Here is a 72,089-nt window from a genome sequence, read left to right as displayed (position 1 = left end):
CACTTCATTTTTAGTGTGTAAAATGCAACAATTTCTGTATATTGATTTTGTATCCTGCAAGTTATTGATTTATCGGTTCTAGTGATTTTAGGTTTCATATATAAGCTTATTATTAAAGTAAATCGATGTTTTTCTTCTCTGAAGAACGGTTGCATGTTAGATTGCCTTTCTTTTTATGTAATGGCTTTGCCTCTTATTAAGCTTTCAGCAGCAGAGTTAGGGTAAAGGCCTTTTTTTCATAGTCACATAAATATATATGTACAATGAACCCATCATACAGGTATGTATGTGTATACACATACAGCTACATGTATAATTTCTGATTTAAATTTTTCTGAATCCAATCCCAATTTTAGAAATTCAGAAATTTCTATTCTTATTTGATGCAACATTGGTATTCAGTTTGTATTGATATACTTTATTTGATTTCCTGCCTACTTGAAATATCTGCTACAGGTGAGCTTGTTTTGGTTTCAATTTTGTTAATTGATTTGCCCAATCAGTTTAAAGCTGCCACTGGAAAGAACTATTTTACATAGCTCTCTTAAAACAACAGAATACAGAGCAGAAGAGTAGTGGTATGGCTGCTTGTTTGCATGATTGAAGCAGAAAATTTATATTTAGAGTTAAGGTAAGAATGCTTTCCAGTTTTTCTAAATGCATCATCATATTTTTCTCTTGAGCCCTGTGGGCTTCATGCTCAAAGAGATCTAGCCATGCACTGAATGCAATATAGTGTAATATGCTGAAATTCAGCAGAGTAGGGATCTTATTTCCTCAGTCTGCCTTTTATTGCTGTCAGTGGTTCCAGTGTGACTTCTGGTACCAAGTAGTTAGGAACAATGTTACCATCAGAGAACAGTGCGTGGGTTTTAATGCCTTGTAATGATAGAGCAGACAAGTCATATTTTCAGAATGAATCTCCAGAGTCATGTGCTATGCTCCATTTGTGTGTGCAGTAGCCTCTATTGTCCAGAGAGCTTTGACCTTTCGGCAATACAAGGAGTTACGTTGTTCAGCTGAGTTAGAACTTTTACTTCTTTATACATTCAACCCAGCTCTTAAACAAAGCATTATTTCCAAAGTCTTTATTTCACGAAATATATCCTTTCATGACTGCTCTAATGCTCTTTTGTTACATGTATTAGGTCATAGGGTTTCATGGACAGCCAATGTGAAGATTTTTAAACCTACTTTATACGATGAGGCTATTTGAAGCTAGCAAGTTCTGGAAGTTAGTTGGGAAGTTCTGTTCCTATGGGAAAAATAGTCAAGAAGAGTTTGAGTTTAGAGGGTCAGATATGGTTGGGTAAAAAACAGCGACACCTCAGATCCTACCATCCTGTTGCAAAAACTCTGGTCCCAGCTGGACTTCGTTCACTTTCTCTTTAGGTGAAGAATTTTGTAGGACACAGAAGCAAGCAGATAGGTTTATTCTGGACAGGGCAGCAGATATTTCACAAGTAGACTTAACTCACACTCTTTTTATAGAATCTTCTGGTGGTATATTTATGGAAACGATCTGTAGTCATCCATGATCTAAAGGCAGAGTGGTTAGAAGGGAGACATATCCTTTTAAAGTTCTTTCTCAGCAAGATGATAATTTGTCCCTGGAGGATATTTCTAAGCATTTTTTTCTTGGCATGTTTAAAAACTTTGGTCTTCTTTTTCTAATAAAGAAGTTTTAATAGCCTTTTGAAATGCTGAATTTGGATTTTTAATAGTTTCTTTCCTGCTTGAGCATTTCTGCCTCTTTATAAGTAGAATATTTCAAAGTAGAACTTATGGGTACTTTTTTTCATATTTATGTTGAAATGATGTTCTTTTTAAACTATATTAAATAAGTTTTAAAAAGTAATGTTAGACTAAATAGAAATTTTCATTTAAAGGATTTATTTAAGTTGTTAAATGTGAATAATGAATTGTTTAAGCAGGCTTGTATATCATTTGTCTAAGAAGAAACTAAGGTTAGGAAGAACCCAGTAAATTACCCACACAGGTATGAACATTTTTATTAATAGCTTTTGACTAACATATATTCTCTAGATTTAGAGAGGTGATATTTTAGATTTAGACATAAGCTGGAGGGGTGATTTAATGTTTTATTATATTTCATTTTGATATGTGATTTTATATAAGCTGAGTTTTACATCTACATATGTGATTTTGTTAAGTTCTTTTTGTAGTTAATTGTTTCAGGAGAAGAGCTAAAGAGAACAAATGTTAAGTCTGTAGAGGAATTGTAAATCCTTAGATTAAAAAAAAAAAAGGAATATTAAGACCTTATATTTACCAGTAATTGCTGCCTACAAAAATGATTTTGTCCTTCGTGTTAGAAAATTTTTTCCACTAAATAAATTATTTTTAATTTTTTAAATTAAAGAATTTATTTCTTATTAAAATCCTGTTCTGATGTTGTCAATTTTTGGGTTGGACCAAGCAGCAGAACCCATTTCTGGTGAAAAAAATTACCCTTTAAAAAGTTTAGCTCTGGTTGCAGGGAAGGACTACTTTGTGTTCATCCTACTCTTTTTTATATAACTCATATTCTTTGCAAAAGAGACTAACCTGGGACCCAGTAGCAGCTCTTCTGTGGCCTCAAAGGACTTACTACTCTTCTCTCCATTGCTAGGTGATATTCATCCCAAAGGAGAATTCCTGGATCATTGTAGTACCACCAGGGAAGGGAAGAAGCATGATAACTGTTGTTATTAGATACCCCTCCCTCTGACTCCTATAATGTAGTTTGCTTATTAAGAATTCAAGTGATAATATAACCAATACTTTACTTGGTTTTCCCATGTGGGTGGATTAAAAAGAACTGTCATAAGTTATTTTCTCAACTCCTTTATTTCTCTAGCTAAACTTGGATATAATCTGAAACAAATAGTATCATTTACTGAAAATATTTAGGGAAAGGAGTATTTTGGAAGTAACCATACATTTTTATTATCTGGGATTTATAATTTAAACCATATACCATATAATAATGTCAAAATTTTTGATATAATAACAGCCTCAGATCTGCAGGTTTATGTGCTATATGTGTCATTTCTCACAGGGAAATATTGTGGGTAATTTGATAATTTAATAAGGGGACTAATCAAAGTCTGGGCAGAATATGAGAGAAATCATAGAGGATTATAGAGTTCCCTGAACTAGTAACATTACTATTTCTGTCTGAACAGGGAAAGGATAAAGTGATTTAGTAAAGATAGGGAGAAGGAGAGGGCAAGAGAGAGAGAAGAGAAAGGTGTATGGAAAAAGCTATGCACAAAAGATTTTATAGCCACTGTAACCTTTGGCAGAGAATGATAGTTTGAACCAACTCTTCAGTTTGAACCAACTTTCTTCAGTGGAAGAAGTGGAGGAACCTCACTCTTCTGTCTCCTTCAGATCTGACAAGTGTACTCCATTTGATGAATCCAACCAAAAAAAGTAAAAAGGGTTACCCATTGCTGCAGTCCATTTGGACTGGACTCTTGGGGTCCAAAGTAGGGTGGAAAAGATTGAACAGAAGATCTAGAATGACAAAGAGAAGGCATCAAAATAATATGTAATTTAAAATTTGAAGATTCAAAAGATACTGAAATATTTTTGAATGTTTGTGAGTAATTAGCATGAACATTGTTTCTCATTTAACAATATTTTAAGAAATTATTCTGGGGGCACGTGAGTGGCTCAGTGGTTTAAAGCCTCTGCCTTCAGCTCAAGTCATGATCCCAGGGTCCTGGGATCGAGCTCCACATAGGTTCTCTGCTCAGCGGGGAGCCTGCTTCCTCCTCTCTCTCTCTGCCTACTTGGAATCTCTGTCAAATAAATAAATAAATAAAATATTAAAAAAAAAGAAATTATTCTTAATATGTAATAAATCATTGATAATTCTAGAACTTGCTCTATCTATCATCTATTATCTGTCTATCACATCTATCTTGTTTGGCATCTTGTTATAAAGTGAAGGATTCCAAAAGCATCCACAGAAAAAACAATATCCTTCTATCTCATTCTTCTAGTTATTTACTTTTTTTATTTCAAGTTTTATTTAAAGTCTAGTTAGTTAACATATATGGTAAAATTTGTTTCAGGTATAATATTTAGTGATTCATCACTTACATACAACACCCAGTGCTCATCAAAACAAGTACCCTTCTTAACACCCACCGCCCATTTAGCCCATCCCTCAACCACCTCCCTCTATCATAGTTGTTGACATTTCCATTTCTAGGTGTTTCCTCTAATGAAGTAACAATGACAAAAACAGTGTTTAAAAAAGTAAACCCTGCCATATATACTATATATATATTTTTTTTTTTACCATAAACCCATAATAGAAAGGAGGGTAGAACAAAAAGAGTTGAATAGCCTCTGACTAAACAAGGTTTACTAGAATAAGACATTTCAGTCTGTGTTTACAATGAATACCTTTTAATCTAAGATGTTTTGAGAACATTGCAGTCAAAATATCTTTTTTTTTTTTCATGATTTCATTTCTTTTTTTTTTAATTTTATTTTATTTATTTTTATTTCCAGCATAACAGTATTCATTATTTTTGCACCACACCCCGTGCTCCATGCAATCCGTGCCCTCTATAATACCCACCACCTGGTACCCCAACCTCCCACCCCCCGTCCCTTCAAAACCCTCAGATTGTTTTTCAGAGTCCATAGTCTCTCATGGTTCACCTGCAGTCAAAATATCTTACAATGCTTTACATCCTTGTACTTTTGGCCACCATCCATACTGAACTTTCCCTGTAGAATCTATTCTTTTACTCTATCAAAGGAAAATATTGTACAGAACAAATAATAGGAAGAAAGACTTTATTCAAGGCTATCATAATAGAGGGGAGAATCCAAAATGTAGTCTGTACTCAAGTCCACTAACAAAAAGGGCAGGATACATTTTTCTTTCTTGTTTTTTTTTTTTTTTTTTTTTAAAGATTTATTTACTTATTATTTGAAAGAGAGAGAGAGAGAGAAAGAGAGGTGAGGGACAGATGGAAAGGGAGAGAGTGGCTAGAAGACACTCTACTGAGAGCAGAGCCTTACGTAGGGCTCCATCCAAGGACCCTGAGTTATGACCTGAGCCAAAATCAAGAGTCTGACACTTAACTGTTTGAACCACCCAGGCACCCTAGGGCAGAATAACTTTTTTTTTTTTTTAAGATTTTATTTATTTATTTGACAGAGAGAGATCGCAAGTAGGCAGAGGGGCAGGCAGAGAGAGGGGGGGAAGCAGGCTCCCCGCTGAGCAGAGAGCCCAATGCAGGGCTCCATCCCAGGACCCTGGGATCATGACCTGAGCTGAAGGCAGAGGCTTAACTTAACCCACTGAGCTACCCAGGCGCCCCCAGAATAACTTCTAAAGTTGGTGTTGGGTGAATTTTAGGCCATCTGTGCTTTTTAAGTCTTCATGATAGGAGGTAGTTTGACAACTTGGAGAAAAGCGCCTCTGCCCATCAAAGCTTGACTACTACCCTCCCACAAAAATGAGGTGAGGTACTATCTTCCTTAAGGCTTACATTTAAAAAGGATGCCTCCCAGATCCTTGAGAAAGGCAATCCTGAGTTATAAAACAAGTAAGAGGCTTTTAAAAAGATTTAGACCTCAGAGAGGTAGGGAAAGAATTTATAGTTACACAGAAGAAAGTGTTCTAAGAAAATGAAGGTCAGGTGCTTCAGACAGGAAGAACCCTGTCTCAAGTTTAGTCAAGCTGAAGAATATTAAGTCTAACTTGATCATATACTTTTCACTTATCTCCTTGTCTAATCTTCCATGGATCCCATCCAGTTTAATCCTTTTACTTTGTGCATTTCCCCAACTCCCACAAAAACTTCCATTTATTAATACATTGATCGCCTGCTATACCATCTTTTTTGTTTAACTGAAGATACAGCATTCCTTGTAACCCGCCTTTTGTTGAAAAATATTTATTTATTTACTTACTTATTTATTGAGACAGAGAGAGGGGGTAGGACAAGCAGACTCCACACCAAGCATGGAGCCTGTCATAGGGTTTGATCCCACAACCCAAGATCATGACCCCAAGACCAGGACCTGAGCTAAAACCAAGTCAGATGCTCAGCCACTGAGCCACCCAGGTGCCCCACCTTGCAACCCCTTTTAATTGAGACTCTTTGTTTCTTCAAACCACAGGCATTTTGGGATGGGGAGTAGGAGCCCATGACCGCTTTAGCTCTTTCCTTAGTTATTATAGAAAATATATTTACTTACTAAAGCTCATACCTAACAGGCTGTAGCAGTGTCTATTGTTTCTTGTCCATGTGCTTGAGTAGCTTCCTAGATACTTCTATAGATTCATTAAAATCAGTGGCTTCTTCTTGGAATCATTTTCCTTATCCCTGTCCTAGATTACCTTCTATCACCTCAGTGTCTGATTTCAATGTCTAACCTCAAATTTCCTAGAATTCCTCAAATTTAGAGACTTGTATTTTATTTCTACCCCAGTCATATACTTGGTTTTATTTTAAGCAGCAGTACTTTGCCTTTTTTAATCTTAAATCATAGCATTCTACTCTCTCACTACCTGTTCCTACTTGTCTATTATCTTACTCCTTTACTTGTTTACTGAGCTTCAGTCCCTTCTATTTTTCCCCTACATTTCAGTTATACGCTTCTTCACTTTGTATTATATCTGGCCTTAGGTTGTACTTAACTCCCTTTTTCCTTTTTATTTTTTTGCTCCACTACCTTAGTAAGCCCCAAAACTTGCCTCAAAGTCTCACCCTTCCAGAAGTTTATAGTTAGTTTTGATGAACACACTTGTAAAAAATTATGTAAAAATTAATAGGACAAGAATTTTGGGTTTGGATCTATACTGAAATGACTGGGTCCTGGAAATCCTTTTACTCAGCTCTGTTATTCCTTATAGTAGATATTTTAGACTCCAGAAGAGCACTTTATTATCGTCATTCTTATTTTCTCTGATCAAAATATAAATACTGTTTCTTTTGAAACATTTAAAATTATAGAGAAGGATAGGTAAAACACAGAAATGACTTTCCACCTATTTACTCATGTAGCCAATAACTATACCATTCTAATTCTTTTTCTAAGCATTTTATATGTATAAAGAACTGCATGATGTGTAACATATAATATTTATTTTGTGAATGTAGACTCATACTTACAATTTAATGTGCTGCTTTTTCCCCAACCTAGTATTTTTCATGGGAGTTTTGTGTCATTACATATTTTTCATTAACATGATTTTTTAAGGGTGACATGATTTCAAAAGAAAGATATACTATTTGTCCTTTTCTTATTATAGGTGATAGCTACTTTTGCTTAGTGTGACAATAAACATTGTTTTTTTTATAATATTCGTGCTGAAGCTTTTGGAAAAAGTTGTTTACTTGTAATTCTCTCCATTTTCTCATCACCCACCATGTGGCTTCAACTTCAGCACTCCTGTGAAAATGTTTTCGCTAAATTCACCAGTGGCATCCAGTTTGACAAATGGAGTGGAATTTTAGTCTTTATCTGAGTAGATTCTATAAATATCATTTGACACTAATCCATTTTCTATCATGATTTCTTAAAACATTCTCATCCCTTGACTTCCATGACAACACAAATTTCTGCTTTTCTGACATCTTGAGCTGTTTATTTTCAGTCACATTTTGCCAGCCTCATCCTTCTACCTGACATTTAAATGCTTGATGACTGAGTGAGTTCAGTCTTAGCTCTATTTTCTTGTCCCTCAGGATCCTTTTCCTAAGTGATCATATCCAACCTCATGGCTTTAAATACCATACATACCCAATGAGTCTCAAATTTATATCTTTGGTGCTGACTGTTCTTCTGAACTCTGCACCCAATATTCAACTTCCTAACATCCTGACCTGGATGTATTGGAGACATCTCAAAGTTAATGTGTCCAAAACTGAGCTCTGAATATTGCTGTCACCAACTGTTCCTTATCCATTTTTCCTTTAATCTCAGCAAATAGTGCATCTAATTACCTAGTTATAAAAACCAATGCCTAAAAATCATTCTTAGCATTTTCTCTTCATTTCCCCTAATATCCAATTCATCATCTATTCCAGTTGGTCCCAACTTCAAAATGCATCTATATTCTGCTCTTTTCTCTCCATCTATATTGCAATCAACCTAATACCCATTTTTAGTCATTTTTTCCCAATATTTTTCACTCTACCTGGCATTTGAGTGCTTGCTAACTTAGGGCTTTGACTTAGACTATTTTCTTATCAGCCTTCTGGCTGATTTTCATGATTTCATTCTTGCCTACTGTGGTAGGCAAAATGACCCCGAAGTTTCCTGCATCCTGGTCTGTATGCCCTATAAAATCTTTCTCTTTGTGTGGGTAGGATCTCTTAGTATCATGGGAGAATCAATAGTTGATATAGTATATTGGTTAGGTGATGTTATATGATAAAAATGATGGGATTATTAGTCATGTTTTTGATAACTGTATTAGATAAGGTTCTGTTGTAGCACATGGAAAAGAGATTGTCTTATCGGGTTTGGAAAATTAAATTGCTGTGTTGAAGACCACAGGGATAGAACTTGAAGGCAGCCCCTAGGAGTTGAGAGTGAATCTGGTGGACAGCCAGCAAGAAAATTGGGATGTCAGTCATACAAACACTGAGAACTGAGTTCTGTTACCACTCAGTGAGGTTGGAGGAAGACCCCTAGCATCAGATGTGATCTTCCAGGCTGACACTGATTTAAGTAAGATCCACCGGTTAGATATGATCACAGGATCCAGCTAACCTGTATCTTGATAAGATTGTAAATTTATGTTGTCTTAAGATGCTTCTGTGGGAATTTGTTATAGAGCAAAGAAACCAATATATCTTCCTTCTTGTTCCCATAATCATTTCAAACACATTTCAAACAAGAAGAAACTTAAAAACAATATATAGTGTACAACAAAAACATATTTAAAGTGTTTTACAATGATATAATTTGATATTATATATCAAAAGTGAAAGTATTCCCCAAATCAAGGTAATGAACATATCCATCATATCAGATAGTTACTTTTTGATTATTTTTATTGTTATTTTAATTCCAATGTAGTTAATATACTGTGTTATATTAGTTTCAGGTACACAGTATAGTGATTAAACATTTCTATATATTACTCAGTGTTTATAATAGTAAGTGTACTCTTAATCTCCTTTTCCTATTTCATTCATTCCCCCCACCCACCTCTTCTCTGTTAAGCATCTATTTGTTCCCTATTAAGAGTCTGTTTTTGGTTTCTCTCTCTCTTTTTTCCTTTTTGATTTTTTTTTAAAGTTTTTATTTTTATTTATTTGACAGACAGAGATCACAAGTAGGCAGAGAGACAGGCAGAGAGAGAGGAGGAAGCAGGCTCCCTGCCGAGCAAAAAGCCTGATGTGGGACTCAATCCCAGGATCCTGAGACCATGACCTGAGCTGAAGGCAGAGGCTTTAACCCACTGAGCCACTCAGGCACCCCTATTGTTTTGTTTCTTAAATTCCACATATGTCTTTCTCTGACTGGCTTATTTCATGTAGCTTTATACTCTCTATCCATCCATGTGGCAGCAAATGACAAGTTTTCATTCTTTTTTAATGGATGAGTAATATTCCATTATATATAAAAATATATATTCCAAATATATATATTTATTCTATTTACATTTTATAAATCATGCATTTATTTCTGTATTTAATATTTATATATTTATATGTATTTAATATTTATATATAATATTTGTATATAAATATATATTTATATATGTATTTATGATTCCTATATATACATTTTTATATTATATTATTACTCACATTTTTTTGATCCATTCCTCTGTCAGTGGATACTTGGGCTGCTTCTGCAATTTGGCTATTGTAAACAATGTTACACTAAACATAGGGATGCATATATCTTTTCATTTTTTTAAGTGGATAACAATCTAATTCTGTTTTTCTTTTTGAAATTTATAATATATTATATATTTCAGGGTTCCAGGTCTGTGATCCATCAGTCTTATACAATTAACAGCACTCATCATAGCACATATCATCCTCAATGTCCATCACCCAACCACCCCAGTACTCCCACTCCCACCACCACTCCAACAACCCTTGGTTTGTTTCCTGAGGTTAAGAGTCTCTTATGGTTTGTCTTCCTCTCTGGTTTCCTCTTGTTTCATTTTTTTCCTATCTTCCCCTATGATCCTCTGCCTTGTTTCTCAAATTCCACATATCAGTGAGATAATGATAATAGTCTTTCTCTGATTGACTTAGTTCACTTAGCATAATAATCTCTAGTTCCATCCATGTCATAGAAAATGGCAAGATTTCATTTTTTATGGCTACATAATATTCCACTAGAGATATATATCTCTCTCTCTCTCATCTTCATTATCCATTCATCTGTCGATGGAAATCCAGATTCTTTCCTCAGTTTGGCATTGTGGACACTGCTGCTATAAACATTGGGATGCATGTGCCCCTTCATCACTACCTTTTTATCTTTGGGGTAAATACCTAGTAGTATAATTGCTAGATCATAGAGTAGCTCTATTTTCAACTTTTTGAAGAACACCAATACTGTTTAATAGAGTGGCTGCACTAGCTTGCATTCCCACCAACTGTGTAGGAGGGTTCCCCTTTCTCTGCATTCTCACCAACACCTGCCTTTTCCTGACTCATTAATTTCAGCCATCTGACTGGTGTGAGGTTGGTCTCTCATTGTGTTTTCATTTGTATTTTCCTGATGCTGAGTGATGTTGAACATTTTTCATGTGTCTGTTGGCCATTTGGATGTCTTCTTTGCAGAAATATCTGTTCATGTCCTCTGCCCATTTCTTTTTTTTAAATTAATTTTTTATTAAATTTTAAAATTTCTTTATAAACATATAATGTATTTTTATCCCCAGGGGTACAGGTCTGTGAATCACCGGGGTACACACTTCACAGCTCTCACCATAGCACATACCCTCCCCAATGTCCATAACCCCAACCCCCTCTCCTGGCCCCCCTCCCCCAAGCAACCCTCAGTTTTTTGTGTGAGATTAAGAGTCTCTTATGGTTTGTCTCCCTCCCAATCCCATCTTGTTTCATTTATTCTTTTCCTACCCCAAGCCTCCCACATTGCATCTCCACTTCCTCATATCAGGGAGATCATATGATAGTTGTCTTTCTCTGATTGACTTATTTTTCTAAGCATAATACCCTTAGTTCCATTCACGTCGTCGCAAATGGCAAGATTTCATTTCTTTTGATGGCTGCATAGTATTCCATTGTGTATATATACCACCTCTTCTTTATCCATTCATCTGTTGATGGACATCTAGGTTCTTTCCATAGTTTGGCTATTGTGGATATTGCTGCTATAAGCATTCGGGTGCACGTGCCCCTTCGGATCACTACATTTGTATCCTTAGGGTAAATACCCAGTAGACCTTGCTGGGTCATAAGGTAGCTCTATTTTCTTTTTGAGGAACCTCTATACTGTTTTCCAGAGTGGTTGCACCACCTTGCATTCCCACCAACAGGGTAGGAGGGTTCCCCTTTCTCCGCATCCTCCCCAGCATCTGTCATTTCCTGACTTGTTAATTTTAGCCATTCTGACTGGTGTGAGGTGGTATCTCATTGTGGTTTTGATTTGTATTTCCCTGATGCCAAGTGATGTGGAGCAGTTTTTCATGTGTCTGTTGGCCATCTGAACGTCTTCTTTGCAGAAATGTCTGTTTATGTCCTCTGCCCATTTCTTGATTGGATTATTTGTTCTTTGGGTGTTGAGTTTGCTAAGCTCTTTATAGATTTAGGATACTAGACTTTTATCTGATAATGTCATTTGCAAATATCTTCTCCCATTCTGTCAGTTGTCTTTTGGTTTTGTTAACTGTTTCCTTTGCTGTGCAAAAGCTTTTGATCTTGATGAAATCCCAATAGTTTATTTTTTATTTTCCTAACCAACTTACTTTATCAACTCCTTTTTTAGAAATTAAAAAAAATTTTTTTATCTTTATAGCATATTCCATCCCTTCATTGTGTTTATGCTTATATATGTTTTTCATTCTTTAAAATTTTGGGAGGTAGTTTCTTCTAAGAGACCAAAATACTCCCAAAATTAAGTGGGTGACCCTGTTCTAGTCACCAGTCTAATATATATATTTTTTCTTTTTTATAATTTTTTAGAATTTGTTTTCTTTTTTTTTAATTACTTTTTTCTGAACTTCTTTTTATCCCCTTTCTTCCCACCATGATTTGGGGTCTCTTCTGACTTGGCTAAAGTGCATTTTCCTGGGGTCTTTGCCACCCTTTTAGTATTTTATTTGCTTCTTCATATATTCTTATCTGGACAAAATGACAAGGTGGAAAAACTCACCACAGAAAAAAGAACAAGAAGTAATACCAAAGACTAGGGACCTAATCAATACGGACATTGGTAATATGTCAGATCTAGAGTTTAGAATGACGATTCTCAAGGTTCTAGCCAGGCTCAAAAAAGGCATGGAAGATATTAGAGAAACCTCCTCTGGAGAGATAAAAGCCCTTTCTGGAGAAATAAAAGAACTAAAATCTAACCAAGTTGAAATAAAAAAAGCTATTAATGAGGTACAATAAAAAATGGAAGCTCTTACTGCTAGGATAAATTAGGCAGAAGAACGAATTAGTGATATAGAAGACCAAATGACAGAGAATAAAGAGGCTGAGCAAAAGAGAGACAAACAAATATTGGACCACAAGGGGAGAATTCAAGAGATAAATGACACCATAAGACGACACAACATTAGAATAATTGGGATTCCAGAAGAAGAAGAAAGAGAGAGGGGAGCAGAAAGTATATTGGAGAGAATTATTGGAGAGAATTTCCCTAATACGGCAAAGGGCACAAGCATCAAAATCCAGGAGGTGTAGAGAACCCCCCTCAAAATCAATAAGAATAGGTCCACACCGTGTCACCTAATAGTAGAATTTACAAGTGTTAGCGACAAAGAGAAAATCCTGAAAGCAGCCCAGGAAAAGAAGTCTGTAACATATAATGGTAAAAATATTAGATTGGCAGCAGACTTATCCACAGAGACCTGGCAGGCCAGAAAGAACTGGCATGATATATTTAGAGCACTAAGCGATAAAAGCATGAAGCCAAGAATACTATATTCAGCTAGGTATCATTGAAAATAGAAGGAGAGATTAGAAGCTTCCAGGACAAACAAAAACTGAAAGAATTTGCAAACACCAAACCAGCTCTACAGGAAATATTGAAAGGGGTCCTCTAAGCAAAGAGAGACTCTAAAAGTAGTAGATCAGAAAGGAACAGACAATATACAGTAACAGTCACCTTACAGGCAATACAATGGCACTAAACTCATATATATCTCTCAATAGTTACCCTGAATGTTAATGGGCTAAATGCCCCAATCAAAAGACACAGGGTATCAGAATGGATAAAAAAACAAAACCCATTAATATGCTGCCTACAGGAAACTCATTTTAGACCTGAAGGTACCTACAAATTTAAAGTGAGGGGGTAGAAAACAACTTACCATGCTAATGGACATCAGAAGAAGGCTGGGGTGGCATTCCTTATATCAGATCAATCAGACTTTAAGCCAAAGACTATAACAAGAAGATGAGGAAGGACACTATATCATACTCAAAGGGTCTGTCCAAAAAGAAGATCTAACAATTTAAATATCTATGGCCCCAACATGGGAGCAGCCAACTATATAAACCAATTAATAACAAAATCAAAGAAACACATAGACAATAATACAATAATACTAGGGGACTTTTAACACTCCCCTCACTGAAATGGAGAGATAATCCAAGCAAAAGATCAACAAGGAAATAAAGGCCTCTGCCCATTTCTTGATTGAATTCTTTGTTCTTTGGGTGTTGAGTTTAAAAATTTCTTTATAGATTTTGGATTCTAGCCCTTTATCTTATATGTTATTTGAAAATATCTTCTCCAATTCTGTTTGTTGTCTTTTGGTTTTGTTGATGTTTCCTTTGCTGTGCAAAACCTTTTGATCTTGATGAAGTCCCAATAGTTTATTTTTACCCTTCCTTCCCTTGCCTTTGGCACTGTTTCTAGGAAGAAGTTGCTGCAGTTGAGGTCAAAGAGGTTTCTGCCTGTGTTCTCCTCAAGGACTTTGATGGACTTATGTCTCACATGTGGTCTTTCATCCATTTTGAGTCTATTTTTGTGTGTGGTGTAAGGAAATGGTCCAGTTTCATTCTTCTGCATGTGGCTGTCCAATTTTCCCAATACCATTTGTTGAAGAGACTGTCTTTATTCCACTGGACATTCTTTCCTGCTTTGTTGAAGATTAGTTGACCATAGAGTTGAGGGTCCATTTCTGGGCTCTCTGTTCTGTTCCATCGATCTATGTGTCTGTTTTTGTGCCAGTACCATAGTGTCTTAATGATTACAGCTTTGTAATAGAGCTTGAAATCTGGAATTGTGATGCCACCAACTTTGGCTTTCTTTTTCAATATTCCTCTGGCTCTTCAGGGTCTTTTCTGGTTCCATATAAATTTTAGGATTATTTGTTCCATTTCTTTGAAAAAAATTGATGGTATTTTGATAGGGATTGCTTTAAATGTATAGATTGCTTTAGGGAGCATAGACATTTTCAGAATATTTGTTCTTCCAATCCATGAACATGGAATGTCTTTACCATTTCTTTATGTCTTCCTCAATTTCTTTCATGAGTACTTTATAGTTTTCTAAGTACAGATTCTTTGCCTCTTTTGTTAGGATTATTCCTAGATATCTTCTGGTTTTGTGTGCAATTGTAAATGAGATCAACTCCTTAATTTCTCTTTCTTCTGTCTTGCTCTTGGTATATAGAAATGCAGCTGCCTTCTGTGCATTGCTTTTATATACTGACACTTTACTGAATTCCTGTATGAGTTCTAGCAGTTTTGGAGTGCAGTCTTTTGGATTTTCCACATAAAGTATATAATCTGCACAGAGTGAGAGTTTGACTTCTTCTTTGCCAATTCGGATGCCATTTATTTCTTTTTGTTGTCTGATTGCTGAGGCTATGACTTCTAGTACTCTGTTGAATAGCAGTGATGATAGTGGACATCCCTGCCATGTTCCTGACCTTACAGGAAAAGCTATCACCCATTGAGACTGATATTTGCTGTGGGTTTTTCATAGATGGCTTTGATGATATTGATGTATGTACCCTATATCCCTACACTTTGAGGAGTTTTGATCAAGAAAGGATGCTGTACTTTGTCAAATGCTTTTTCAGCATCTATTGAGAGGATCATATGGTTCTTGTTCATTCTTTTATTAATGTAGTGTATCACATTTATTGATTTGTGGATGTTGAACCAACCTTGCAGCCCAGGAATAAATCCCACTTGGTCATGGTGAATAATCCTTTTAATGTACTGTTGGATCCTATTGGCTAGTATTTTGGTGAGAATTTTTGCATCTATGTTCATTAGGGTATTGGTCTGCAATTCTCCTTTTTGATCGGGTCTTTGGTTTGGGGATCAAGGTAATGGTGGCCTCATAAGATGAGTTTGGAAGTTCCATTTCTATTTTTGGGGAACAGTTTCAGGAAAATAAGTATTATTTCTTCTTTAAATATTTGGTAGAATTCCCTTGGGAAACCATCTGGCCCTGAGCTCTTGGTTGTTGGGAGATTTTTTTTTTTTTAAATTTTATGAACATATAATGTTTTATTAGCCCCAGGGGTACAAGTCTGTGAATTGCCAGGTTTACACACTTCACAGCACCCACCATAGCACATACCTTCTCCAATGTCCATAACCCCACCTCCCTCTCCTTACCCCTCCCCATTTTGGGGAGATTTTTGATTTGTGCTTCGATTTCCTTACTGTTTATGGATCTATTCAGGTTCTCTATTTCTTCCTGGTTCAGTTTTGATAGCTCATATATCTCTAGTAATGCCTCCATTTCTTCCAGATTGTCTAATTTGTGGGCATATAGTTGCTCATAGTATGTTCTTAAAATTGTTTGTATTTCTGTGGTATTGGTTGTGATCTCTCTTCTATCATTCATGAATTTATTTATTTGCATCCTTTCTCTTTTGTTTTTGATAAGTCTGGCCAGGAGTTTATTAATCATTAATTTCTTCAAAGAACCAACTCCTGGTTTTGTTGACTTGTCCTACTGTTCTTTGGCTTCTATTTCATTGATTTCTGCTCTGATCTTTATTATTCCTCTTCTTCCGCTGGGTTTAGGGTATTTTGCTGTTATTTCTCCAGGTGTAGGGTTAGGTTCTGTATTTGAGACCTTTCTTGTTTCTCGAGAAAGACCTCTATTGTTATAAACTTCCCTCTTAGAACCACCTTTGCTGCCTCCCAAAGATTTTGAACAGTTGTATTTTCATTTTCATTTGTTTCTGTGAATTTTTTAGATTCTTCTTTAATTTCCTTGTTGACCGATTTAGTCATTAGTAGGAAAATCTTTAGCATCCATGTATTTGAGTTCTTTCCAGCTTTGTTCTTGTGATTCCAGTTTCAAAGCATTGTGGTCTGAAAATATTTGGTGAATGATCTCACTCTTTTGGTACCACTTAAGACCTGATTTGTGGCCCAGGATGTGATTTTTCCCAGAGAATGTTCAATGTTTACTAGAAAAGAATCTGTATTCTGTTGCTTTAGGATGGAATGTTCTGAATGTGTCTGTGAAGCTTATCTAGTCCAGTTTGTCATTCAAAGCCCTTATTACCCTGTTGACTTCTGCTTAGATAATATTTCTATTGCTATGAAGGGGGTGTTAAAGTCCCCTACTATTATTGTTGATGTTTTTCTTTGTTTGTGTTTTTAACTGCCATATATAATTGGTTCTTCTCATGTTAGGTGCAAAAATATTTACAATTGTTAGGTTGTTTTGTGGGAGAGACCCTTTAAGTATGATATAGTGTCCTTCCTCATCTCTTATTATAATCTTTGGTTTAAAGTCTAATTTGATATAAGGATTGCACCCTAGTTTTTTTGATGTGCATTAGCATGATGAATGGTTTTCCAACCCCTCACTTTAAATCTAGAGGTGTATTTGTGTCTAAATTGAGCCTTTCCTAGCTAACATATAGATGGGTCTTTTTTTTTTTAAGATTTTATTTATTTATTTTACAGACAGAGATCACAAGTAGGCAGAGAGGTAGGCAGAGAGAGAGGTGGAGGCAGGCTCCCCACTGAGCAGAGAGCCCAACGCAGGGCTCGATCTCAGGACACCGGGATTATGACCCGAGCTGAAGGCAGAGGCCCAACCCACTGAGCCACCCAAGCGCCCCTAGATGGGTCTTATTTTTTATCCAATCTGATACCCTGTGTTTTTCTACTGGGGCATTCAGCCCATTTACATTAGAGTAACTATTGAAAGGTATGAATTTAGTGCCATTGTATTACCTGTAAAGTGACTGTAACTTTATATTGTCTCTGTTCCTTTTTGGTCTTTGTTACTTTGGGCTCTCTCTGCTTAGAGAACCCCTTTTAATATTTCTTTTAGGGCTGTTTTGGTGATTACAAATTCTTTAAGTTTCTATTTGTCTTGGAAGATTTTTATCACTCCTTCTATTTTGAATGACATCCTGTCTGGATAACGTATGCTTGACTACATATTTTTTCTCATTTCGTAACCTAAATATATCATGCCAGTCCTTTCTGGATACCAATTCTGGGTTACCAATTCTCTGGATACTTCTGCTGATCTAATGTTCCTATACTTGTAGATTACTACCTCTTTGTCCCAAGCTGCTTTCAGGATTTTCTGTCTCTGAGATTTATAAGTTCTGCTATTATATGTTGGGGTGTTGACCTATTTTTATTTATAATGAGGAGGGTTCCCTTGCCTCCTGGATTTTGATTCCTGTTTCCTTCCCAAATTAGGGAAGTTCTCTGCTATACTATGCTCCAATATAACTTCTCTTCCCCCTTCCTCTTCTTCTGGGATCCCAATTATTATTATTATTATTATTTTTTAGATTTTATTTATTTATTTAACAGAGAGATACACAGTGAGAGAAGGAACACAAGCAGGGGGAGTGGGAGAGGGAGAAGCGGCTTCCCGCCAAGCAGGGAACCTGATGTGGGCCTTGATCCCAGGGCCCTGGGATCATGACCTGAGAGAAGGCAGATGCTTAATGGCTGAGCTACCCAGGTGCCCCAGGCCCCAATTATTCTAATAGGGTTTTGCTTTCTGATATCACTTATCTCTTGAATTCTTCCCATGTGATCCAGTAGTTGTTTATTTCTTTTTCTTAACTTCTTTATTCTCTATTATTTGGTCTTCTATATCACTAAACTGTCTTCTGCCTCATTTATCCTAGCAGTTATCCTAGCAGTCTTCATTTCTTATTGCATCTCATTAATGGCCTTTTTTATTTCAACTTGGTTAGATTTTAGTTCTTTTATTTCTACAGAAAGGGATTCTCTAGTGTCTTCTATGCTTTTCTCAAGCTCAGCTAGTGTCTTTATAAATGTTATTCTGAACTCTGGCTCTGACATCCTTACTCTGAATAGGACCCTGGCAGTCAGTACTGCCTCTTGTTCTCTTTTTTGAGGTGAGTTTTTCTGTCTTGTCATTCTGTCTAGAGAATAATAGATGTAAAGAGAATAAAATACTAAAATGGCAATGAGTAAAGAGAGATTACAGTAAACCAATCAGACCAGACTTCAAAATGGGCAAAAGGAAAAGAAAAAAAAAAAGCAAATATAATCAGACAGGTCAGCCAAATAGATCAATACATTGGATATTGTTTGTATTTTGGTCTGTTTTTGAGAAAATTAGATCCCAAAATTATAAAGAAAAAAAATACATGTATAAAAAATAAAGTTAAATACAATGAAAGGATAGAATGTAACTGGATGTAATGGAAATAAAAGACAAGAAAAAACAAAAAGAAAAAGCAACAACAGTAAAAACAACAACAAGGCAAGGGATCTAAACAGGTGAAGAGAACAGAACAATACCCTATATACTGGGTGTATTTTGGCCAGTTTGTTAGAGGAAACTACCCCTCAAAATTACAAAGAACAAAAAACTTACAAAGAGAGAAATAAAATTAAGTACATGAAAAGGATAGAATGTAACTGTAAAGATGAAAATTTAAAAAGACTATAATAAAACAAATAAGAAAGCCCCAAAAAACCAAAATAAAAAAAGAAAAGCGACAAAAACAAAAAGGAGAATATGATCAGACAAGTGACTAGAACAGAACCATATACTAATTTTGGGTGTATATTGATCTGTTAGAAGAAACTGCGTTCCAAAATTTTAAAGAAAGAAAAACTTACATATATTCAAAAATTAGACTAAATATAATGAGAGGATAGAGTATAGCTATAAAAATGAAAATTTTAAAAAAATTTAAAAGAGGAGTTGATAAAATAAGAAACTGGTTGAAAAAGGAAACAACAAAAAAATTAAAATTGATAGAGTAAAGAATCGTAGGGGAAAAGCCATGAATTCTATGTGCTGTATTCTGCTAGCATTGGAATTTTGCAGTTCCCATTGAATGGTAAACTTGGTTTTGCCTGGATGTTCCAATTGAGCCTCTGGGGAGGGGCTTGTTGCATTTATTCTCAAGTATAGTTGTCCCAGGTAGAATTGTATTGCCCTTGCCAGGGGGCCAACCTAAGTAATCTGCTCTGGTTTGCTCTATGTGGCTTTTGACCCTTGGTGAAGGCTTTCCACCATTTCCCATAGAGGATGAGAATGAAAATGGTGGCTTCTCAATCTCTGGCTCCAGAGATGAAAGCTCGGGGCCCCACTCTTCAGTGAGCCTTCAGAGAAAAGCAATTAAACACTCCTGTCTCCCTGATCTCTGGCTGCACACCGTGCTCAACCAGTATGACTGAATGTTTCTATCTCAGGCACATGACCACATTTTGAGTATCCAAACTCTAAAGACGACTGTGACATGCTCCCACACCACACCTCTGAGGGGAGGAAGGGAGGGTCTCCCTGGTTTGCTGCTTGTTGGGCCCCTGTTCAGAAAGCAGTGGTCCAACTGTGCTGTTTGTGGTTTATGGCAACTTGAACTGAGAGCCCACTCTGGGGTTCTACTCTTTGCAGCTGGCTTCCCCACTCTGATGCCTGAAAGCTTTGCCACACTTAGGCACCCCTGGTCTTCCTGTGACCCTGAGGATCCTGAACTCTCCTAGTTAGAGTTCTGTCACTGCTTAGCAACCTACATGATGTCCCTCACTGGAACAGACTTCTGAAAGTTCCAATTTTGTGCTCCACTGCTGTATCACTTGCTGCTATCTGGCTGATGGAGGCTCCCTCCCACCAGTCTTATCTTCCAAAATATTACTTCATATTTGCTTCTCCAAACCTCTGACCTTGCAGAAAGTGGCACTTTTCTATTCATAAAGTTGCAGTTATTATTTTCTTTGCTCTCTGTTTGAGTTCACAGAATGTTCAGAATAATTTGATATCTATCTAGCTGAATTGCTGAGACCAGATGAAACTAAGGTCTCCTACTGCTTTGCCATCTTGGACTCTCCCCATCTAGTGTATTTGTAATTTCATGTATTGTATTCTTTATCTCTGATTTGTTCTTTTTTTATCTCTTTGTTAAAGTTCTCACAAACATCCTTCATTTTTTTTTTTCAGGTCCAGTATTTTTATGATCATTACTTTAAATTCTCTAGCATCCATATTACTTTAATCCATTTTAAAATGCTTAGGTCTCTTGCTGTGGTTCGGTTGTGTTTTTTTTTATTTGGACACATTTCTCTGTCTTCTCATTTTGTCTAACTCTCTGTGTTTGTTTTTGTGTCTTAGCAAAGTCTACTATGTCTCTTGCTTCTGAAAATAATTGCCTTATGAAGAAGAGGTCCTGTAGCGCCAAGCAGTGCAGCATCCTTTGTTCACCAGAAGCCTTTGTTGACCAGGACTTTAGGGTTGTCTCCTATATGTGTTGCATGCGCCCTTCTGTTTTGCCTTGACTGCCTTTCTTTTAGTCCAGTGTCTCTCTTTGCTTATTGTGGGAAATGTTTGGTTACTTTAGTGTTAGTGGACTAGTCTGGGGCCACTTTGGGCTTGAGTTGAGTCAGACCAGGCATTTGCCAGAGGTGCAATAGCACCAAACTGCACAGCACTTTCCTTGTGTTGTCCTCCGAGAAGTTTTTATTAGTAGGCAGGGCCTGCAATCAGACCAATTGCCTGCCCCCAGCACCTGGTTGGGGCTGCCTTCTGGCTGCTGTGTGCTTATTTTCCCTCACTCCAGAGTAGGATTCACTAATTGGGAGGGGTGATGGTCCCTAACAGGGCTACTTGCACACTGCTGGACTTGTGATCCCAGTTTGAATGGACTCCCAGCTAAGAGCGTAGTGGAGGGCCTGGGCAAGCTGGGATGGGGCACACAGTTTTAACAAGGTGTACACCAGTTTGCTTGTGAAATGAGACTTGCTGTCTCCACCACTCCTTCTACCACCCCTGCAATGGGGACCAAGACCCTGCACAGTGTGTAGGCTGGTAGATGCTTTGTTGGCAAGGTTTGTTTTGATCTTCTTGGTTGGGGACCTGCAGTGTTGGGAATGAGGCAAATGTGACTAGAAAAGGCAAAAGCCAAAGCCTGGTATGGGGAGACCAGGCTTGGTGTAAACATTTTAGGCAGTGAATGTTGCTGTGGGATGTTTCCCTCAGGTGGCCATGTGTTTATGCAGGGGGTTGGAAGAGGGAAATTGTGTCTGCTGGCTCCTTTGTTCCTGGGTAAGTCCTTCAGGGAACTTCCTATATGGATACTCTCCTCTGGACACATTCTGAGTTTAATAAATTATTCTCCCTCCTGTATGCCCCACATGTTTTTTCAAACTGTGGCATCTATCCTTTATCTCTGCAGTCTGTGTGACATGCTGTCTCTTTAACAGCAGAGACTCAGCTTCTATTACTTTCCAGGCTCTCCCAGAGGCCAGCCAGCTGATCTTTTTAAATTTCAGGATGCTGATTGTAAGAACTCAGGAAATTTGACTCCAGATGCTATGGGGATTTGTCTTCTCCAAGTGGCTTCCCAGTGTGAGGGTCCCTTTCTTTCCCTTCTATGTGCCCATGGATCCTTCCCTCCCAATGGTTGGCTCATGGCCTATTTAGCTCCTCATGGTGTCTCCACCTCTTCTACCCTCCTTGATGTGATCTTTTCTCTGTCTTTAGTTGTGAAGTTTGTTCTGCTAGTCTTTGGGTCATTTTCTGGGTTATTTATACTGATATGACTGTTACATAGTTGTATCCCTGGGGCAAGTTGAGCTTTGTGTCCTCCTACTCTGCCATCTTGGAAGAGCTCCCTAAGTTTTAAATTATTTCAGGTGAGAATGCTTAAGATCTATTCTCTTAACAAATTTCAATTAAACAGTATAGTATTATTAGCTATAGTCACCATGCTATATACTTAGATCCTTAGACTTTATTCATCTTATAACTAAAATCTTATATCCTTTTACCCCAATATCCCAACCTTCCAGCCCCTGGTAAATATCACTCTACTCTCTTACATGAGTTCAAACTTTAAAAAAAATTCCATATATAAATGATACCTTACAGTTTTTGTTTCTCCTTGTTTGGCTTATTTTACTTATTATGCCTTCCAGGTTTATTCATGTTTTCACAAATGGAAGGATTTCTTTCTTTCTTTCTTTTTTTAAGGCTGAATAATATGTACCATCACACACACACACACACACACACACACACACACACACATTTTCTTTATCCATAGTGATGGACACTTTTAGGTTTTCTCCATATCTTAGCTATTGTGAATAATGTTGGAATGAACATGGGAATGTAGATATCTCTTCAAGATGAAGTGATTTAATTTTCTTTAAGTATATACCCAGAAATGAGATTAATGGATTCTATGGTAGTTATATTTTTAATTTCTTGAGAAAATATTATACAATTTTCATAATGGTTGTGTCAGTTCACATTCCCAGCAGTATATAATAGTTCCCTTTCTCTACATCCTCACCAGCATATGCTCTCTTTTTGATAATAGACATCCTAACACATGTGAAGTAATATTTCACTGTGGTTTTGATTTACTTTTCTCTGATGATTAGTGATGTTGAGAACTTTGAATATACCTACCGACCATTTGTTGTCTTCTTTGGAAAAATGTCTATTCAGGTTATTTGCTCATCTTTTCATTGTTTATTGTGTTTGTTTGCTATGAGTTATATTTGTTCTTTATATAATTTAGATATTAATCCCTTATTGCACAAATTGTTTACAAATATTTTCTATTCTATTCCATAGATTGCCTTTTTATTTTGTCAATGTGCAGAAGCTTTTCAATTTGATGTAGTTCCATTTGTTTATGTTTGCTCTCTTTGTCTTTGCTTTTGGTGTCAAATCCAAAAAATTCATTGGCAAACTTGGGTCAAAGAACTTACCCCTTTTTCCGGGGGGGGGGGCTTTATGGTTATAGGTCTTATGTTCATTTTTAATTCAATTCAAGTTAATTTTTGTGAGTCTATATTTTAAAATAGAAGTGCAATTTATTTTCATGTGACTATCCACTTACACTCAACACCATTTATTAAGGACACTATCCTTTGCCCATCGTGTGTTTTGTCAAAAAATTTTTTTTTTGTCAAAATTTCATTGATAATTTATTTGTGGGCTTATTTCTGGGCTCCCTATTCTGTTCCATTGATTTATGTATCTGTTTTATTTTTAATTTTTTTTATTTTTTGAGAGAGAGAGCAGATGGGGAAAAGCAGAGAGAGAGACAGAGAGAGAATCTTAAGCCAGTTCCATGCTCAGTGCAGAGCCCAATGTGGGGCTTGCTCTCACAGCTGTGAGATCATGACCTGAGCTGAAATCAAGAGTCAGAAGCTTAACCAACTGAGATACCCAGTGTCCCCGCCCCCAAAACCAGGTATCTGTTTTTATGCCAGCATTACGTTGTTTGGTTACTATAGCTTTATAGTATAGTGTGAAATCAGAAAGTATGATACCTTTACCTTTGTTGTTCTTTGTCAAAATTGCTTTGGCTGTTCTGGATCTTGTCTGGTTCTATATAAATTTTTTTTTTTTAAAGATTTTATTTATTTATTTGACAGAGAGAGATTACAAGTAGGCAGAGAGGCAGGCAGAGAGAGAGAGGAGGAAGCAGGCTCCCTGCTGAGCAGAGAGCCCGATGCGGGACTCGATCCCAGCACCCTGAGATCATGACCTGAGCCGAAGGCAGCGGCTTAACCCACTGAGCCACCCAGGCGCCCCTGGTTCTATATAAATTTTAAGAATTTTTTCTATTTCTGTGAAAAATGCTATTGAAATTTTGAAAGGTGTTGTATTGAATCTATATATGGATTTGGGCAGCATTGGCATTTTAACAATACAAATTCTTCAATCTATAAATATGGACTATTTGTGCATTTATTTGTGTCTTTGATTTTTTTCACCAGAGTCTTATAATTTTCAGTATCTAGATATTTTACCTCTTTGGTTAAGTTATAGGTATTTATTTTTCAAACTATTATAAAAGGGGGATGTCTACTTAATTTATCTTTCTGATAGTTTGCTGTTAGTATATAGGAATGAAACTAATTTTTGTATGTTGGTTTTTCAACTTCATTGAATTTGCTTATTCTAATAGAGTTTTGTTTTTGTTTTGGTAGAGTGTTTTAGATTTTCTATATAAAATACCATGTCATGTACAAACAGAGACAATTTTAATTCTTCCTTTCTGATTTGGATGCCTTTAATTTCCTTATCTTTCCTAATGATTCTGGCCAGTACTCCTAGTAATATATTGTATAGAAGTGGTGGTAGTGGGCATGTTTATCTTTTTCCTGAGCTCAGAAGAATAGCTTCAGCTTTTCATTATTAAGTACAATTTTAGCTGTGACCTAGTCATATATAGTTTATAATGTTGAGGTACTTTCCATCTATACATAATTTGTTGAATGTTTTTATCATAAAAGGATGTTTAAATTTTATCAAATGCTCTTCTGAATATTGAGATAATTATGTAATTTATCCCTTATTTTATTAATGTGGTGTATCACATTCATGGATTTGTATATGTCGAACTATCCTCTCATCCCAGAGATAAATCTCACTTGAATATGAACTTTTAATGCTTTGTTGAATTCAGTTTGCTAACATTTGGTTGAGAATTTTTGAATATATATTCATCAGAGATATTGCCCTCTAATTTTTATTTCTTATAAAGCCCTTTTCGGACTTAGGTGTCAGGGTAACACTGGCTTCATAAATTGTTCTCTTTAATTTTTTGGAGAAGTTTGAGAGGTTTTCTGTTAATTTTCCTTTAAATGTTTAGTAGAATTCACCAGTGAAGCCAGGCTTTTCTTTGTTGGCAGTTTTTGATTACTGATTTAATCTCCTTACTTGTTTTCAGTCTGTTTGCATCTTCTATTTCTTTATGATTTAGTCTCAGTAGGTTCTAATTTTAGGAATGTATTCATTTCTTCTAAGTTATCCAATTCATTGGTATATACTTGTTCATAGTAGTGTTTTATGATCCATAATATTTCTATGTATCAGCTGTAATATCTCTTCTTTTATTTCAAATTTTATTTTTGTCCTCTTTTTTCTTAGTCTAGTCACACATTTGTCAACCTTATCTTTTGAAAAAAATTACCTCCGTTCATTAATCTTTTCTATTGTCTTTCTAGCCTTTATTTCATTTTTCTGCTTTGATCTTTGCTATTTTCTATTATCTTTAGATTTAATTTATTGTTCTTTTTTAAGTTCCTTAAGGTATAAAATAATTTTTTTTTAATTTTTTATTTTTTATAAAGGGGGGAGGTATAAAGTAATTTATTTGAGATCTTCCTTTTTCTTAAAAAAAGTAGGCATTTATTTATAATAAACTTCCCTTTTTGAACTACATTGGCTTCATCATATTAGTTTTTGCTAAATTGTTTCCATTTCATTTGTCTCAAGATATTTTTGATTTTTTTTTTTATTTCTTCTTTGGCCCATAGGTTGTTCAGCAGTATGTTGATTAACATTCATATATTTGTGAATTTTCTGGTAACTAATTTCTGATTTCACACTATTATGATTAGCAAAGATGCTTAATATGATTTCCATTTTCTCAAGTGTTTTAAAAACTTGTTTTGTCAGAAAGCATATGGTCTATTCTGAAGAATATTTTGTCTGTGCTAAATAAGAATGTTTATTTTCTTGCTGTTGGGAGGAGTGTTCTTTTTTTTTTAAAGTTTTTTTTTTTTTTTTTTTTTTTCAGAGAGAGAGAGAGATCACAAGTAGACAGAGAGGCAGAGAGAGAGAGAGAAGGGGAAGCAGGCTCCCTCCTGAGCAGAGAGACTGATGTGGGCCTCCATCCCAGGACCCTGGGATCATGACCTGAGCTGAAGGCAGAGGCTTAACCCACTGAGCCACCCAGGCGCCCTGGAAGGAATATTCTATGTGTGTATGTGAGGTCCATCTGATCCAAGGTGTAGTTCAAGTCCAAGTTTCCTTATTGATTTTCTAACTCGATTATCTATTCATTAATGAAATTGGGTAGTCAAATCCTTTCCTTTTATTGTATTGTTGTCTACTTGTCTCTTCAGTTCTCTTAATATTTGCTTTGTATAGTTAGGTATTCTGATGTTGGCTGCATAAATATTTATAGTTGTTAGATCCAAATAATGATACTTAGAGTTTGCAAGTCAATGCACCCCTATCTACTTCTTCCAGTACATTTTAATGGATCATTTCCTTTGCTCACTTAGCCGGTCCTCTTGCTGCAGCAGATTTTTCTTACAGTTTCTAGGATTTTCTTTCTATTGTTAATCTCTTAGATGCTTTCTCAACTAGATGCTTTCTCCTATAAGCCCCTTTTGGTCCTATTACTCCAGGTAAAATATATTTTCTCTTCACTACTTAACAATACTTCCCACAATTTTTATATTTGTTTGATTTCTCTCAATGGACTGTGAGATTCACAACGTCAGGAAACAATATCTTTTTGTGTTCTTGTTTCCTCAATACCTGGCAACTGTCCCCAGAATACATAGATGCTCAATAAATATTTTTTGAGGTAATAATAATTATTTCCAAAAATTAAGTAGAATTGGAAGTAGAATTGTGGGCAACTGGTATGCACATTTTAGAAACATTTAATATTTAGTTTCAAATTATTCAGAATAGAGTTTGTATCAATTCAAACTTCTGCCAGTAATGTAGGAAGCTATTCATTTAATAATACTCACACTTTTGGGGGGTATTAACTTTAAAATTTATCTTTGCTAATGTTACACTGGTATTTTAATTTTTATTTTAGAAGTGAACTTGATCACTTTTATGTATTTATTGATCACCTATTTTCTTCTATAAATTTTCTATTCATGTCCTTTGTTAATTTTTCTATAGTTAACTTTATATTGATTTCTAAAGTCTTTTAGTATATTAGATATACCTCTGTCTATATGATATTTTGTACTTATTTTCCCTATATTTTCATTGCACTTTGATTTTATTTTTAATTCACAGAGATTTTAGAAATTTATGACATCTATCCCCACCCTTCCACTGAAGTTGTTCTCACAAAAATTACCAATAATCTTACAGCTATTATATCCAGGGGGATTTTTCAGACTTCACCTTATTTGATCTACTCAGAACAAAGCAATATAGGTCACAGTTTAGATATTTAGTTTACATTGATCTGAAACATGTCTGCCACCTCTAAGTGAAATATTTCCAAGTTATTGTAATAAAAAATGAAATTAGAGGCACCTGGGTGGCTCAGTGGGTTAAAGCCTCTGCCTTCGGTTCAGGTCATGATCCCAGGATCCTGGGATCAAGCCCCACATCGGGCTCTCTGCTCAGCGGCGAGCCTGCTTCCCCCACACTCTGCCTGCCTTTCTGCCTACTTGTGATCTCTATCTGACTTGTGAACTCTGTCTGTGAAATAAATAAATAAAATCTTTAAAAAAAAATGAAATTAAATGCCACTTGGCAAATTTTTTTATGCTAACATTAAATGTAATTCATCACATGGAAGCCTTTCAGCAAATCCCTCTGGTTTTATGATTATGGAAATGAGTCAAATATTGTGTGAAACCAAATGACATACCTGAATTAGAAATAAAGAAATTAGCTGTAGAGATTGAGAAAGACTTGGAAGTACAACATTTTAAGCAGAAATCAGAAATATGGGGTTCTGAAAGAATGTCTTATTAGTTTCCTAGAGCTGCTATAAGAAAGTAGCACACACTGGGTTAAAACAACAGAACTTCTCTCACAGTTCCAGAGGCTTGAAGTTCCAAATCATTGGCAGGGCCTCTGCCTCTGAAGCATGTAGGAGAGACTTATTCACTGTTTCTGTTAGCTTCTGGTAGCCCTAGGTAGTCCTAATGTTATGGCAGCATAACACAAATCTCTGTCTCCATCTTCACATAGACATTTTCCCTCTGTGTTTTTCCCCCATCTCTTTATAAGGATGACTTGACCTGGTTGCATTTGCAAAGATCATTTTACCAAATAAGGTCCCAGTCACAGTGCCCAACATATCTTTTTGGGATACACAATTCAATCCATAACAGATGTGAACCAAATAAATGGGAGAAAATGGAATCATGTGAGATTTCAGAACAAAGGGTAAAACATCAAATCCTAAATTGACAAGATAGGTTGAATAATGATTAGTTGGTTAGGTAGATTAGCAGGGGGAAAGGAGTATTTGTGGATTTAAGAAATATAATGAGAAATTGCTCTATGAAATCCCTTGTAAATTCACTGATCCGTGCCAAGAAATGGAGACTGTTTTAGGGACTGGATCAAAGAATGTGAAAGTGTTAATTTATTTGGCTAAGTTGACCTAACTACAATTATGACTAATGAATGTCAATCAAGGGTAATTATTCAATGACATTTTTATATTTCCTAGGGGCATAAAGAAGTAATCTCAAGTAAATTTTTAATTGATTATTTAGGCATGTAATTTGCCTCTATAAATAAGCTAGTGACAAAGGCAGTTTAGTACAATACATTGGTTTATAATTAAGAATGATCAAATTCTTTATTATTTCTTGGAGGGGAAAAATATCAAATAACTAGAAATTGAAATATTTACTGATATTGAAAATTCAATATATGTCTTAGAAGATTTGGTAAAATCTTACTTAAGTTGAGACAGCAAAGTTAATCCAGTACATGCAATTGCATAATCCAATTAATACAATGTGTTTTGACATTTATTTCTTGTTACAAATCAACCCAAAGTGGTCTTTAAAGATACTCTATAAAATCTCAGAAACTTGATTACAAAAGACACACGAAATGTGTGACAGATGCAACTGAGACAACAGTTGAGACAACAAAGAGGTTGATAACCTAATTTTCAAACTAGAACAGGTCTGATGAAAACCTGTTTTAGTTCTTTTGTAAAATGACTACAGTTATACTCCACTTTATTAATTCTTAGAAGATAGAGCATAGTGGAGCAGAACAGACAAAAATTAAAATAGAGCAAGTTGACATGTAGGACAAACAACACAGTTTTTAACACATTTGTCCAATTACACTGAACAAATATTCACTGATCCGTGCCAAGAAATGGAGACTGTTTTAGGGACTGGATCAAAGAATGTGAAAGTGTTAATTTATTTGGCTAAGTTGACCTAACTACAATTATGACTAATGAATGTCAATCAAGGGTAATTATTCAATGACATTTTTATATTTCCTAGGGGCATAAAGAAATTTAAAAATATTTCTAGGTTATAATAATATATTATAATAATATAATAATATTAATAATAACATTAATAATAGTATAACATAATTATAATATAATATAATATAATAAATAATATAATATAATAATAATATAATAGTATATTATATAAGTCATAATAATAGTTTAGATGAGTTTATTTGTCTCTGTGACTACATTTTTGAAGTCTGTTTTTCTTCCCTTTAATTTTTTGTGGACCAAAGTAGAATTCTTTTTTTCATATCTTTTTGTTTTTTTTAAATTTTTTATTTTTTATAAACATATATTTTTATCCCCAGGGGTACAGGTCTGTGAATCGCCAGGTTTACACACTTCACAGCACTCACCAAAGCACATACCCTCCCCAATGTCCATAACCCCACCCCCCTTCTCCCAATCCCCCTCCCCCCAGCAACCCTCAATTTGTTTTGTGAGATTAAGAGTCACTTATGGTTTGTCTCCCTCCTAATCCCATCTTGTTTCATTGATTCTTCTCCTACCCACTTAAGCCCCCATGTTGCATCACCACTTCCTCATATCAGGGAGATCATATGATAATTGTCTTTCTCTTTTTTTCATATCTTTTGATAAATTTTCATCTTGCTGGTAAAATTTTTGTGTGACATGTAAGTTAAGTTTTATTTACATTCCTAATCTGTTATAATATCATTTGCCATTTGCTTAACTGGGTTTCCTCTATTTCAAGACTTCAGTTTATAGTTTTTATCTTCATTGGGTGATTTATTCCTACATGGTTATTCAGTAGCTTATAGATTTAAAAAAGCATTTTATTTCACTTGACATATCTTTAGACTTAACATTCTTTTATTTGGCAAACTTTGGGTGGAACTACTTTCTGAAATAGTTGAAAATAAAAATGTCTCAGGTTGTTTGAGAATGCAAATATGCCATATATATTAGGCTCTTGTAGGTCCTCAGTGCTAAGGATGTACAAATGGAGTTTATATGGACTGGACCTCAGAGCTCAAGTTTTTCAAACAATATTCACTTTCTTCTAAATCATGTATGTATGCATTTTTTTTAAAAAAAGATTTATTTATTTATTTGAGGGAGAGAGGGACAGAGTGCAAAAACAGTGGGAGAGGCAGAAGGAGAGGGAGAGTGAGAAGCAGACTCCCCACTGAGCAGGGAGTGCAATGTAGGGCTCAATCCCAGGATCTTGAGATCATGGCCTGAGCTGAAGGCAAACGTTTAACCACCAGAGTCATCTAAGTGAAGCATGTAAGTTTACGTTTTGATAGAACATTGCCACAAACATATATCATTTGTTTTCTCCAACAATTGAAAATAGGCTGCAGCATTCTGAGTTCTGCACTATAACTGTCTTTGATAGTAGTATGAAAATAACAGAATTGAAAGTTCAAAAGCATCACTTTAAACTATTGGGAATTGACATTATTGGAGTTTACTTAATGTTCTTCTGATAGAGAAATGCTTTTTCAACTTGATGTTTCAAACAGTAGCTCTCTCACTTGCAGCCATTGTCTGAGTGTTTATACTAAGTTAAAATGTGCTTGGAATACCACCAATGGAACCTTGTATGGAGAATTGACTGTGAGGTCATAGAACTTTAAGAGAAACTTCTAGAAGTGAGATTAGTCAAATGAGAGACTAAACAAGAAAGATGCTTACTGAGTAAGGTGGGATCCAACAAGAGTGTAGTACAGAATGCAATAATTTATGAATTACTTTGTTCTAAGGTAGCTCAATAGAACAACACTTAATGAAGAAAGGCAAAAGTTTACCTTTCTGGTACATTTGTGATTCTTGATTATTTATTACTTGAAGAATGTTTGAAATTCACCAATTTTAGAAATGGAAGAAAGTGATGAGCCTGATCAGCCTATCTCAGCAGGGAGACAAGAAATTCGAAAGAGAAGACGACCCAGCCAACCAATGGTAGACAAATCACAGCAGACTGAAGTGACAGAGAAAAAGAAACACTTGCCTATATCACAATCATCTGGGCCTAAAGCTACCCTTAGTATTGGTAATATTCCTGGAACCAAAGTCAACTATGAGTCTCTCCGAGTTTCTTCTCAACTTCAGCAAACTTGGACAAAGAGAAAGCGTGTACAGGATATGACTGATAAATCTCTGCAAACAGATGCAACTGTAGAAGAGAAAAAAGAAGAAATCAAGTCAGTTGGTGAAACAGTGGTACCTGAAGAAAAGCCAGCTGCTGTTGAAGAGGAAGTCCCTGAATTTCCAGAGAGTGTTCAGGAAGTAGAAATGCCACCAAGCAGACATTCAGTTCAATTCAAAATAGACAGATCTCAGCAGACCAGTTGTACTGGAGACTGGACACTGATGAACATTCCTCAAAAAGAGAAAGTGGACAAGGAACAGCAGACATACTTTAGTGAAACAGAAATAGTGGTTATTGGTAGGCCAGATAGCTCTTTTTCAAAGTCAAATGAAGTTGTGCAGGAACGTAAATCCTCAGGTAAGATTTTTCTTAGTGAACATCCAGAATTGCAACCCTCAACAAGTAAAGATGAAGCAATTGGGAAGATTAATATCAACAGATTTCTATTTAGTCAACAAAGCATAAAAGGTTTTTTGGAACTTTCAGAAGATGAGCAGTATGTTCTTGGTGAAATACAGCCTCCCTTTGCAGAAGAGATCTCTGCTGAAGTGCAACCTCCACCAGCTGGGAAAATTACAGAAGACTCCCCTCCTGAACTTAATTCTCCACCAACTGAAGAACCTCCAGCAGAAAAGAGCCCTGCTAAAGTAGAGCCCATCCTGGGTGAAGAGGCTCTTTCAGAAGGGCCTCCTGCTGAAGTTCAGTATCCAAAAATTGAAGAAGTTCCTATTGAAGTACAACTTTCCCCAGCTGAGGAGACTCCTACAGAAGAGGCCTCTGCTAAAGTAGAGTCTATCCCTGCTGAAGAGGCTTTTTCAAAAGAGGCTTATGTTGAAATTCAGCCTCAATCAGCTGAAGAGCCTTCTACACAAGAGGCTTCAGAACTTCAGTTTTCATCAGCTGTCGAGGCCCCTGCAGAAGAGGCCCTAGCTGAAGTTTCATCTATACCAGCTGAAGAGGGCCCTGCAGAAGAGGCTCCAGCTGAAGTTCAGCCTCCACCAGCCAAGGAGGTCCCCTCTGAAGAGGCTCTAGCTCAAGTTCAGCCTCCACCAGCTGAGATGCCTCCTGAAGTTCAGTCTCTACCAGCTGGAGAGACCCCTGCAGAAGAGGCTCCAGCTGAAGTTTTGTCTACATCAGCTGAAGAGAGCTCTTCAGTAGAGGCTCCTGCTGAAGTTCAGCCTCCACCAGCTAAAGAAACCCCTTCTCAAGAGGCCTCAGATGAAGTTCAGCCTCCACCAGCTGAGGAGGTCCCTGCAGAAGAGGCCCCAGCTGAAGTTTGGTCTCTACCAGCTGAAGAGAGCCCTGCAGAAGAGGCCCCAGCTGAAGTTTGGTCTCCACCAGCTGAGGAGGGCCCTGAAGAAGAGACCCCGGATGGAATTTGGTATCTACCAGCTGAGGAGGCTCCTGAAGAAGAGGCCGCCGCTGAAGTTTGGTCTCCATCAGCTGAGGAGGGCCCTGAAGAAGAGGCCCCAGATGGAATTTGGTCTCCACCAGCTGAGGAGGGCCCTGAAGAAGAGGCCCCAGATGGAATTTGGTATCCACCAGCTGAGGAGGCTCCTGAAGAAGAGGCCCCAGCTGAATTTTGGTCTCCATCAGCTGAGGAGGGCCCTGAAGAAGAGGCCCCAGATGGAATTTGGTACCCACCAGCTGAGGAGCGCCCTGCAGAAGAGGCTCCAGCTGAAATACAGTTTCTACCAGCTGAGGAGGGCCCTGCAGAAGAGGTTCCAGCTGACATTTGGTCTCCACCAGCTGAGGAGGCCCCTAAAGAAGATATCCCAGCTGAAGTTTGGTCTGCACCAGCTGGGACATCCCTTACTGAACTTCAGCATCCATCAGTTGAAGAAACTACTTTAGAAATGGTCCCTGTTGACAAACAGTTCCCAGAAGCTAAAGAGGACTTTATTACACAAATCTCTGTAGAAGATGTCCCTGCTGAAGTCCAGCCTCCACCATCTGAACACGTTGCTGTAAATGAGGCTTTGGTAGACCATATGTCTACTGGCTATCAATATACCCAGACAACAGATGTCCCAGTGGTAAAATTAGAATCACTGGTTTTGGAAGATCAGCAAAAACCTGAAGAGCCTTTGGAACTGGATCCTGCCCCTGAAGATTTGTCTAATATCAATAAAGAACAGGTCCCCACCTACAAAATTGAGGGAGTCCTTCATGTAGAAATAAAATAGGGGCCTCTTCCTCAGCTGTAATCAGGTCTTAACTAAGCTAGCAATCAGAAGCTAGGGGCTTCTGGACATATGCACTTTAGAAAACTATAGGCATTTGGAAGTACCTTTGAGAACAGGGAAATAAAAGGAAGCCCCAAGATGTGGACCACTGGCTGGAAAATGAACAATAAAAACTAGCAGTTTAAAACTAGTGTGTTATTTTCATTCAAATCTAGCATATATAAAATATCCATTTGGAAATGAAGTAAGTTGATGATTGAAATAATTACTTAAAATATCCTTTCTATAATAATCCCTGTTGAAAAGGGTAAAGTATATTCTATCGCTTTATTTTCTTTTCACTACATGTAGCTTGTACTGGAAAAGGCAGTTTCTTTGCTGCCATTCTCTCATCTACTTTAAATTCCTTGAGTTCTAGTCACATAGCTAAAGATATATGTTTTTCTTTCTCCTCACTATAATACATAATATCACTAATTTTCCTTCTGTTTGATTCCTTCTGAGACCAGCATTTCTTTCCTGTTTTCATCCCTATTTTATTGTATATTTTACATTTCCATATCTGGATGGGGAAACAATTCCTTTGTAAAAAACCTTCATTTTAATTAAGATAGTCTAAATAAAGTATTTTGTTTTTATTTTTTAAACATTTTATTTATTTGACAGAGAGAGACAGCAAGAGAAGGAACACAAGTTGGGGGGATGGGGAAGGGAGAAGCAGGTCTCCTGTAGAGCAGGGAGCCCGATGTGACATAGCGCTTGATCGCAGGACCCTGAGATCATGACCTGAGCTGAAGGCAGATGCTTAACAACTGAACGACCCAGGCACCACCTGGATAAAGTATTTTAAAAGGTGTATAAACATAAAGAAAAATACACCTAGATGGAATTGAGGGCATATTTCTGCTTAGTTTTGTAAGGGCCTGGTTGGCCAGAGGGAGCCATTTCATTGTAGGCTTGGGTTGACCCTGTCCCTTCCAGAGGAACTTGCTTGCAGGCCCCGGATATGGGGGCGGGCCAGGCCGGATGGAGACATCCAATCAGTGGGGCATGCATATATTTGCTATGGTGAGTTGGAATTCAATTGGCCACCCCTATTGCTGACCCAGCGTGACTGTGCAGTTTTCCCTATATGTTGCAGTCTCATTAGCCACCTGTGTGTGGGCTGGGCTCAGCCACCTCTGTAAAGGTTAGTCTGTGAGGCAGGGGAGTAGTAGTGATAGCGAGGGGGTCATTGGGAGTGTCAGGGTCATCGGGAACGTGACCAGCGAAGCCAGGGAGCGGCCATTGCCGGAGCGGCCTAATGGTGTGTGGTCTCTTTCCTTTGATCACGGACCCTAATAGTTTTAATTTCAACTTTGAATGTAATGAGTCAAGCAGTGGGTTAAGCCTCTGCCTTCAGCTCAAGTCATGATCTCAGGGTCCTGGAATTGAGCCCCATATCAGGCTCTCTGCTCAGCAAGAAGATGCTTCCCTATCTCTCTCTGCCTGCCTTTCTGCCTACTTGTGATCTCTGTCAAATAAATAAATAGATAAATAAATAAATAAAATCTTAAAAAAAGAAAAAGAATGTGATGATTCCTTTGGAAGCTTGGCTCGTTTTTTGTACTCTGAAACTTGTATTAAGTTGAATGAATAAGACTTCCCTTACCTGAATTTTTGCTTTCCATAGTTTCACTTACCCATGATCAATTGCAGCCCAGAAGCATATTTTCCTTCTGATGTACCTTTCCTTGAAGGTCATTAGTAGCCTAACGCTACATCACAATGCCTACACCATTCACATCACTTCATCTCATCATGTAGGCATTTTATCCTCTCACATCAAAAGGAGAAGCGTGAGTGCAGTACAATACGATATTTGAAAGAGAGATAACATTCATATAATTTTTATTACAGGATATTGTTATAGTATTTCTATTGTATTGTTAGTTTTGTTGTTATTTTCTTACTGTGCCTAATTTATAAATTAAACTTTATCATAAGTATGTATGAATAAGAAAAACAGCATACATAGGACTTGGTACTATCCACAATTTCAGGCATTCCTTGGGGATCTCTGAAGTTATCCTCTGTGGATAATGGTGGACTACTGGATAAGCTACTTTTTTAAAGAGTAATTATGAATTAATATAAGTTGTCTATTAATAAATCACATCTTGGTTTCTATGGGTATGGCAACTTTTGGGAAAATATTTTCTTTAGCCATAATTTAGTTGCCATATGCTGAAATAATGAGATTATTCTCTTAAAAATTTGTTAGTGTATTTCTCTGTTAAGTAAAAACTCTAGATTGATGATTCCAGACCTTTGTTAAACTTTGATGCCCTATAATTGTTAGATGTTTCTCATATTCTTCATTACTTCTATAGAGTGTACGTTAAGAACATGTGACATTTTTAAGTGATTTTTTTTAAGAACTTTATAAAGATTTTTGTTAAGTACAATATTTTTTAATATGTGCCAGATTTGAGGTTGGGAAACATTATCTTAGACTTCTTAAATGAGGGTTGCTTTTTTGATACTTCCAAGTCCTTTAAATTATTTTGTCTTCTGAGATACTTAAAATCCAATTAAACTCCTTTATCTAAATTTGAAGTTTTTTTTCTATTTTAGATTTTTTAAGTTTTCTATTTAAATTCCAGTTGGTTTCATATAGTGTAATATTAGTTTCAGATATATATTATAATGATTTAACACTTCCATACAACACCTGGTGCTCACAAGTGCCCTCCTTGATCCCCATCACCTATTTCACCCATCCCTTCTCTCCCCTTCCCTCTAGTAACCATCAGTTCTCTGTAGTTCAGAGTCTATTTCTTGGTTTTTCTCTCTCTTTTTTATCCTTCCTTTGTTTGAATGTTTTGTTGTTTAAATTGCAGATATGAATAAAGTCATATGGTATTTGTCTTTTTCTTACTGACTTAGGTCACTTAGCATAATACTCTGTAGCTCCATCCTTGTCATTGCAAATGGCAAGATTTCCTTCTTTCTTCTGGTTAATATTGCATTGTATAGATAGATAGATATAGATATAGATATCAGCTTCTTTATCCATTTATCAGTTGATGGACACTTGGGCCATTTCCATAATTTGGATATTGTAAAGAAGGCTGCTATAACCATCAAGGTATGTGTATCCTCTTGAATTAATATTTTTATATTCTTTGGGTAAATACCTAGTAATGTGATTGCTGGATCATAGGATAGTTCTATTTTGAACTTTTTGAGGAACCTCCATACTGTTTTCCAGAGTGGCTGCCCCAGTTTGTGTTCCCACCAACAGTGCCTGTGAGTTCCCCTTTCTTTACACATTCACCAACACCTGTTGTTTATTGTTGATTTTGGCCATTCTGACAGGTGTGAGTTGACATATTGTAGTTTTGATTTGAAATTCCCTGATAAGTGATATTGAGCATCTTTTCATGTGTCTGTTGGGCATCTGTATGTATTCTTTGGGGAAATGTTCTGTTCCTGTCTTCTGTCCATTTTTTAATTGGATTATTCATTTTTTCAGTGTTGAACTTTATAAGTTCTTTATATATTTTTGGATATTAACCCTCTTTGAATATGTCATTTGCAAATATATTCTCACATTCCATAGATTGCCTTTTAGTTTTGTTGCCTATTTCCTTTGCTGTGCAGAAGTTATTTATTTTGATGTTGTTCCAAGAGTTTAGTTTTGCTTTTTCTTCCCTTGCCTTGGGACACCTATCTAGAAAGATGTTGATCTGGCTGATGTCAGAAAAATTGCAGCCTGTATTTTCTTCAAGGACTTTAATGGTTTCCTGTCTCACATTTAGGTTTTTAAACCATTTAGAATATATTTTTGTGTATGGTGAAAGTGGTACAGTTTTATTCTTTTGCCTGTTGCTGTCCACTTTTCCTGACATCACTTGTTGAAAAGACAGTCTTTTTCCCATTGACTATTTTTTCCTGCTTTGTCAAAAATTAATTGACCACATAATTGTGGGCTCATTTCTGGGGTTTCTATTCTGTTTTATTGATCCATGTCTATATTTATGCCAAGTACCATACTGTTTTGATTACTACAGCTTTGTAATATAACTTGATGTATGGAATTGTGATGCCTCCAGCTTTGTTTTTCTTTTTCAAGATTGCTTTGGCTATTTGGGGTCTTTTGTTGTTCCATACAAAATTTAGGATTGTTCTAGCTCTATGAAAAATGCTGTTGGTATTTTGATAGACATCACATTAAATGTATAGATTGCTTTTGATAGTATAGACTTGGTATTTTGATAATGTCACATTAAATGTGTAGATTGCTTTTGATAGTATAGACATTTTAATAATACGTGTTCTTCTAATACATGAGCATGGAATATCTTTCCAATTCTGTGTGTCAGCTTCAATTTCTTTCTTCAGTGTTTTACAGTTTCAGAGTACAGGTCTTTAACCTCTTTGGTTAGCTTTATTCCTAGGTTTCTTGTTTTTGATGCGATTATAAATGGGATTGTTTTCTCAATCTCTCTTTCTGCTGCTTCATTACTGGTGTATAGAAATGCAGTGGATATCTATATGTTGATTTTGTATCCTGTGATTTTACTGAATTCATTTATCAGTACTGGCAGTTTTTTGATGGACTCTTTTGGGTTTTATATATATTATATATATAATACATATATATTGGGTTTTTATATATATTATATCATGTCATTGCAAATAGTGAAAGTTTTACTTCTTTTTTGCCAATTTGAGTGCCATCTTATTTATTTATTTATTTATTACTTGTTGTTGTCATCTAATTACTGTAGCTTGGATTTCCAGTCCTATGTTGAATAGAAGTGCTGAGATTGGACAATTCTGTCTTGTTCCTGTCTATAGAGGAAAAGCTCTCAGTTTCTCCCATTTGAGATTGATGTTAGCTGTGAGTTTTTCATATATGGTCTTTTCTGTGTTGAGGTATCTTCCTTCTAAACCTACTTTGTTGAGAGTTTCTATCATGAATTTATGTTGTACTTTGTCAAATGCTTCTTTTGCATAAAATGATCACATAGTTCTTATCCTTTCTTTTATTGATGCTATGTATCACATTGACTGCTTTGTGAGTATTGAACTACCCTTGCAACCCAGGAATAAGTCTCACTTGATCATGGTGAATGATTTTTTCAATGTATTGTTAGATTTGGTTTGCTAGTAATTTGTTGAGGATCTTGCATTTATGTTTATCAGAGATACTGGCCTGTAGTTCTCTTTTTTTGGTGTTTTTTTTATGGTTTTAGTTTCAGATTAAAGCTGACCTCAGAAAATGAATTTGAAAGTTTTCTTTCCTTTGCTATTTTTTTTGGAATAGTTTGGGAAGAATAGGTATTTACTGTTCTTTAAATGCTTGGGAGAATTCACCTGTGAAGCTATTTGGCCCTGGGTTTTTATTTGTTGAAAGTTTTTGATTACTGATTCAATTTCTTTGCTGGTTATCAGTCTGCTTAAATTTTCCATTCTTTTTTTTTAAGGGTTTTTATTTATTTGATGGGGGGTGGGGCTCAAGTAGGCAGAGTGGCAGGCAGAGGGAGAGGGAGAAGCAGGCTCTCTGCTGAGCAGGGAGCCCGACCCAGGGCTTGATACCAGGACCCTGGGTTCATGACCTGAGCTGAAGGCAATCACTTAACTGACTGAGCTACCCAGATGCCCCTAAATTTTCTAATCTTGTTTCAGATTTGGTAATTTATTTGTATTTAAGAATTTATTCATTTCTTTTAGGCTGTCCAATTTGTTGAGATATAGTTTATCATAATATTCTCTTAATAATTGTTTATATGACTGTGGTGTTATTTCTCTTCTCTCATTTGTGATTTTATTTATTTGAGTCCCTTTATTTTTGTTTTGCTAAGTCTGGCTGGAAGCTTATCAATTTTACTGATTTTTTTCAAAGAACCAGCTCCTAGTTTCATTGATATGTTCTGTTGTTGTTTTGTTTCAGGTCAGTTTGTGGGGTATTTAGGATGATTTTATGGTGATTTAGTTATATTTGTGGGATGAAGTGAGCCAGGGTCCTCCTACTCTGCCGCCGTCTACCCCAGGTCTATTTTATATTTCCTATTATGGATTCTTCTTGAAAAAAAATTTTTTTGGATTTTCTTTTTTTTTTTTCCTCTCTCCAGCTTTATTGAGATATAATTAACACATAACAGTATAAGTTTTAGGTATACAATGTGATGATATGATACATATAATATTGTAAAATAATCATCATAATAAGTTTAGTTAAGATATCCATCACCTCACATAATTACAATTTTTTTTTTTGTTAGTGAGGCAACTTAAGATCTTTCTTAGCAACTTGTAAGTATGTAACAGTATTTTAAAATGATACTCACCATTCTGTACATTAGTTTTCCAGAACTTATTTATCTTACAACTGGAGGTTGTGCCCTTTAACCCAAATTTCACATTTCCTCCATTACCTGCCCCTAGCAATGACCATTCTACTGTCCTGAGTTTGTAGATTTCACATACAAATGATATCTTATAATATTTAAATATCTTACAATATTTGTCTGTCTTTGTCTAATGTATTTCACTTAGCATAATGCTCTCAAGTTCATCTATGTTGTCACAAATGGCTGGATTCCCTTTTATATCTGAGTAATATTACATTGTGTATATATACTATATCTTGTTTATTCATTCATCCTTTGATAGACACTTAAGTTCTTTCCATACTTAAGCTATTATGAATAATACTGCAATAAACATGGGAGTACACATCTCTTCACAGTAATAATTTCATTTCCTTTAGATGTAGTCTTTTTAAAATGGCTGTACAAATTTATATTCCTAAAGACAGTGAACAAAGTTTTTCTTTTCCCCACATCCTCTCCGGCATTTGTTATCACTTGTCTTTTTGATATTAGACATCTTAACAGTTGTGAAGTGATACCTCATTTTGGTTTTGAGTTATACTTCCTTGATGATTGCCTCTGTGGAGCACCTTTTCATGTACCTATTGGCCATTTTTATCTCTTCTTTGGAAAAGTGTTTATTCAGGTCCTTTGTCTATTTTAATGGGGTAATGGGTTTTCTGTGTGTGTGTGTGTTCATGTTTTGCTATTGTTGTATGAATTCCTTGCATGCTTTGGATATTAACTCATTATTGGATAGGTGCTTTACAAATATTTTCTCCCATTCCATAGGTTGCACTTGCATTTTCTTGATGGTTTTCTTTTGCTGTACCAAAGTTTTTTTAATTTGATGTAGTCCTAGTTATTTGTTTTTAATTTTGTTGTCTTGCTTTTGGCATCTAAAAAATAAATCAATGCCAAGACCAGTGACAAAGAGCTTACCCTGTATGTTTTCTTCTAACAGTTTTATGATTTCAGGTCTTCCATTCAAGTCTTTAATCTATTTTGAGTTAATTTTTATGTAAGATAAGATCCAGTTTCACTTTTTTGCATGCAAATATCTAATTTATTGAATACCATTTATTGAATAGACTTTCCCATTGCATATTTTAATTAATTAATTTATTTAAATAATCCTTATATCCAATATGGGGTTCAAACTCTCAATCCCAAGATCAAGAGTAGCATACTTTTCCAGTTGAGCCACTCAGGTGCTCTCCCTCCCACCCCATTGCATGTTCTTGGTACCGTTGTTGAAAATTAATTGATCATTATATGCATGGGTGAATCTGGGCTCTCTGTTTCATTGATCTGTTTTAATGCCAGTAACATATTGTTTAGATTATTAAAGCTTTGTTGTATAGTATGAAATCAAGAATTATGGAGCCTCCACGTTTTTTCTTCTTTTGTCAAGATTTCTTTGACTATTAGGGTTCTTTTGTGCTTCCACAAAAGTTTAGATTTTTTTTTCTATTTCTGTGAAAATGCCATTGGAATTTGATAGGGACTGCATCAAATCTATTGATGACTTTGAGGTAATATGGACATTTTAACAATATTTATTTTTTCTAACCCATGAATATGGAATATCCTTCTATTTATTTGTACCTTTAATTTCTTCCATCATTGTCTTATTCAGTATATAGATCTTTCATCTCCTTGGTTAAATTATTTTATTGTTTTTTGATGGTATTGTAGATGGGATTTTTTTTCTTAATTGTTCTTTCCAATAGTTCATTTATAGTATATTAAAACTCAACTAATTCTTGTGTGTTCACTTTGTATCCTGCAACTTTACTGAATTCATTTATTCTAACAGTTTTTGGTAAAGTCTATAGGGTTTCCTATTTAAAATATGTCATTGTAAATAGAATTTTATATCTTCCATTCTAATCTGGATGACTTTCATATCTTTTTCATACTTAATTGCTCTGGCAATGACTTCCAATGCTACGTTGAATAAAAGTGGCAAGAATGGGCATCCCTGTCTTGCTCCTGATCTTAGAGAGAAAGCTTTCAGCTTTTTACCTTGGAATATGCTGTTAGTTATAGGCTTGTCATATGTGGTCTTTATTATGATGAGGTTAGTTCCTTCCCTATCCAATTTGCTTATAGTTTTTGTCATGAAAGAATATTGATTTTGTCAAATGCTTTTTCTGCATCTATTAAGATGATTATTGACTAACAACTGCTTTTTGTTTGTTTGTTATGGTCCTCTGTGACTTAAGAGTGCAAACCTTGCTGGTTTTTAGAAGTAGGTAATTTAGAGGCCCAACCTCTTTGGTGCTAGTCTTAAAAGTTGGGGCACTAAATGTATGATTCAAACCTTTTACTCCGGAGGGAGAACCTGGGAGTTAGAGAGTTCCTTCCTGATTATATGGTGCTGTCCCTTGGGGTAGGATTTATAGATAGAGTATGTCTCAGACTTTCTTATCCATATCCATATCCATAAAATCCAAAAATCAAGTATTTTCTAATTTTCCTGGTGTGTGAAAGTCATTCAGCTAGTTTCTGAATTTCTCTTGGAGGGAATTGCTTTATATATAGTTGTATCTGGGCATCTGTGGAAGGTGGGAAATACAGGAACATCCTATGTTACCATCTTGGTCCGGAGCCCAAGTGGAAATTTTTCTTAGGAAAATTTCCACAAGAAAGTTAACTAAAAAGTTCTATTTCTTGAATAGATGTAGGGCTATTTGTGGTATCTGTTATAACATTATTTTCATCTTTTTTATGTCTATATATTTTATTTCTAATTAAGGTATAATTATTGATACCTTATATCAATATATATTGATAACTTTTTCTTGAGCTCTTAATATCCTTTGCTTTGTTATGGTAACCATTTTGTGCTTTTCTTATTTTAAACAATCTTCTTCTAAATAATCTTCTTCTAAATAATCTTTTAGATTATTTCTTTTTCTTCTAAATAATCTTCTTCTAAATAATCTTTCCTATTATTGCCAGTTGTTTTTTATAATACACATCTGTTCATGCAGTCTTTTGCTTACAGAATAAATCCTATATTCCTTAAAATGATACTCATGACCCTTTACATCTACTATTACCTAATTTATACCTAACTTATTAAATACAGAATAGTGGGACGCCTGGGTGGCTCAGTTGGTTGGACGACTGCCTTCGGCTCAGGTCATGATCCTGGAGTCCCGGGATCGAGTCCCGCATCGGACTCCCAGCTCCATGGGGAGTCTGCTTCTCTCTCTGACCTTCTCCTTGTTCATGCTCTCTCTCACTGTCTCTCTCTCAAGTAAATAAATAAAATATTAAAAAAAAAATAAATACAGAGTAGTGGTAGAAAGTGAAGGTTAAAATCATGACTGCCAGTTAGCAAGTCCTGACTTCATTACTTATGAGCCTTTTAGCAAGTTCAGGTTAATTAGCTGCTCCATGCCTCATTTACTCATCCAAAAAATACCAATAGTAAGCATAATACTTAACCAATAGGGAGGGAGAAGCAGAGTCCCTACCAAGCAGGGAACCTGATGCAGGGCTCAATCTCAGGCCCTGAGATTGATTTCCATGAATTATATCTGACTTATCAGATCCTACTTATTTATCAAGTCAGCATCTTCTCCATGAGATCTTCCTTGAAGCTAGTGTTCATCATCCTCTATATCTACTCACTGATAAGCTTCCGTCCTTGTGGATTGTATCTCTTTTACTGTTACTGTGAATAATTCTTCTTGGTCCTAACAAAGGCTGATCCCTTTACCAAGGAATCAAGATTCTATCCCTTCCTGCCAACTCAATGGTACAGATTTGGTAAATCTCTACTTTTCCTCCTGTGTCATCAGTGTTTCATCAAAATTCATCACTTTCTCTTCCTATTCATTCCCATTAGCTTCTAAACATGCATTTTATTTTCACCTATCTTAAATAAATAAGCAAATAGATATCCTCTTCATACTTTCTATTTAAGCTACTACTCATTTCTTGGCTTTCCTTGACAGCAAGTGCTATATTCAATTACTCTCTGTCCCATTCTCTTGAACCTGTTTTAAACAGGCTTTCACTCCTATGGCTCCACTGAAACTGCTCAGTGATCATTGACAAATACAATAGGTAACACCTATCCTACCTATCCTCATTTAGTCCAATAACACAATTTAACACAGTGGAACATTTGCATTTGGTGTTCGTTTTTCCTTGATATATCATCCTCTTTTCTTCTGGGATGCATTCCTCCTATCCTATTGTATAATTATTCTCAATATTCTTTGCTGATTTCTCCTTGTCTCCTAGCCTCCTAATGCTAAAGAATGTTAGAGTTCTATTTCTGTATATCTTCTTTTCTCTTTCTTTCCTCTCTCAACAGTTACTTCCTTGGTGAGCTCACTTAATCTTGTGACTCAAATCCCATCTATATCATCTGAGTGTATATCTCCCCAGTCAGATGGTTCAGCTGGCCTCCTTAAAACCACTAATTGTATGACTGATAGACTTCTTTTCCCTGTTAAGGTGCTACAATTTTGAAATAGCCAGAGTGTTGTTTTTCATCTCCATCAATATCTTTTTATTTTCACCTGAGACAGTGAAACCAATTTTGAGAACATAACTGGCCATGAAATAAAGGAATACTTAGGGTGGCACAGTGTATCCTGACATATGCAGTTCTATAAGAAAGAAACAAAATGGGGATAAGGTGGAGAAGCAGGAAAAAGTGCTTTACTTTGAGCATATTTTGATATTATAAATCAAAATGGGTTCCATTATTTTATTTTATTTATTTATTTATTTATTTTTTAAAGATTTTATTTATTTATTTGACAGAGATCACAAGTAGGCAGAGAGGCAGACAGAGAAAGAAGAGGAAGCAGGCTCTACTGCTGAGCAGAGAGCCCGATGTGGGGCTCGATCCCAGGACCCTGGAATCATGACCCGAGCTGAAGGCAGAGGCTTTAACCCACTGAGCCACCCAGGCGCCCCGGGTTCCATTATTTTAAAGTGTCATGTAGCTAAGTGGGGAAAGGAGGTTGGGTAGAAGTTTTTATCTCCTACAGCAGAACTCCAAGAATGAGTCTTGAAAAAGAGAACTTGAAGTTATTCTTCAGGTCATAAGAGAGATCTACAAGACCATCAACCAGAAACAATTCCCAGATCATTGGGAGTTTGTTATGAAACTAATTACACATAATTCAACTGGTAAACATAACATATCTCTGAGAATGTGAAGGTGTTGGTGTCTCCTTTTATAATAATATACAAGTAAATTTGAAAAAAATAATATAAACTTGTTATTAGATTAATCTGACACAAGAAATTTCTTTTTTTTTTATTAAGATTTTATTTATTTATTTGAGAGAGAGAGAGAGAGTGAGAGGGAGCATGAGAGGGGGAAGGTGAGAAGGAGAAGCAAACTCCTCATGGAGTTGGGAGCCAATGTGGGACTTGATCCTGGGACTCGGATCATGACCTGAGCTGAAGACAGTCGCTTAACCAACTGAGCTACCCAGGCACCCAAGAAATTTCTTTTGAGGTGTTTTCTTTTTGTTAGGTTTTGTCATAGAAATCACATGTCCACTCCCACTTGGGCCTAGAAAAAAGACTAACGGAATTGTTATATGGCTGTGATGGCTAATATTATTACTTTGGTTAGGCTATTGTACCCAGTTATTTTTATTTTTTTAAAATATGTTATGTTAATCACTTTACAGGACATCAATAGTTTTTGATGTACTGTTCCAAGACTCATTGTTTATGTATAACACCTAGTGCTCCATGCAATACATGCCCTCCTTAATATCCACCACCAGGCTCACCCATGTGCCCACCTCCTCCTCTCTAAAACCCTCAATTTGTTTCTCAGAGTCCACAGTCTCTCATGGTTCCCCCTTCACTTTTCTTTTCCTTCTCCTAATGTCCTCCATGTTATGCCTTATATTCCACAGGTAAGTGAAACCATATGGTAATTGACTTTCTCTGTACCTGGTTATTTTATCAGATATTTAGATCTAACTTTTTCTATGATGATATTTTGAAGATATGGATAATAGCTATGAGTTGACTTTAAGTAAAGGAGATAACCCTTGATAATGTAGGTGAGCCTCATCCAATCAGTTGAAGGGCCTATGAGCAATAATAGGAGTTTTCCTGGTAAGAAAACTCTGTCCTAAACTGAAACATAAACACTCCCCTGGGTTTCCAGTCTGCCAACCAACTGTATGAATTTAGGATTTGGCAACCCCCACAACTGGAAGGAAATTCTTTAAATAAGTCTCATTATACACACACACACACACACACAATTACATATATTTATGATATACAGTGTTTTATTTTATATATATAATATATATATGTGTTTCCTATTAATCTTGACTGATGCAATGGTTATTTTTAAGTTTGGGATTATGGGTGTCTTTTTCTTACTTTTTATTTTTCTACATACCACATTGTCCTTAATGAACATATCTTACTCTTTCAGGAAACTCGTTTTGATCAATCTCCCAAGTATTTCAGAAATCTGAAAACGTGATTTCTGTGATGAGAAATTGTTACTTTTGGCTTTGCTAGAAAGATAGTTGCAATTTGCATGTAAAGTTGGACCAACTCAAATTATGTATTTAGAGTTTAAAAAAAAACTTGATTTTTTCCCCCTTAAAGCTTGTTTTAAAGTGTCACCATAGGAATTGGTGATTAGGAAGACTATGGCTTTGGTAAGAACTGGTGTAGAGACAAAAAAACCAAAAACCAAAACCAAAACAACAATAAAAAACCAACCAACCAAACAAAAAACTCAAAAGAATCATGTAATGTATAACAATCAAGTGATATGATAGAATAAATCATATTATCATATTACTAGCTCATTTCCTTTACTGGTGAGGTTTCTGAATTAGCAGGTTAGAAAAATATGTTAGACTTAGTGTATCCTGATTTTAGGATTTGATGAGATTTCTTTTGATGACTAGAAAATATGAAGAACTGTAATCTGAATGTGACTTGCTTTAGATTTTGAGTTATCGAGTCCACATGATAAAGTCTTGAATTAAGGCACTGTTATTAGGGGTGAAAGGGAAATGGACATGAGATTTATTATGGAGATATATAAATAATGGCAGTCACTGACTGACTGGATGTCAATCTCAGTGGAGAAAGGAACATTTCACATGATTTTACAGTTTGGACATGTGGGAATATGTGTATTCCATTCACTAAAAGGGGAAAATAGACACAGAAACATGTGTTGGGGAAGAGAAATTAGAGATGACAATTTTAAGTTTGGATATTCTGAGTTTTAGGTGTTTATGGATATCTCCATATGGAGATATTCAGTAGACAGCAAAAATATCTTCAATAGCTCAGGGAACACCCAAATGCTCCATGTGTAAGTCACATTTAGGTCTAAGCAAATATCAAGAATTCCAGTAGTAAAGAAGGAGAGTATATTAGATATCTCTGGGATAATAAATTTTTGAGGAATAGTTCTTAAATGGAAGATGCTGGTAGATAGGAATACATTAAAGCTGTGTTAGACATCTTATGAAAGAGAAAAAGGGCAAAATAATAATAAACATATATAATAAATATATAAAATAATAAAGCTGTATCAGATGGCATAATGAAAAAGAATAGCTGAGAGAATAACATGCAGAGCACCTGATGAATATAATACAGGACTTCTTTCTTTAAGACAGAAATAAGTAAGGAATAAGTACAGATGTTGTGGAGAAAAGAGTTAAAAGCATCAGGCCGGGGCACCTGGGTGGCTCAGTGGGTTAAATCCTCTGCCTTCGGCTTGGATCATGATCCCAGGGTCCTGGGATCGAGCTCCGCATCGTGCTCTCTGTTCAGCAGGGAGCCTGCTTCCTCCCTTCTCTCTCTCTGCCTGCCTCTCTGCCTACTTGTGATCTGTCAAGTAAATAAATGAAATCTTTAAAAAAAATAATAAAAAATAAAAAAAAAATAAAAACAAAAGCATCAGGCCCATGATTCATTTCTCCTGATTACCAGGGTAATATTTCTGAGGGAAAGAAAAGAAGGCAGGTGACCTGTTTTCATTTCCTTATATACATGGCAACTGTTCCTTTGGGTGATATTTGTTAGGAGGAGAGTCCTTATCTATGGAATGTTCTATATAGGCTGTCCCTGGCTTATAATGAAATGCATCTAGGATTTATGGATTTATGAGGCAAAGGTCATGAAAATGTGACATAAGTTCTACAATTCTCTGTGGGTGTAAAATAAAGATGTTTCATAATTGAACCCTTCTGATTATATAAGGTGAGCCAAAAACCTCACTAGGAAACCTCATCCATTCTGGGTCAGATGGCTTTTGTCCAATGTGGAAAGGAAGGCCTAGAGAGCCGTACAGGGCATCCCAGACTTCTCTTTCTTTGTGTCTCTAGATTGCTTATGTGCTTGACGTTGTTACTAAAAATTGAAATATGTAAGGTCTTTGATATATGTGGTTTTGATTTGGTGATTTGATAATGTGTGTTGTGTCAGGTATTAATTTGGTGGATTGGAGATACAGTAGACCTGTATTTTCTCCATGGATTATGAGCATAATTATCAACTAAGAGTAAGGAGATCAGAGATGGGATTTAATAGAATATTAAGTAAAGATTTTGACTAGTATGTGTGGGGGAATGGAAGAGGAACTTTACCAGGAAGTATAACATGATTGCAAATAGGGATTGAGATTTAGCTAAGTTAAGGTCAACGTGATGTGTAAATGGGAACAGCAACATTGCACTAATGGAAATGGTGTCTAGAATGTGTAGGAGGTGCCTGCCCCATTCCACTCTGCATTAGAAGACTTCATTTCTTCTGGCCTATAATACTCTAACTAGAAAACATTTATGGGTGACTAGGCAGATTTTAGGGACTTGGATAGATATTATGTACATGTTGGACAATAGAAAGTTTGGAGACATTTAGCTGAGAGAAAAGAAGACTTCCAGAACAGGCCTCAGATAATTGAACTAGAATCGATGGTTGGAAGTTATGGGGAAACATTTTATGACAATTTAATGAGGCATTTTAAAAAGCTTTCCAAATACAGAAAGTACAACATTTGATCACCCCCTAGAGATTTTAGGGCAAGAGGGCTAAGGTGAGTCCAAGAACGTGTATTTTTTTTTAAATTAAAAAAAAAATTTACTTTTTTTTTTCTTGAGAGAGAGAGAGTGAGCATGAATTGGGGGGAGAGGCAGAGGGAGAAGCAGACTCCCCACAAAGCAGGGAGCCTGATGTGGGACTCAATCCCAGACCCTGGGTTCATGACCTGGGCTGAAGGCAGGTGAACCAGATGCCCAGAATGTGAATTTTTAAAAACTGAACAGGATAATCTATCATGTAACTAGATTTGGGATTACTGAGCTCATTAATGTAGTGAATATTTGAACCTCTAGAATATTTGAACTAGATGATAGGTCAGATTTTTTCTAAACTGAGATTGCATGAGTCTGCAATGGACCACATACTGGAGACCAGCAGCAGTTGTTTTTAATAAGTACTAATCCTTATGCTGGTAGCTCTAGGGAATAGCTGGCTTCTGGATAAATTGTTTTCTGTGGCTGCCCAAAACTTAGCCTGCCCATTGCTTAAGATATGACTCACTGATGGGATCTTAATCAGATGGTGGGAATCCTGACAAAAGTGAACTATTTAGTTACTCATCAATGCTGATCTGTGTCTGAAGTGCTTTAGTCAGAAGTACTAGCAGGAGTGCTCTTCAAGACTTTTTACCCAGGTGTAAGGAGGTCACTTGGGAATTTTAATTCTGGAGGGCTTCAACCCTGAGGATGAAGCATATTATGGGCCTGGTCTGCCGTTCTTCATTGTCTCTGTTGACCATTATGTCAATGTTCACAAATCTGGACATGGTATCCAAAGCAGTGGCTGAGAAAATTCTATCTACAATATCCATAGAAAGGAAAAGTTACTAATGATATTTCTTTCCACAAAGCATATTTTCAACAGTTCTAGGGACAACAGCTTCACAGAGGAGAGGTCAAGCACTTCCTCCATGGTGTTCTGTCAGACTTCAATTTTCTTGTAACCAAAAATATAATAGTCCCTGCTCCTCTGCGGCATGATAGACTGCATTTAGCTTTTAACAATTTTTGTCTCTTTTAGTTATGTCATCTTCATGAAAGGATGCTACTCTCTTTGTAAGCCATGATCACAGATTCTAAATTTTTAGATACCTTTTTTGGCCAAAGTTTCTAAAACATGCCTGGTGGAAAGAGTCATCTGGGGAAACTTGTTAAAAATACAACTTCCCAGGTCTTATACCCAGAAATTCATACTCAGTGGCTCTAGAAAGGCCTGACAATCTATGTTTTTAATGAAGACTCCAGATGGTTCTCTAGGTTAGCAATTCCCAAAGGTGGTTTCTAATTAGAATCATCTGAAGATTAGTCACATGTTAGTCCCAATAATTTCTGAAAGAGGAACTTGAGAAATGTATAAGGATACCCACGTGTAGCCCCTATGAAGCATAAATACCTTAGGATTTTACTTCACTTAAGAGAGTATCTGATTTGGGCCTATAGGTATGATTGCCTCTTTAAATATGGGAAGAACGATGATATCTTTAGAAAGAACCAAGGTGAAATTCTGTACTGATCTTAGGGATAAAACATTCAGTTTGACTTAAGTTGTATAACATCTCTAGAACAGGATTTGTCAACCTTAGGACTACTGGCATTTGAAATGGAACAATTTGTTGTGGGAAACTTCCCTGTGTAGGGTGTTTATCAGCCTCTCTGGCCTCTACCCTCTAGATGCCAGTAGCACTCCTCTCCCCAACTGTTGCAACCAAACAATGTCACTAGACAAGGTCAAATGTCCCTGGGGGGAAAATCACACTCAGCTGAATACCACTGTTCCAGAGAAAGGATAGAACACTGATGGTAATTTAATCAAATTCAAAATCTTTATAATATAAATGAAAAAGCTGCCCTAATCACCTGGTTTTTTATCCTATGGCCTCTCCAGGATATGATATAGACTCTCATGACTGACCTTGGTGGGATATAAATGCTTTCTAAAAACTAAAAGTAGACAGAGAGTTATTGTTTCTTGAATTAAAAAACAACCTGCCAGGTGTCTCAGGACTCTGGCCTCAATATTGCAATTTAGACCAATTCATCATGATTTTATAGAAAAATAAAACCTCAATGATAATGTAACTCTTTTCAATATGCAAAAATCTTGAATATTTAGGTCTTATGGGTAGGTCTTACGGGTATGGCCTTCAGGCAAAATTAGGGAATCCTATCTATCTTTAACCAAATAAGCATTAAGTACTTGGAAATATTTTTTAAATTAGGTAACTTCTTTGTCATAAAAATTTATGATTGGTAGAATCGTACATTACTATGCCTAAGAAGAGCTCAGTAATTTTCTTTTTAGTTTTTTTTTTTTTTGAATACTGTGCCACAAATACCAAATCCAGAGTCAAGAATGGTCATTTATATGAACTTAAATTATACAAAATCATTTTACTCAAGAATTAGGAACTATAATGTTTAAGGACACTGTCCCTAAGACTGCTCTGACTTCTGACACCAATTCCAAGTTTCAGAGGGCTCTGAATGCCACCCAGTTAGTTTTTTTTTTTTTTTTTTCCAGCTTAAATAACAAAAATTTATTGACAATTTCTGGGAGGGTGGTTATCACCTCCCAACCTGGAGGAAGGCACAAATACTGCAGGAAATCATTCAAAAATCACACTGTCCCAACACCTCTGGCTGACACAAGGAAGAGCAAAATGATTCCCTTAAAAATTGGTCAGTCTTTGTTCATCTGAGAAGGGTTGGGAGGACAGGTGCAGAGGGGACCATCATATAATACTGTGGGTGTGCTGGACCCCAAGCTGGTCCTCAAACACTGGGGGGTAAAACATACCCATTTCTCTGGGGGTCAAAACCACCAAGTTTTGATAATTCACTAGAAGGAGTCACAGAACTCACCAACAGTTATTACAATTTCTTTTATGACTTACTACTGGGAAAGGACACAGTCAAAGAAAGAGACTCGTAAGATGGAGTCTGAGCGGGTTCCAAATATGAAGCCTCCTTTGTCCTTAGGATATAGCCTTGCAGAATTGATGTGTGACAATATGCCCAGAGTATTGCATACCAGGGTAGCTCACCATAGCTTCATTGTTCAGAATTTTTAGAGGGCTCCATTATGTAGTCATGGCTGAGTGATTGATTGCTCTTGTGTTTGAAAACCAATGCTAGGTTGCAGATGCCCTGTGACTCCTATATCACACGCTAAAACATGATTGGTCTTTCTAACATGACCAACATCAAGTATAAATGACATGTTGATCTTTTTGACATAGCTAATTCCCACCCCCAGACTGTTGGGTGTGACAAGTTTCACCCTTCGGGGATGGCTAGCTCATGCTCTAAACAAAGGTACTTGTATCAGATATGACATAGATTGCATCTCAAAAGTTGAGGGCAAAGCCAGACTTCTCTTTGGGCAAAGCCAAATTCTTTACATAACACATATTTGAGCAATAGAAACTTATAGAGCCTGTTTGACATACATATGTGCAAATTATTGAGGATCTACTATGCTTCAGATGTTTTCATATAAATTATTTCCTTAAATCTTCACATCAATTTATAATATAAGCAATGGTATCATAAAGCCACAGCACAATAATTTGACCTCATATATTGCATTATTGTTTTTTAATTTTTAAAATATTTAAACAAATTTAAAGTCCTCTTCTTTATATAGTGGTGGAATTTGCCTATAATTATGCAACATATGATTTGTCAGACCAGTCTTCCTTTTCCTAAGACCAGTGTTTATCCTATTCCATTCCTCCCTTAAACTGTAGTTACAGTTTTTTAAAAATGTATTTAAACATAACTTAGGGATGCCTGAGTGGTGCAGTTGGTTAAGTGACTGACTTTTGGTCTTGCCTGAGGTCATGATCTCAGGGTCATGAGACTAAGCCCAGCGTTAGGCTCTGTGCTCAGTGCACAATCTGCTTAAGACTCTTTCTCCCTCCCCTCTATCCCTCTCCCCTGAGTTCTCTCTTTCTATCTCGCTCTCCTTTTCTCTAAGATAAAGAACTAAATATTAAAATATATATAACTTAAAATTTTAAATTGCTATAAATAACCTAATACTAATCACACAGCTAGTACTTAATAAGCCAGAATCTGAAGCTAGCCCTTTAGGTCCCATGGTTTTCCATTATTCCAATGCTGTACGCTATAATGGAAGGTAGTAGGATTCATAGGACTCTGGGATTGGCTTAGAACACATGAATAGCCTTTGGAAAATATTTCCAATGATCCGTGGGGACTCAACAGATGCTTAGAGAGGCTTCTGGTAGCCTGATATGATAAAGGAAATTGAGATACATGTTGTTTTTGTGACTAAAACGAAGGTCCATAGCAAACCAGAAAATTTGTTTCAGTTAATGCTCAGGACTATGTAATTCTGGTTCATGATTTTTTTGTGGTCATTGAATAGACTATTTTGCCATCTCAGAGACTGAATCAAATTTAGGTCATGATGGTTCCCTTTACAAAAGGGCATAATCTTACTTCTTAACCGCCCAGAATATATTTTTGTATTGTCATTGACTATTGGGCACAATCCCATTAGGAAGATTATCCTAGTTTATGTAACTGTTATACAGTATCCTTCTAAATCTAAAATGCTTCTAGAATTTAGAAAATTATTTGTGACTCTTAAACAAAACTTATTCTGCTATTTAAATAATGATAAAACTTGCCTATTATGAGGCCAAAATCAACTCAATTTTTCAAGAGCATTTTTCTCTTCTTCTATCTCCCACATAAACTATGATTATTATCTTTTTGTATAGTTTTGCAGCTAAAATTATTAAAATTATTCTGGCCTATCAGTCCTAGTAGCTGTTGAATGACTTGAATAGTATTAAAACATTTGCTAAAAAGGTTATTAATGGCCAGATAACTCCTCTAGATTAAGTTGAAAAGAAAGCATATCACAGTACTCCACAAGTATCAAAGAGCATAAGGAATATTATTTAAAACCTTACTGGCAACATGTGAATTGGGCCTCTTTGAAACATCTAATTCTGCAAGCATCATTTCTTATAGCCTTTTTAAGAAATAGCAAGGCTCACTGAACACTGCCACAGGCAAAAGGAGTACATCAGGCATCACAATATTAAGACAGTAATAATAATGTCTCATTTTGCATAATTCTTTACATTTTTCAAAATGCTTTCTGATATATAGAATCAACAAGAAAGAGCAGTAAGGAATTGTTACTCAGATATTTATTTATTTATTTATTTATTTATTTATTTATTTATTTTGTCACTCAGATTTTTAGTTGGCTCTCTTTGATGCCTTGCTCAGTGTTCTGCAGTTGTTACGATGTAGAGACATTTCAGAGGAAAATGTGTTTGACCTCCTGAAGAGATAGTTATTATAGTTTCCCTACCAGAAAACTTGAGCTTTGTACACCGAATCACAAAATTTCCCTGAAGTTTATTTGTGTCTCACCAGTAAAGAAGAAATACAGGGAAAAAAAAAGAGAGATATATAACTAACAATATCAGTGTTAAAATAAAGAGGTAGACAATAGAATCCTTCCCTTACCAGTGGTTTTTGAAAACTAGCTCAATGATCAGATTCCTTTGAATTATACTGAACATTTATTGAAAATACAGAATCATTATAGGTGGGACTCAGCAAACTTTTAATTTTAACAAGTGGTTCCAAGTGAGTCTTATGTCTATGCAGATTTCAGAACCATTGCCTTAGTGAATCATAATCTGACCATTCTTTTTTGGGGAATAAGTATTCACAAATAGGGAAGAGCTTAAGTTACGAGGTATACAGTATAGGGATAGGAATAAGTGGTGTTAAGATTAGGAAGTGTAGAAAATGGAGGTCACCTCTATTGAGATTATAGGTATCCAAAAATAACTATATACTTCCTACACAACAGAGAGGGATTGGCTAGAAAAAGAAATGGGCAGATCCATGTGATATTATGAGATGTTTCTCTATTGCTTATCTGGGTATGGAACATAGGGGAAGATCTTCAGTCTTTTAGGGCCCATGACTGACTGGAGATCTTCAGAAAATTTTTCTTGTGAGATACTTAGAAATGGTGGGACATCACTGAGCTTCCAGGGACAGTAAACTGTTGTAGAAAATGGTGTAGAAAATTTGAGTAACATAATGAGCCTATTGCAGATCACATGATTTCCTATGATTCCCTCTTCCATTTAATTTAAATTTCAGCATTAAATTTTATGTTTGAATGTTACAAATGCTTCATTATGTTTTCCTACATTTCTGGGTGAGGGCTTATACTGAAGTATATGACAATTACTATTTTTCTTCATGTAACACTGATTCATCATGTAACTGACTGAAGGTGCATATATATATATATATATATATATTATATAATTTGATTCTCATTGATCTACAGTTGTACCTCAGGGGAGCTTACATTTGACTGCATGAACTTGGTCCCCTTATAGTAGGGATACAGACATAAGAGATCAGTCTCTACTTTCAAAGATTTCCTACTGAAGTAGGAGAAAAAGAAATAAACTATTCTTATACAGTATTATGGGAACTATGAAAGAGGTCAGAATATGTCTGTAGTGTAGGTCACCATGAACTCACAGAGGAGAGATGACCAGGTCAATTTTTGGACATAATAGGGAAAGATTTCATGATGAGGTAAGTATTAGACAAAGGGATAATCTAGGCATAAAGATATGCTAGGCAAATGAAGTGGTAGTGTTGGGTGATGGGCTTTCCAGCCAGAGGGGCAACATGAGAGGAAAGCTAGCAGTTGATAGAGGACATACCACATCTTCAAACAGTTCAGTTTTTCCAGAGCATAGATATTGAGGGTTAGAATGGTGAGAGATGCTGTTGTTGGAGAGGCAGGCAGAGAACTGTGAAAGACTCCATTTACCAACATGTGGAATTTGAATTTATCATAGAAGTAGTGGATATCTGTTGAAGGCTTGGAAACAGGAAGCTAAATAATGATTCAGTGTTCAGCCTAGAAAAAATTTCTCTGATAGCAGTGTGGAGGATGTACTTCAGTTAGAGGATTTGGGATGTTAGATGGCTACTAAAACAATCCAGATGAGAAATGAGGATGGAAGCAAAGCATTGATGGGAGTAAATTGATGTGAGAGATTAACTAGTAGGAAGAGAAAAAAGATGGGACTTGGCGATAGGTTTGATAGGGGGTGATAGAAGAGGGAAGGGTCTATGAATACTGTGTGGATAGTGGTATAATTTATAAGATGACAAATCATTGTGGAATTAGCAGGTTTGGAGAAAAATTGTAAACTGAATTTAGGGTGTGTTGAGTTGTAAATGTTTAAATGACATTCAAGTAGAGATGAGAACTTGGTGAGATCATCCAGGGAGTGGAGGCACAGCGTCACTGAAATGGTGACAGTGGTCATGCTAACAGAGAACTACACTGCTATGGTAGTGGTAGATTTTGTCAAAAGCACAGAGTTTTTCTGTGTTACTTTTGATTTTTTCTTTTTAAAGATGTATTTCTTTATTTTAGAGAGTGCATCTGCACGAGTGAGTGGGGAAGAGACAGAGGGAGAGGGCGAGAATCTCAAGTAGACTCCCCATTGAATGTGGACCCTGATTTGGCACTCAGTATCATGACCCTGAGATCATGACCTGAGCTGAAATCAGAAGTCCCATGCCTAACCAACTGGGCCACCTGGGTGCCCCTATTGTGTTACTTTTGATTTTGATAAAGAATTACAAGTTACAGTGCCACAGAATGCACAGAATTTTTGCTTTGCTTCACAAGTTTGTAGCTCACTTAATGCACTGCTATGTTCTTTCTGTGTCTGGCAAACATAAAACATTTTCTTCTCTGAAAAACTGCAGTGTTTGCCTTGGGATGTGAAAGAGGTTCTTTATAACTGACTGCAACCATATATGCAGTTAAAAAAATAAGAGAGGTGAGAATAGAAGACTTGGAACAAGTTAAAAAAACAGACAAAAACAAAACAGATATTGCTTCAAGCAATATCTGAAGGGATGAAAGACATGGGAGAGCATATTGTAAAGAAATCAAAAAAATTAAGAGGAGGAGAGCTATCAAAGTGGTATTAATCTATAACAACACAGAAACCAAGGAAAATAAAAATTAGGTTATACTGATATTACATTTAGCATGTGAGGAGACTTTAGCAAAAGTAGGTTCATTTAGTATATGGGGAGAGAGAAAAAAAATTGCTTGGATAAAGAAGAAGCAGTTTATAAAGAAGTGACCAAGATGTCCTAATGCTCTCTTCAGCTTAACTTAATTTTGGATAGATTTCTTCCCTTGGCCATTATTTTCTTACAACACTTACAAAAGTATTTGTATTTATAAATCCTGTCTCTGATCCTTCTAGAGATAAGTCTCCCAACCTCTTGAGAGTCTTATAATCTCTCAGGAATTCTCAAAAAGCTTGAAAATCATTCCTTTGCCATATAAACAGAGAAGATAGGACTCTATCTCCTTTTCATGAGAGAATAAGAGCTTAACTTTCATCAGAGCTAATTAATAAATACAGATGGCTTAATCAGATTGATCAAACTCCCCTCTCCCCGGTGTCTTCCAGTACTATTCCACTAACCTCATCTAATGCTAAAATATTGTCTGCCTTTTTTTTTTTTTTCTACTAGAGTTCATTTTCTTTGCCCTATTGCAATAGCCTTGATCCCAATTATATTAATCTTGAAAAAGTCTTCCTTGACTGTTTAACTGCTTGGTACAACTTTTCTTTGATAAAAATGACAGATAAGATAGATTTTTCTTTCAAGAAGCATAGCAGTGAAGGGAAGAAAGATGGTAGAGTTTAAGAAGGACTTAGTGTTAAGGATTTGCTATTTACGAAGACGGGAAAGACAAGGACATGTTTACGTGACCTTACGTGATAGCACTATAACCAAAAAGCTATACCTTCTCATTCCCATCTTGAATCTTCATGCTTGACTCAGTGTCTTGGAGCTCTTAACCTTTACTTCTGACTTGATATCTGGATTTCATCTCTTGGCTGATAGATGGAAGTTCATTGACAGTGTTTGTATCACCCCTTTCTGCTACCCCTGAGTTGCCTGTTCTTTTAGTTTCCCCTTAAACTTTTCCTCTTTTTCTGAGTTTCTTACACTCTACAGGTAAAGTATTCAGAATAATACTTTTAACATTTAACATTAAATGCCATGGAATTAACTTGAAAATATATATTGTATGAGTTTAAAGTGATTCCTATATTTTATCTGATACTGTGTGTATTTTTTCACCTAGCTATCCATCCATTCATCCATCCAGATAGGTACCATTTACTGTGCCAGTTACTATGTTTAGTCTTGGAAATATAGAAATGATTAATAATACCATATAAAATCTGGTGACATTTGTTATGTCCCAGATATTATACTAAGCATTTTACACACAATAATTCATTTATTTCACAAAGCTCTAGTAATAAAAAAATTACACTAAGAAATTGGTCCATCTGACTGTGGACCTGACTAGGGAAGACCTGATGCTGCAGCACAAGTCTGAACAAAGTCTGGTAGCAGGTTCCCTCTTTCTGGGGGGACATTAATCTTTTTCTCCTAAGGCTTTCAACAGATTGGAAGAGGCTCACCCACAGAGAGTAATCTGGTTTAGTCAAAGTCCGATTTTAATATTAATATCATTTAAAAAATAACTTACACAGTGATCTCTAGACTGTTGTTTGAGAAATGGGTATTGTGGCCTATGCCCCTCAACTAGTAGGTGATAGATTCAGAATTTGAACCCAGATCCGATTTTAACATGTCTACTGTTAATAACTATAGGATGAACATTTTCAATCTCTGTGCCTAGGCAGCTTTTAGTTTATTAGGGAAGTCATATATGAAATGAAATAATTTGCATTGATAGAGAGGAAATGATTAACTCTGTTTGGAAAGTCCAGAATCTTCCTGGAAGGAGGAATTTAAATTTGAAATTAATTTGAATTTGAAATTAATAAGGCTTTGTGAGTTGGACAAAAGCACATTATAAGAAAATGTTATAGCATGTGAAATGTTATAGCATGTGAAATAGCAGCTCAACAGCTGGTATTGAGAGAGAATAAGCATTTTGGTGTGGCTTCCAGTGGTATAAAGTGCCTGTGGATGTGAGGGTGGAATGAGCTGAAGATCAGGAGATGATAATGGCCATCCCAGTTAGTTGGGGTGGGACTGGATTTTATTTTGTGATTAGGGGGCAGGGAGCCAATGAGGAACTTGAAAAAGAGAGAAAAATTATTGGACTTTAGTTTTTTTAAAATTTTTATGAACATATAATATATCATTTGCCCCAAGAGTACAGGTCTGTGAATCATCAGGCTTACATTTCACAGTACTCACCATAGCACATACCCTCCCCAATGTCTATAACCTAGCCACCCTATCCCTACCCCCCCCCCCAGCAATCCTCAGTTTGTTTTTGCAAGATTAAGAGTCTCTTATGGTTTTAGACTTTAGTTTTACTAAAGATGCTATAGTCTGTCAGAAAAATTTGTGGAAGACTTTGAAATAGAGCAAAAGCAAAAAATGAAGGTGTCTTCATTCAAAATGTATGTGATGTCTAGCACACCCTTCTGGGTTATTTGTTTCTATGGAGTTTGCATCTTTCATTGTCTGAGCTATTTAAAACTGTAAATTGTAGACCATGACAATGCAAATGAATCTTGTCCATAAATGTGCAAATGAATTCTGTCTGGTGGAAGGAAAATAAATTTCCCTTCCTGCTATGGAAAAAGTCCGTTTTGCAACTGTTTATAAATTCAGTTCAGCATTCCTGATTAGCCCATTTTAATGTGGTATTTAGAATTGTCCTTTGACCTCATTACAACATCTTATTGGTTCCCTCTTAATTGATTAGTTATATCAAATAATTGATAAATATTCATTTTATATTTACCTGAAGTTCATCATTTTGTTTAAAATATTTTTTCTTTAACTAAAAGAAAAAATCTTTTAGGGAAAGAGATCTTTTAGGGAAAGATTTTTCCCTAAAATTTTTTTAGGGAAAGAAATCTTAAGGGAAGAGATGCTATAATCTGTACTAAGACAGTGATAGATGGAAGGAAGCTGAGGGGTTATAGATGGCTTTGGGATATAGACTGACAGGACCTAGTGCTCTGATGGGATATGGAAAGTGAGGAAGTATGAGAATTCAAAAATGATTCCCTGATTTCTGGCATGCTTGATTACATAGATAACATTTTCTTTTATAACTATATGTCCCACAGGGAAAAAAGACATCAAGGCACACATTATAGGGGGTTATTGATGTTTGGTGGTAGAGTTCTGAAGAATCTGAGACTAGAAATTCTGATTTGGAACTCAAGTTTATACATTTAAATTTATGAGGATAAATAAAATGAGTAAAAAATAAGTTAATGAAAATAGAATGGAACACAAAAAAGGAAATGTAAGGTGAAAATACAATTGGTTTCAATATAGAGCACTTTAGGGAGGAGCATAGTTAAAAGATCCAGTAAAAGAGATTAAAAGTAAATATCTTTTATTTAAGATGGTGTTATAGAAGTCAAGAAAGGACAATGTTTTAAGAAGGAAAGGCTAATCAATAGTGTCAACTGCTACAAATTTGTCCATTGCATTTGGCAATGTAAAAGTCAGTGGTGGCCATTAAGAGTAAAGTTTAAATGTCCAGTTGGGAGGATAGAAGCAAGTTGTATGACAGTATTGGGAATTAGAAAATTGGATAGAAAACAATGGAAGCTGTGGGAAAGGAGGTAAGGATGAATATAGAATTAAGGCAGAAATTTTTAAGATTGAACATAGCATAAGGGAAAACCATTCAAAGACAATGAAAAGAGAGAGGGAGTAATTGATAAAAAGAAAGCTTCAAGTTAGATGGACTCAGAATCCAAGTGCAGGTATCAAACTTCAAAAAGAGGAAGACACTGTTTTACCCTCATACTCAGGAAAGGAGGAGTAACTAGGAGCAGTAGATTAGATTAGATAGAAAGATAGATTAGAAAGAAGGAAGGTGAGAGAAATTTCATTTGATGATTTTCATTTTCATGCACTCAGAGTGAAGGAGTGAAATTCAAGAGGAAAGATAAAATTATAACTAACCCTTGAGTTGAATGGGAATGGGAGCGATGAAAGAAAAAGTCTATATGGTAAAATTAGTTTATTAAAAGTAACTTTGGTGTTGGTGTATTGCTCTTTCCAAGGTTTTGTTTTGCAGGTGTGAAACAATTATGCCATGAATAGTTGCTAAGAGATTTGCCTTCTATTAAATAGCTTCTTCATCTTCTTATACTTTTTACAGTTACTCTTTATAGTGTATTAGAACACTATGGGGACAAGGATTAGTCCCCCAAATCTCAGATAGGTAATGGTAACTCCAACAGTCCCTCTAAAACTGCTACCCATCAATTTATATCCATTACTGGGAACACTGGGTCACGAGATGATATGATATAGAAAAGATAATTTCCAGTGAGGTAAAATTGTAACAATAAGCTTTATGGTAGGTGGAAACAAAGAATTAGGAAGGGCAGATGGAGAAGGCATCAGAAGTGAAATATATCAAAAACGGAGGGGATGATGTAAAAGATAAATTTCATCTCACAATTTTGCTTAGAAATGACCCAGGGATATGGCTAATGATGGTTATTTACTTTTAGCAGGGCAGTATTCATAGATAAGGACCCAGTAATTTTAGATTGATTCTTTTCTATGTGATGTTATCTCAGGTCACTTCGGTGTTTTCCACAGAAGTAGTAAGTAATATCAAGTATTGGAATGCCTGTGGCAATATCTTTTTTAGAAGCCTTCTGATTGTGAAACTAATATTAAAAAAATTCTAAGTTGTGACTATGATGAAGACTGGGGAAATGACTTGACTTCAGAAAGTTCTATCCAGGGACACCTGGGTGGCTCAGTGGGTTAAAGCTTCTGCTTTCGGCTCAGGTCGTGATCCCAGGGTCCTGGGATCGAGCCCCGCATCGGGCTCTCTGCTCAGCGGGGAGTCTGCTTCCCCCCTCTCCCTGCCTGCCTCTCTGCCTACTCGTGATCTCTGTCTGTCAAATAAATAATAAACAAAATCTTTAAAAAAAAAAAAAAGAAAGTTCTCTCCGATGGAAACAGATCTTGGTTAATTCTACTTGGTGATCACATTTTCCTGGGAAAATTCTGTTTCATGGAGATTTCTTATGAGAAATTTTGTTTAACAACTGAGTGAACTTGGCAAGATAGTAATTTTATAGAGTTGATTTTTCAGGAGAAAAATATATGAATTGCTTTAACAAATCATTAAGAATAGGATATATAATACCCACATGTCACTTCATGTATAAAACACTGTATTTTCATGACTTGGATAGTTTCACAGAACTGGGTAATAATTATTTTCCAAGTTGATGCAATGATTTTTATCTCTCAAGAGAACTGTTTGTGACTGATAAGACCTAATATATATTGAAAGCTTATTATGTATTGAATGTTGTTCTGAGTGCCTTATGTGTGTTAAATTGCTTAATCCTCATAACCACTCTATGATTTAGAGTATTATTATTCTTATTTTATAAATGCAAAAATGAGCTGTAGAGTTGAAAAGTTGGCAACTGACATAGCATTTAGTGAAGCTTTAAACCCAGCTGCATTGATGTTATTGTGGAAGATAGCCACATCCTCTTGCTAACTGCCTGCTTGGACTGAGTAACTTGTTGCTACATTCTTTGGATACTCTTCGTTGCCTATCACAAGGAACTTCCCTACTTGTAGCACCTGCTTTCTGTTGCTGTGATCCTCAAACTTAAGTACACTTAGAATCAAGGCATTTTAGGGAAAAAAAAAATCAGATTCCAAGGCTCTAATCCCAGAAATTCTAATTCTAGGAAGTCAGAGTGGGTCCCTTGAATTTGCATTCTGAACTAATTTCCTGAGTAATTCTAAAGCAGGAGGCCCACAGAACACACTTACTGAAACTATCTCAGGAAATAGAACTAGTTTTAGTTTCTGGTCCTTTCTGGTGTGTTCTGCTATAAATAAATGGATCTAATGAATTATATTCCATGGTTAACACTGTGTATGTGTAGGTGAGTTTTATGACTGAAAATAATTTTTATAGGTTAGTAATATCTTTGAGAAGCTTTTATTTTTACTAGACATTTTTATTTCACAAATATCCTCACTGAACCTGACTCTTTGTTGTAAAATCTTAAATGTTTTACATATTATAGTCTTGGGCAAAATCTTGGGCAAAATCACATTAAAGCTTGCTAAAAAGTTAGCTTGGGAAACACATGAGAAATATCATGAATTTACTATCCTCCATCCTGCTTTTTAAAATTATAATTATGTATTTATGTCATTAGGTATATGTGTATATTTTTGTAGGTATATATATAGAGAAGTAACCTTTTTCAACTTCACTTTTCAGCTTTCATTTTCAAATAAAGATGTATCTTTTTATCAAGTTCAGCAATCCAATCTCTAGTGTTGAAAGAAATTTAGGAGGCCATTTGTTAATATTAGTTACCATTTCTAAATAGAGTTCTTGCCAGTCAATATTATATTTTTGAATTTCTGTGGTAGCAGTGGTGGTTAGGTGCCCAACATTTACAGGTTTCATTCTAGTATGCAGGGAGAGATCAGGAACCAGTTAAGGTGGGTGCTGAGGTTTTCTTTCCGGATCTGCTGAAGGAGCAGCCTTTTTGCTCCTTGCAGTTTACCTAAGGAGAAAAGATTTCACATGTTGCCAAAGAGAGGGCGTGCCCAGGCTGGATGGGGCTGTGAAGAAGATCCGCAGCCTCATGAAGATCCATCAGCTGGACAAGGTGTTCGTGGCCACGGACGTCATCAGGACAGAACACGAGGAACTGAAGAAATGGACCAAGCTGTTGCCCAAGATTGTGGTTCAAGCCCACGTGGGAGGAACTGAAGCTCTACAGGGGCTGCGGCGTGGCCATCCTCGACCAGTGGATCTGCTTGCACAGCAGGTTCTTCATTGTTACCTGTGTCTCCAGGTTTTCTTTCCGGATCCGCAAGGAGAGCGAGTTCCTCAGGCACAACCCCCGCATGACGCACAACCACTTCTGGGAGGAAGCGTGCAAACAGCACGCGCACGGCAGGGTTGTCTACTGAGCAAGCAATGGCCTCCTGAGCCCCGTGTGCTGGACTCCTTCTACATGGACCTTAGTCTCTCTCTGACCACACGTGTGGCCTCGGAGTCGCTCCTCTTAGCCGGGCCGGGCCTCCCCACCATCGCTCTTCCGGGTCACGGTCACAGCCCACAGACCTGTGAGCCATGGCGCACGTCCGTTCTTAGTGTTTCCCCTGTGGTCGGCTGCTGGTTACGTGTTACATGCGGTCTGAGACTTGATCTCTGCTGCCTGCAAGGCCATTGTGGCATAAGGAGGTGCGGGGGCTTGTTTTGCGGGCCTGGGTCTGGAGGGTGACCGGCAGTACGGCCCAGAGGGTGGTGTGGCGCTGCGTGCCCGTGGACCTGCTGCCGTTTCAGCCTGCTGGTCCCATTCCTTTGGCCCTCAGACCACCTTGAAGCTCCCCACAAGTTGGCGGGAAGGTGAATCCCCAGCTTGCAGAATTGGGGCTGAGGCCCTTGAGGACTGGTGAAGTGCTCTCTCTTCTCCCTGGCTCAGAGTGCTGCAAGGTTCCTGGGCAGGTCTTTAGGGGTTTGTTGGGTTTACACGGAGAGGAGCCCCTAAGGCTGGCTGAGGGGCTGCAGGCTGGCTGCAGGTGAGCGCCGTGGCAACATGGGGTTGGGGGGTTGATAGCCTGGACCCTACCCCTTGGTGGGTGCAGTGAGCAGAGGGGGCGAGGAGCACTGGCCCTTCAGCCTTACAAGGGCTTGGGGCGAACTGCTGAGCTTGGGACTCGTGCCACTGACCAGAAACCCCTTTTTGGGCCTCCAGTGTGGCCACCACCCATCTCCTCTGACTGGGAGCCCCAACTTCCCACAGACATCTTAGGTGACCTAGTGAGGCTACAACTCAAAGCCAGGGGGCTGCTTCTGTGTCTTCTTCTGTTTGGCTTTGAAAACCCACCCAGAACACGTGCTAGGGTCCTGTGATGTCACTCACAGCCTTGTTGGGGGATTGGTGACGAAGTATTTATTTGTTGCCCATTTGTACCTTCTTATATTATTAGTAAAATACATTTTCTAGAAAAAAAAATACAGCAAAGAGATAGTACTGGTAACAAAAAATGCTTAGGTGGGGTTATTCCATGTTAGTAATGAAGTAAAGATTCGTATATCTTAGTATCTACTGAATGGGGTATATTGTTCTCATACTTTTATTAAAATTAAGGAATTTTAGACTCAGTATTGAAGAGATAGCTATTCTGTAGGGTCACCATAAGCAAAGTAAAAAACGTCTAAAAACTGGACTCAGTTTTGCCTTGACTCGAGCACTTGAGAATAAATGAAAGATCAAGTGCTCCAAGTTCCAAATCTTAGAGCATCTGTGAGATGATTTAGTTTGGAAATTTTCCCATGCAGAAATAATTAATTGCTCATTAGGCAATAAACAAATTTCACTCATGATATTTAACTTTAAAATTTTAAAAATATTTAATATAAATGTGGATTTTAAAGATTGTGTTAGTCACCATATAGTACATTATTAGTTTTTGATGTAGTTTTCCATGATTCATTGTTTGTATGTAACACCCAGTGCTCCATGAAGTCATGCCCTCCTTAATACCCACCACCAGGCTAACCCATCCTCCCAAGCCCCCTCCCCTCTGAAACCCTTAGATTTTAACCGGGAGTCCAGATTAGATCACTCCTCATAACTAAAGGAGATTTTATATCAATTCATAACACATGTCTGTCAGAATTTATGAGAGCCAACATTCTTTCTACTGTTTGCTAACTTACAAGGCCCTTTGTTGAGGTCAGTCTAGGTTTATTACATTATATTCCTAACATTGAGGAGAGAACTTAATTGTTCTTAGTGTAAGATAGGCATGGACAGAATGTTAGGTTATTTACCACATGTAAGTGGGTGAATGTACTCTGTACAATAATGATAATGGTATAATAGTGGTAACTGTTTTTTGGTATTTACTATATACTTGGTACCTACTGAGCACATCATGTACTTTATTTCACTTGATTTTGAGTAAACCAGTTGTTATTAAGTGTAATTGTCCTTAATTTACAGATATGGAAATTGAGGGTTAGAGTTTAAATAGCTGGCTTACATTTGCACAGCTACAAGGTAGAATGTGTAACCAAATGGAATTATTCCAAAGCCTGTGCTCTTTCCTATTTACATGCAATATTGGGCTTTGTATATTTGCTTTTCAGTTTTATTATCTATAGATTGTAGGTCACAGATCAGAGCCCAGATCAAGGGCCTTTGGCCAATCTGTATAAGGGAAATGTGTTGCCAAAATGAAGGCGTAGTCATCATCCTAGGTTGAAGATGTACCCAACAAATTTTTAGGAAAGTAACTGTTTAACTGTTTTTTATAGCCAGCATGGTAGATTTGATTAAAAAAAATTTCCATGTCCTCTCAGAAATCTTTAAAATTAGTGTATGATCTAGGTCTTTTAAAAACTTTTATAGGAAAGGAGTTATACTTTATTGTTAAAATTAAAACTTTAAAAAATTAAAACTGTTTTTTGAGTTATTAAGTAACCTTGTAACTTTTTAATATCTCTTAAAATACTGTTAAGTTACATCTATGAGTAATTTGATTCTGGGTTTTTTGTCAGAGTTCATTACTGGGGCAGTAATCTTTCAAAGAGCAGTTTTGATTCACATTATTGGCAATTTCACTTAACAAAATGATTTCCAGAAAGAAATTATGGTAAATAACCAGGAATTGCTTGTACATTTTGTCTTCATAGTGCAAACCTTGGAATACTACAAAAATGTCTACTTCAAGAAATACTATTCACATACACACAAATGTAAGGATGAAAAATGTTTTTGTATATATACTGTTAAAAAATAACTCTGTACAGTTAGTTTTATACTTTACAAACAAAACCTGAAGGGTATGGGTAAGTTGTCTTAAGGTAGTTTTGCTTTTAAGCAGTATCTTCTAATGCAGTTCTAGTATGGAGTTGTGCTTTCTCCTTCATTTCATAAGGATACTGTCCTGGTGTCTGAGATCTTAGGGTTTATAAAGAACTATATGGAAGAGTTAATCAGATATGGCTTCTCAGAGGAACACATTTTTAAGCTAGATTTTGAAATGATTGATAAAGAAGGATATTTCATGTGATGCAAAAGATAATGGGAAAATAGAAATTGGAATTTAAAATATCTTCCAGGGGACGCCTGGGTGGCTCAGCTGGTTAAGCGGCTGCCTTCGGCTCAGGTCATGATCCCACCGTCCTGGGATCGAGTCCCGCATCGGGCTCCTTGCTCAGCCGGGAGCCTGCTTCTCCCTCTGCCTCTGCCTACCACTCTGTCTGCCTGTGCTCGCTCTCGCTCCTCTCTCTCTCTCTGACAAATAAATAAATAAATAAATCTTTAAAAAAAAAAAATAAAATAAAATAAAATATCTTCCAGGATGATAAGGAGGAGGAACACTGGGCTAAGTCATGTATGAGTTAAGAAGGATGAGAGGGAGCAGTGGATAACTATGTAGAATTTTGAATAAAGGACTGAAGCATTTAAATTGGTTCATTGGTGGTAGAAAATTATATCCTTACAATCTTGTGTAGCAGGTATGGTTAAAAACAAAAGACTAATTTGTGTGAGACAGATGAGTAAGGGTAACAAAGAGTTGTTCAGTAAATTTCATGTTCAAGTACCTCTATTTGTCACTAAGATATGGCAGTGAATTAGAAATAATTTCTTCCTTCAACCCAATTTGGTCAGTCTTGGGAAGGAGACTGGAGTACTTGTAATATAAACAGAGGTGCTGTAAGAATAAAAAGAAATATTCAAAAATTTACTTGTAATTTGAAAAATTGAGGAATGTGTAATGGAAGGCATGACTTTTAAACTGGGTTTCAAGGATTAGTAGGATTTCACTTGGCGTGGCTAAAGGAAAGCCATTTCAGATGAAAAGACTGGCCAGGGGAGGGGTCAGCAGAGACAAGACTGCTGGTTAGCGCATTGAAAGTAATATGTAAAATATTGAGAGTTGTTTTAAGCTCCCTGTAACATCACAGTGTCTAAATCTACATGTAGATCAAGGCTGGGTAAATAGGAAGACACTGTTCAATTTGCCAATGACTTTTTCCTCCACTTGTTTCTTATATGAGAATTATGATATAATTGAATTTGGGATTCGTAGAATTGTGGGATAAAGTGTCAATAAAGCTAGATCAGCTGGCAAATATACAGACAGAGTAATTTGAAATGTATATTGTCTTGACTTACATTTTCTAATCCCATCCTCATAGAAATTTTATGAGTAGTGAGGGAAAATACTATTTTCCTATCCTATATGAGGCAATTTTGATTTAGAGACATTTGCTCCAGGTTACTCACTTGGTAAGTAGTGGAGAGGGTTTGAAACTAGGTTTCCTGAAGTCACATTTGTTTGTTTGTTTTTTAAATATTTATTTATTAGAGAAAGTCAGAGACTGAGCATGAGCTGAGGCAGAGGGACAGAAGGAGAAGGAGATGCAGACTCCCTGCTGAGCAGGGAGCCTGATGTGGAATTCCTTCCCGGCATCCTGGGTCAAGACCTGAGCTGAAGGCAGACCTTTGAGCAACTCAGGCGCCCTGAGGTCAGATTTAGTCTCATTATACCATGCATGCAAAATGACAAGAGAAATAAACATTGGCACTGATTGATGAATAATAGTTCAAAGTGAGAGTCAATGAAGAGGAAAGTAAGGAATATGCCTGATAATTTCCTAGCAAGGGAGCTTTCTAGTCCTTGACTTTAAGAGACAGCATTTCCTCTACTGGTTGATAGTCTAGCTATGAAGATGGCCAATTGCTGAGATACATTATTAAACTGCTACATCTGAATTTGCAATCAGTTGGTCTGGTCATGCCCTATTTAGTTATTATTTGAATGGACAATGGTGAACTTATCCTCTGTGACAAATAGAAATGAATGAGCTCCTATTAACAGGGATCCATGGTCTATGAAGTTGATGTTTACTCATAATTTTTATAGTAAAGGGAAAAGGATTATCCTTTTTGGATTATCAGTGTAAGTGGAGAGCCCAGAAAAATGAAGCCAGATGGTTTGGAGGAAGACTTCCGACGATTGCTCTCAGAAGGCTAACAACAGGTTAAGGTGAATGTGTCACTGTTTTCTATATTTTTCTTACTGCTGTTAAAAAAAAGAATCATTGAAGTGCTGAATGCTAACTTCTTTCAGCAGTAAGCCTCATAAGAACATCAATAAAAGTTTAAGAATTCTTTTTTCTTTCCTTTTATTTTTCTAGCTTGCATGAATGTCTCTTATACCCTGCCTAACCCTTTCCATGCAAAATTTTTCTTCCTGAAACTTGAGCTCTGCTTTCTTCACTTTTACTATTATGCAAAATGTAATTTGAGAAAAAAAATTTTAGAAAAATTTTATACATTTATGTTATAGTTTTGACAGTAGTTAAGAGAAATGGAATTTGTTATTGTTACCTCATGGAATTATCCTTCTGTAAATACTTCAAAGATGACCTCCAGGCAATTAGCACTGGAGACAAGTTTGATTGTTTATTGATTTCTGAGTATAACAGAACATCAATTAATTTTTTTTGAGGAAACATCTAAATTTGCCTGAAATTAATTTTTTTTTAAAACTGAAACTTTAAAGTAGTTGAAATTAATCACATTTTAAAAGTTCAGGGTCCGGGGCGCCTGGTGGCTCAGTGCTTAAAGCCTCTGCCTTCAGCTCGGGTCATGATCTCAGGGTTCTGGGATCGAGTCCCGCATCGGGCTCTCTGCTCAGCAGGGAGCCTGCCTCCTCCTCCTGTCTTTCTCTGCCTACTTGTGATCTGTCTGTCAAAAAAAAAAAAAAAAAATGTTCAGGGTCTGGTCAGTTGAACATATAGCTACTGAATTTCTCCATAAATCTGTTAATAAATAAAAAGGTCATCTTTGATAAATTTATAATCTCTTGCAGTAGATTATATGATTATATTTTTCCTCTAATTCTTCTTAGGTGATAATTAGCTAAAGAAAGACTACTGAGGACTAAATTTTTATGCAAAGTGATTCTCTTGGTTTCATAACTATTTTAGATGAATATGAAAACATATTCAACATATGTGGAGTTTGGTGTAATATGTATGAATGTTATATTTTAGCTCAGTGTAATATTATAAAATTATTACTTTGGAAGAAAAATTTCATATCCTTATGGGTCCCCAAGATAGTCTTTTCCTCTAAAGAAAAAACATAAAACATTAGCTCAGCCTCTTGGTTTATAAACTATGCAGCTTTGAATATATTGTTAGAGATTTAAAAACAAGGAAATGCAAATTACAAAGAAGTCTTATGAGTTGTGGTTGAATGCAAAAATTAGTTAATTTGGGGAAGTTTATTGACTCTATTCTGTAAGGTGATTAGCCAGACCTTTTAAGATTGGATGTCTTTCTATCCCAGATTTCTTTCTTGCTAGTTGGCTCAGGATAGTTCCATACTAGTAGAGAGACACAGAGAATTCAAGTGAGTACCTGAATACTTCAAGTGAGAAAGTGATTCTCCTTAAGTATTAAGCATAATGAGTCTTAAAAAAGTTGTTTTAGGTGATGTGAGTCAGTCTTCCCAACCCACCTTCAGTAGCCAGTTGAATTCAAAACTAAACACATGTGTTTTTTGGGGGAAAAAAGAGCAGCATCTTTATGGGGCATATGGACAAAGAATTAGAAACAGACCTTTTAGTTAGGGGGCCAGGTCCCTTTACCCCTTATTCCCCACACAAGGCTCTAAGGGTTACTCACAAGTTCCAAGACGTCTCCCGCATAAATAGGGCTACTAGAACTTCAGGGATCTCCTTGGGATCATGTAGTGGTTCCCTGGAACCAGGGTTCATCCCTGGGCTTTTCCCATTCTCTTCCTTCCTTTCATTTATTAAAATCCTAGTGTTCTCACTATTGCAAATCCCTAAAACTTTTACATAAGACATAGGGCTTATTTCCCATTGACTTTTAAATGTAAACTTATATTAAATTGGAGGTTTTAACTGAGATAGAACTATATCTGCAAGATACTAAAGTGAGTCATGAAACAGATGATGCCATAGAAAGTTTAAAGTGGAATGAAAAAATCCATGATTATTTCTCTTTCCATGGGGCACGTCTCCCTTCACCTTATGCTAAGAGGGAGGGATTCAAGGAGATTACTCAGGAAGTTTAATTGGATATCTACTGGTAAATGAACCAAAGGAGTCATTGGCCTTACACTCTAGTTGTGTAAGGGGGCTGTGGAGGCCAACACTGAGGAAGTATTTTATTCCAGACCAGAGTGAGCCATAGAATCAAGGGAGCTGGAATGGAGGGTCTTCCAAATGTTGCTCAGTAGTACAGCCTAGAAGGTACTTAAGAAAAGTTAGAAGTGATTGCTAGAGTAGTAGAGACTAGGAAGGGTTTAATAAACCCTGAATGGATTCGCTAGATCAAGGATCCACATCTGAGAGTCCACTCTAATGCTGGACATATCTGAAGAATCCACAAATTTGCCACATCAGAGAAGGGCAAACATCTGTAAAACAGCTGTAAATACCTGTTTTTCCAAGACAGTGTGAAGGTAGCTTAGGACTGTGTACTCAACAAATGCTGATTGAGTTTAGAGCCAAAGGCAGAGGATACAGTAGCCCCAT

General features: G+C 36.3%; 1 protein-coding gene and 1 pseudogene across 6 annotated transcripts; both read left to right on the top strand.

Annotated features, from left to right (window-relative positions):
- Window positions 1-31,273: 31,273 nt before the first annotated feature.
- FSCB (fibrous sheath CABYR binding protein) lies at window positions 31,274-34,150 on the top strand. Of its 6 annotated transcripts, none has more exons than XM_032344116.1 (3): window positions 31,274-32,824; window positions 33,011-33,112; window positions 33,317-34,150. In XM_032344116.1, the coding sequence occupies exons 1-3, from the start codon at window positions 31,493-31,495 to the stop codon at window positions 33,950-33,952; spliced, it is 2,070 nt and encodes a 689-aa protein (XP_032200007.1). In that variant the 5' UTR covers window positions 31,274-31,492; the 3' UTR covers window positions 33,953-34,150. The 6 variants fall into 6 exon arrangements, with proteins under 6 accessions (XP_032200007.1, XP_032200004.1, XP_032200005.1 ...); XM_032344113.1 differs by having other exon boundaries at window positions 33,011-33,232; window positions 33,284-34,150; XM_032344114.1 differs by having other exon boundaries at window positions 33,011-33,249; window positions 33,301-34,150.
- An 18,180-nt stretch (window positions 34,151-52,330) lies between these two features.
- LOC116590206 lies at window positions 52,331-64,466 on the top strand (annotated as a pseudogene).
- Window positions 64,467-72,089: the final 7,623 nt, after the last annotated feature.

The sequence above is a fragment of the Mustela erminea genome, chromosome 5 (assembly GCF_009829155.1).
Source record: "Mustela erminea isolate mMusErm1 chromosome 5, mMusErm1.Pri, whole genome shotgun sequence".
Taxonomy (NCBI): domain Eukaryota; kingdom Metazoa; phylum Chordata; class Mammalia; order Carnivora; family Mustelidae; genus Mustela; species Mustela erminea.
The sequence above is the reverse complement of the archived record's forward strand: the minus strand, read 5'-3'. Positions and strand labels throughout refer to the sequence as shown.

Excerpts from the sequence above, each read along its gene's own strand:
- FSCB (XM_032344112.1), top strand. The coding sequence starts at position 31,493 with ATGGAAGAAAGTGATGAGCCTGATCAGCCTATCTCAGCAGGGAGACAA. Across the intron at positions 32,825-33,010 it reads TTCAGCCTCCACCAGCTGAG|GAGGTCCCTGCAGAAGAGGC; the intron begins ATGCCTCCTGAA and ends CCACCAGCTGAG.